Genomic DNA, 72,089 nt, shown 5'->3' on the forward strand with positions numbered 1-72,089 from the left:
AACCATGACTTTATTCATTACAAGTAAGTGACACGGGTGCCATGCTAGGGAAGTGCAGGACCCTCTGAGAACATACAGCAGCCCCTCTAAAAGGGAAGAAAGGAAAGGGAAATTGAAGAGGATCTTTGGAGAAATTGACATCTCAGCTGCACCTGGAAAGAAGGCTAAGATTAAGCCTAGGGAAGGGTGAGCAGGAAATAAGGGGGACAAAAGGAGGGCACAGGCCCTGGGCTGTAGGGAGTAGGGGTTGACAGAGGTGAGGTGTGACTGATGCAGGGCCAGGAGATGGAGGGGAGGGCTACCTGTTCCACTCACTCCAGCTTCCCAATCTGCACACAGTCTCCAGACCTGCTTCAGCTCCAGGCTTTGCAACCTGTAGTCCTCAGTGAGAACCCAGCCCCCAGAGTCCCAGGCGAGGTCCAGATTTCAGGGGTCCACTTGTCAGGGAGGGAAACCTAGACAAACCCCACTCACATCTCCAGGGTCTGATTCCCGTGATTAGAAGAATCGGTCAGCATGGGCAGGTGTAGGCAATCCACCGAGTGGGACCCGTGATGCAGTGTTTTGGACACAGCGAGCTCAGTTTCCCCGCTCCTTTTCTTTGTCTTCACTAGCAAGGAAATGACCTTTATGAGAGTGGGGCAAGGAAAGCGAGCTCTATGTCTCCCTAAATGAGTTCTCATCTCCTGGCTTAGATTAAACTCCATCCCAGAAATGAAAGTTTCTGCAAATAAAACTTTAAGGAAACACGAAAAACAAGAGCAAAGTTGAAGGATAGGAGTGTGGCCCAGCATTATTTTTGTTTTCAACAATGAGAAGAAAGTAGACACAGGAAACATCAGTGGTGACCTTGACACTGAGACCAAGCCGGGATGGAGACAGGTGATCAAGGAGGAGGCCCCAGGACATCAGAGAAGGGAGCAGCAGTGACCAGGCGAGCAAGCTCACTCAGCTGGTTACTTTTTTGTGGACAGATGTGAGTTGGCAATTTAGCACAAGTCCGTAGTTTCTCTGGGATTCAAAGAAACATGTGCCAAACACTTCCTTGGCAATCCCTTAAGATACATTCAGCAAACATATGCTAAATGTGCTGTGTCTACAGAGTCAAGGCCAGAGCACGGAACAGAGTCACCTACCCAAGCCTATGGCAGATCTGAAAGGCATCCTGAGAGAGGGCCACCTGGGCAGACAAAGCACACACCTGGCACACAGTAGGGTATAGGGTAGAAGCAGATAATACAGCATGGTGCGAATTCTGCAGCTAGACTGCCTGGGGTCAAAGAGGGCCCTACCAATTACCAGCTGTGCAACCTGGGACTAACCTCACTGTGCCTCAGTTTCCCCATCTGTAAAATGAGAATAATAATAGTACTTAGTTCATAAGTTTGATGTGAAAATCTTTTTAAAAAGTCAATATATACAAAGTACTTAGAACAGCACCTGGTAAGTGCTATATAAATGTTAACTATGATTAAGGAAATGTGTGGTTAAGGGTTTTTTTTTAATTAATAGGCTTTATTCTTAATCAGTTTTAGGTTTATAGAAAAATTGAGCAGAAAGTACAGAGAGTTCCCATATACCCCTCCCTTCCACACACAATTTCCCCTATTCTTGGCATCTTGCATTAGTGTGGTACATTTGTTACAATTGGTGAGCCAATACTGACACTTTATTATTAACTAAAATCCACAGTTTACATTAGGGTTCACTCTTTGCCTTGTACATTCTATGGGTTTTGACAAATGTGTAAAGTCAGGTATCAGCCATTACAGAATCACACAGAAGAGCTTCACTGCCCAAAAAAATCCTCTGTATTCTATCTGTTCCCTTCCCTCACCCCCAACTCCCTATCTGCTGACAACCACTGATTTTTTTTTTTTTTTTACTATCTCCATAATTTTACCTTTTCTAGAATGTCGTGTGGTTGGATCCATACAGTACGTTGCCTTTTCAATTTGGCTTCTTCCACTTAGCAAACTGCATTTAAGTTTTCTCCATGTCTTTTCCCTGCTTAAGTTTTTATAAGAGGGAGGTACATATCAAGCTGAATGACAATACCCCAAGGAAGCTGAATACAGGTTCTTACCTTGTCACTCTGTAGAAAGTTCTGCTCATATCTGCCTTTGGAACTCTGCTATTTCATCCTCCATTGAAGTCCAACCCCTAAGGCTTTTTGCCCCTAATTAAGTAACTCCTTTAAAATACAAACATTCCTGGGAGTTCACATTTTAAATATTTAAGGCCTAGAGCTATAGCATTATTCAGCTTGAAGGAGTTTCAGGATCAATGTCCCCAAACCCCTATTTGAGAGTTGGGGATCAGACAGAGAGTGACTTACTGAAGAGTACACAAAGACCAGTGACACGTCATTCATTTAGGAAGTCACCTGTCACTTGAATGCACGTTTGGAGCGGTAGGGGCAGTAACCACACAGCCTGAACTGAAAAACTAAGATACAAGTTTCAACAAAAAGATTTTTTGAATTTCATCCATGAGCATAAGCAGGTATAATCATTTAATTATTTCATGTAAAAGCTTTATCACTAATAACATTGAAGGTAGGGGTATTTATTTACCAACATATGTTTATTGGGTGCCTACAAAATGCAAGACAATAAGCTAGGTGTGAAGATATACAGATAAAAATAATACAGGCTTGCAGAAAGTAGGAATCAATGACTGACTGGGGCAATCCAGGAAGGCTTCCCCAAAGAGGTGGCATTTGATCAGGCCCTGAAGGATGAACAGATATAGGTGGGAAAGGAAGGACACTAGAGTGAACCTGGGATGAGGGAAGAGCGTGATGTTTATCCAGGAGTAGTGAGCAGTTCTGACTGGCTAAGAAGAGGGCACACGGGGGTGTCACAGAAGTGAGAAGGCTAGAGTGTCAAGGTGACTGTAGGCTGCAGAGAGGCTGGGCTGGGCAGAGGCATCAGAAGGCTGACTCCTCCACTTCACTGTGGTTCCCAGGACCCAGGCTGCTCCCCCAGGGTCAAGTGTCCAGCCACCCCTGAACACTTGCCAAAAGGCAGGCTACAGCAGGTTCTTAGAGAACTCAAGGACTCCCTGCTTCCGCCTCACGTCCTTGATTGCTGTGTCCTCATTGTACCCTCTAAGGAACAAGTTTCCTCTCAAAGGGCAGACAATAGAATTCTTCTGAGAGCCTTCCCAGGAATGAGACGTCCTGAGGCTGCCTGAATTCAGCCTGGGGGGTGGAGGGTGGGCTTTCCTTCCTGGAAGTCCAGCTTATTAGCAAATTGCTCCCCACCCACCCACCTCCCACCCCTACTGGCGGCCCTGTACTTCCAGCCCCGCTTCCTCTGCTAACACAGCAGCCTCCCACCAGCCCTCGTAGTCAGGATGGGCGTAAGCAACTTTCTCCATTAAATTCCAGACTCCTTCTTCGAGGCAACCATTTTTCAACCAGCCGCCCCAAGCTTGTCAGAGCAAGGAAGCCTCTGAGTCTGCAAGACACCCCAATCAAATAAACACCCAGTCGACAAGCAAGCCCCGTGTCAAAGAGGAATCAGGCATGTGGTTGACAAGGCGGGGGTCTTGGGAAAGTGAGGGCTGTTTGGGCTGATCCCCCACCAGCCCTTTCAACACATCTCCCTCCTGAGTGCCTCCCCATCTCTGTGGATGAACACACCCGTGCACACACACGACACTGGCCCTCTTATTCCCTGTACTCACTCCCATTTCCACTCCCCACTACCAATCTTTCCTGGCCCCTCATGTCCCCACTAATTCTTATACCCTCATGAACCTCGGTACCACAGGACACAGCGGAATGGAGTGGCGAGAACAGGGGCTTTCGGATCCAACAGTCAGCAGCTATATTGCAGCCTATTGTCTGTATCATGTGTAAACCTCCCTTAACCCCCGCTTCCTCACATGCGACCTGGAGATAAAGAAAACGAAAGGACTAAAGGATATAAAGTATGTAAAGAACCAAGAACAGTAGCTGACACAGAGTGTAATCTCAGGTGATTTCCTTTCCTCTCCTTCCCTCAACAAATTAAACTCAATTGCATTCAAACAAGCACAGCCCACAATGTCCCTTCAAGGTCACAGAGAAACAGTGTGATGGGAAGGGCAAAGGCTCAGAGACAGATCCTGTCTCACAGAAGACAAATTTTTATTGCAAAGAACAGAAACCCCAATACAAATTGGCTTGAGGCAGGGGAAAAAAAGTTTATTGCTTTGGCAAAAATACTCCTGAGCTCTATTCTCCCATCCTTCCCTTTAGTAATAGGACTCCCTGTCTCCCGTGACCCAAAGGTTATGACCATTTGTCCCACACACACTCCAGAGACTGCAGTTCCCGGCCTCCCTTGCATCTAGACATGGCCATGCAGTAGAATATAAGTGAAGGAGATGCATACTCAGGTCACTTTCTTAAAAAAGAAGCCAATCGTTCTCCATATCTTCTTTTGCTCTTCCCCTGGGTTGAGAAATAAGTCAACTGAAGCAATCACTTGGGACCTAGAGATGGAAGTCACATGTTGAGAATGGTGGAGCTCCTCTGGCATCCCTAGACCACTCACCTCTGGGCTGTTATGTGAGAGAGAAATAAACGTCTATGTTACTTAAATCCTTTTGCTGGAGAGTCTATGTAATACCAGCCTAGCCTCCAACTTACTAACACAATTAGTTTCAGGTGAGACTTGATTTAGCAGTTTCCAACAATGTCACTGAGGACCCGGTTTCTTTCATTGGCCTGTCCTACTTCCAATGTCTTATTCTCAGGCTCTGCATGACCCCTCCCATAATTGGTCCCTACTCCCCCAGCTCTAAAACAGCTCTGGGGGCTTCCCTGATGCTAGCAAACATTTCTTCAGCCAGTATGGACCTCAAATCCTCACGCAACACGCTACAGAGGAGAGGGATGTTTTCTTCTCTTAGCATCACAAAGTGACAGGCAGATAAGCTAGTAAACTCCAAAGGCCTACAGTTATTCATTTTCTCCTTTGAACATCTTGCTTAACTGTTCAGCTAGAGCCATTAGCTCAGGATTTACACTGAGTACTACGGACTTTAGAATCCAGTTCTAATATTCAAACTGGGCTCTTTCACAGCCCTCTTGGTTCTCCATTGTGGGAGGCAAGCACCTATTTCCCACAATGTCCAAGACACACAATGGAGGAAACTAATTCCCCAAAATGAAATTAACTGCTGTGAGGAAGTGGAAATCAATGCTGGGAAGCTGAACAATGGTAAATGTCCACTCCATCGTCTATATACTGATATCATCCAAACTTGTAATTCCAGCCCAAACCTCTCCTGTGACTCAGACAGGGCCTGGACTAGAGTGAGACAAGCAAAGAGCCCAGGGTGAACATTTTAAAGAAACACTCATTCTCAAGTACTGACCCTGCACCTGTAGGACCCTAAGAGTGAGTGCCTCCTTAAATTTTGCTCCCTGACTCTAGTCCTGACCCTTGACCTTCAAGACTGTGTACTAGCCATTGATCTACCAGGATATTTCTTAGGCTTCTTAAGTTCAAGCATGACTAAGAGATCCTCCCACCTACCACTCCCCAACCTTATCCTCCTATGCTCCTGTAATACTACCACCTGCCACCTATCTAGCTGCTCGAGACAGAATCCTAGGAATCATCTTTGATGTCACCCTCTCTTCAGCTCCCCCCAGATGATCACCTGACCATTCAACTTTGTACAGTCAGCCCTCCACATCCACAGATGCAAAACCCAAGGATACACAGGACCAGCTGTATTCATTGTACTATGCAATTTTATATAAGGGACTTGAGTATCTGCAGATTTTGGTATCCAAGGGGCTCCTGGAACAAATCCCCCACAGATACTGAGGGATGACTGTACCTGTCTTCAGAATCCATCCACTTCACCAAGCCTACCACCCCTGTGACACTAAACTAAAATCATCTTTCTGCTGGAAATCTACAACAGCCCCATACATGGTCTTCCCACTTCTGATCTTGCTTTTCTCCAATCACTTTTCTTATCATAATCAGAATGGTCTTCTCTAATTTTACTTACAAGCTAGTCCCCCACAATTTGACCCCATTGACTTCTCCAGGTTTGGTTATTACAACTACAGCTATATTGCTTTCTCTTGGTTCCTCAATCCCTCCATGCTTCTAGAACATTATTTACATGTTCTTCCTCCTCCCACCCACCTCCCCCATAACTTCTTTATTCTTAGACTATTAGCTTAAACTTTATTTCCTCCCAAAGGGCTTCCTGACCCCTAAATTAGGTCAGCCCTTTCTCTATGCTCCCCAAACACCTAGTTTTAAAGACATTCATCAACTGAGAAGAAGCCAGAGAGTAGCACAGACATATATATACTACCAACTGTAAAATAGTCAGTGGGAAGTTGTTGTATAACAAAGGGAGTCCAACTCGAGGATGGAAGATGCCTTAGAGGACTGGGGCAGGGATGGTGGGGGGGACTCGAGGGGGGGGCGTCAAGGAAGGGAGGGAATATGGGGATATGTATATAAAAACAGTTGATTGAACCTGGTGTACCCCTCCAAAAAAAAAAAATTCCCTCACAGGAAAAAAATAAAAAAATAAAAAAATAAAAAAAATAAAGACATTCATCAGATGTTTTTAAAATACTTTTTTATGGTCTGCCTTCCCTGATTGCCTATATGACCCTTGAGTTGCTTATCATGAGTTGGATGAATGTTTGAGGTAAGAACCAACTCTACAGATCCCAAAATTTCTACTCTGGCAATGCATTTATTTATTTCAGCTATCATGTACTAAGCCCCCAGAAGCTGCCAGGTCTTTGCTAGGCATCAAAACTTAGAGATTTGAGTCTAGTCCACTGGTGAAGAGCCCAAGCTTCAGAATCAGAGGGCTTGGTTCCCTCACCTGTAAAATGTGATTATATGTAACAGATGTCTCTAGTACCTTCGTCACATTCTGTTGATTCACCCCTGATTTCAATTGCAATTGTAATGGCTATTTCCATTCAAGCTCAGAATCATCATGTACTGTTGGCTTCCCACATCAAGCATTTCCCATCTTTCAGCATCCTGCCCCAGAGCTTTCTCCATTGTTGCCTTGATCTACTTACCTGTGTAGGTAAGCTCAGCCCAGGAGTGCAGGAGCACTTATGATACCCCAGATTCTAGGACTGCTCCTAATCTACAAGGCATAGTGGCTGGTGGGTAAATGCCCCAGCCTCCCACTTTTCCAGGGGACAAAATTGAAACCCCATTGCCTACAGCCATGACCTCAAAACACAAACTCATTTTGCCTTTTCCTACTTCCCTGTCTCCCTCTCCCTGCTCCTTCTCTCCTCCTTTTGGGATCCCTGTACCAGTACCCAGATCCTTGTATCAGGTTTTGCTTTGAGTGAAACCCAAATTAGGGTACCAAATTCACAAGGTTATTCCAAAGATTAACTGTGGCAACATGAGTGAAATTTTTGACACAGTTCCTAGCACGCTGTCAGTACTTAATAAATTGTAGTTATTAATGTTAGCTATTGTCTTCTTGGTGGGGAATGGACAGGTATAATCTGATAAAATAAATGCTATCATGGAAGTATAAAGTGGTTGAAAGGGAAGAATGAGAACAAGCAAAGGAGCCCTTAAATTTGGAGGAATCAAGGATACGTCACAGAGGAAATTTCTCTTAAATGGAGCTTTCTTAAAGGCCCACAAATCAAAAGAAAATTCCCAACAAGGGACATAGCAGAAAGGAAAACATGACATATGACAGAACATGGCATGTTATGGGATGGATAAGCAGTACTGTAGCATAGGAGGGTTAAAAGAGGGTTTATGAAGAGTAGAAACTGAGGGCACGGAGAGTGGCAGAGGCTCAATCAACCCCCACCAAGGAGAGAGGCAACATCTGAGGCTCCTACAGAGAAGAGTTGCCCAGGCTCTCCTGCAGATAGCCGCTCAGAGAGGGACACACAAGGTTCGCCATCCATCTAACATGTGCTTTCCCTGCTCCTGTTTATTTACACTCTGCGTGGCTGGAGAGAATCAAGGCATAATTCATGGCCCACCCCCTTCAGCACCCTGCAGAGAGGGGGAAGCAGGGAACATCCCTGTCAAGTGCCAGATGTTTGGCAGGGCCCTAAGGGCTGCTGATGGCTTTGGAGGTGAAACAGGAAACTCTTCTGTGGCAGGAAGCCTGGAAGTGCAGAAGTTTGCTGAATGAAAGACAAGTGGCTTCAGAAAAGTAGGGGCTGATGAGATGGAGTCCAGTTAGACACATCTGGGGTCCAGTCTCAGCGTGGCTCCTTCCTGGCTGTGGCCCCTGACAAATCACTTCCTCAATCTGAGCCTCAATTTCTTCAGCTTGTGTCCCTTCTAGAGCCCTGAGGTTCAAGGATGCCATGAGGCAGTATGTGAACTTTACTTTGAAGGTTGAAAAGGATTTTGTTACCCCAATGCTCTTTTTCACTTTGAATGAGTAGACCACCAAATGAGGTGTCTTTGAACAAAAAAGAGTTTATATAAAAAAAAAAAAAAAAAAAAAAAAAGCTCAGAGGCCTGCCCACCTGGATTTAGAGTAAACAATGACTTTGTTGACTTAAAAAATGTACAACATGAGAGTTGAGAGTTAAGTTTTATTTGGGGCAAATTAAGGACTGCAGCCTGGGAGGCAGCATTTCAGATAGCTCTGAGAAACTGCTCCAAAGGGGTAGGGGGAAAGGTCAGTATATATGCAATTTTGGTGAAGCAGTGTGTGTGTGTGTGGTGGGGGGGTGGCGGGGGGAGGTACGTGCAGTGAAGCACATATTTTTTTGCAGAAGGTTTCTCCTAGTCTTGTGCAGGTTTCTGCTAGTCATGAGGAGCAGGCGTCACCATGAAGGATTTTAGTGTTTTTCTAGATATGAGGAGATAGAATTGGGCTCATAAAATTGGCTCCTGAAAATATCTAACTATCTGATGACCTGTTCTGCCAGTTTTCCCCAGAGCACAGAGTGCCTCATTTCAGCTCTCCACCCTGAAATCCTTTCAGGAGGGTGTTGAAAGTCAGCAGCTGCAGCAGCACATGATTTAATCCTTGTAGAGGTAGAGGGCAAGTGCCAATAGTGAGTGCCAATTGCAGCTGGCAACTTTTAAACACAGAACATACAAAACAACAGATTAATGGGGGTGGGAGGGAGTTGGAGGGGGGAGAATCATACTGCATATTTAGAAATGCTGGTTGGCTAACTTTCACTTTCACCTGGTTACTTTAGTTGCAAATTGGTAGCCAAGAGCTCATAAATTTTTACTGCTGTTTTTTCCAGTCTCCTGTCCCACTCTGCCTCCTACTCCGACTATGCTGACTGAACCACTCTACAGTCTCCTAAAATGCGCTCATCTTCTATTTCCTTGTCTTTCTTCATGTCGTTCATTCATTCAGCAAATATTTACTGAACAGGAGCCTCTCTGGCCTGGGTTCTGAACAGCGGGAAAAAAAGGAAAGACATGGTCCCTGCTTTCATAGACATGTAGTCTAACATTAACTAGATTAACTAGGTAGACATTAATTAAAAAGTGGCACACAAAATGGAAATCTCAGAGGTTGTACAAGCTACAGTGGAGCAGAATATCGTTTATGAGAGTCATAGTAGAAGAAACTGATTTAGTTATGGAGGTCAGGGAAGGTTTCTTGGAGTCAGTAATGCCTTTATGTCCTTCCTTTTAAGGACAAAGTCCCATTCAGCTTTACAAGGCAGCTCAGATATCTCTGTGAAGTCATCTGCATCTCACCAAGCAAGACATTCTTTCCTTTGGGGTCTGTAGGGTTTTTGTTATGGACAATACCAGAGCTTTGGGGGCACTGTGGTAATATCTTGAGCTGTGTTCTAGTCTGTCTCCTCACAAACTGTGAGCTCCTTGATAACACAAGTCCTACATTATCCACTTCTGCAGCCCCAACGCTGCACCAGATACAAATGAGATAGAACTGGAGTTAGTTGAAATGTAGATTGGCTTCAAATTCAAGATATTTTTTTAAATGAGTAACTTATTTCACAATTAGCAATCTAAATAATGTTCTGATTCATACGAGTTTTTCTTAATAAAACAAATTCTTTTCTAATAAGTTTCCCTGGATATATTATATAATTAGTAAAAATAAGCCATGTATGAAAACTCTAGACCTGCCATTCAAGTAACGGATCATAAAATCCCTTCACTGGATTTTAAAGACATTCATCTGCAATTTTCCCATAAACCCAAAGTCTGGCTGTCAAAGTGACTGAAGTAGTGAGGTTTCTTATTTCAAATATGAATTTTTATGATGTGGTCTACCTATGTGGGCAGGAACATTTAGGAAAAGGCAGGTGGGTTTCTGGGCTTTGAAACAGAAATAAAAAGAACTTGGTGAAAGTCTATTTCTCAGAAGTAAACACGTCTGTCACCTTTCCTCCTTACATGGTAGAGTTGTTACAAAACGGGGGCCAGAATTATTTGGTTTCCTATCACTGGGTAGGAAAGTGCCATGCACTTTGCCCATTCAATTAACTCCACCTAGAAAGTCTTTGCTTCTATCAAAATCTTAGGCACCCTTCAACCCCCATCTCAAATATATCCTTGTTTATTTTACCAACAGTTGGTTGGTTGGTTGGAATTTTCCCAAGATCATAAAACACATTAGTGGCAAACTAAGAGAACAGGCCTCTAGCCATCTTGGCCTATATTCTTTGCTCCACACCAGGGTTGTCCAAAGGGCATGGGGGCCCAGAAATGTTATCTATCTCCCTCTCCCCCTTTCTAGAGAAGTATCAATCCTATGAACACCAAAAAGGCTATAGAAAAATCCTGTAGCTTAGATGCAATTTAGAAACCATGAATTTTTTTTTTCATTTAATGCAGCTTTTCCCAACTTATTCAAGCCCTTTACCCCATCCATTAACTTCCCCTAGAATTATTTTTCCAGAAAACACAATTTGGCAAACACTACTCTCTGTCATGATTTCTCTCACTCACTTTCTCCCTATCTTTTTAGATGAGAGAGCCAAAGACAGTTATTATATAGGTGAGATGTTAAGATATTTAGATAATCACCTCGCCTCATGGCCATGAGAGAACTCTACTTTACATTTAAATAAGAATCAAACCCAAAGCCAAAGGGGAAAGGAATGAAAAGGCAATTTATGAAGGAAGAGATAAATTGTCATTAATATATGGAAAGGTGCTGTGTCTCACTGGGTCAATATTCAAAGCAATGCAAAGTGAAAAAAATAAAGCATGGTTTTACGAACCAAATCTCTGCACCTCCCCCTCCCTTCTCTTTTTCTAGAACAAAAAACAAATTCCTCTTACTTTCTGAAGCAGAGAAGATCACCTATTCTTTTTGTTTTTTTTTGTTGTTGTTGTTGTTGTTTTTTTTTTGCTTAAGTTCCTTTATTCCCAAGTAGTTTATCCACATATTTGCATAGGAAACACAGTTATCACCCTGAAAGGAATTCTGGTGCTGGCCATTAAGATTTTTGTTTTTAATTTACTTAATTACACACATACACAGAGGCAGTATTGCACAGTAGTAAGGAACACAGTGGCCTATATATTTTGTCTTGTTGCTGCGTATCTTGTCTAGCTGTGTGATCTTGGCAAGGTATTTAAACTTGGTGTCCTCGTATGCAGAATGAAGATTATAACACTAATGAACTCATAGGGTGTTTATAAGAATTAAATGAGTTAATACCTGTAAAATGCTTAGAATATCGCTTGGCACAAGATAAGGTCTCAATGAATATTAGTTATGTACTTTTATTAAACAAGATTTTACTGCATTTACTCTGACCCCTTCTCTTCCTATAGGACTTTATCCCTTTGGGTCGCCTCCTTTAAAAGCAGTCAACATCTGTAAGGTGTTAGCAAGAAGATGTATCATTTTGAGCATTGTAGTTCATTATTGTAAAAAACTTCTAGCCGATGCTATAGGATTGGAGATAGTGATAGGACCATGCAAAAGTAATGGACCAGCAGGATAGCATAAGAGTTGGGAGTCAGAGAACCTGGGTTCAAATCCCAACTCGGAAATGTACTTGCCATGTGACCCTAGACAAGTTGCTTGACCTTATCTTTAAGCTGGTTTGCTCATCTGGTTAATGCAAGTTAAAATAAAGCCTACCCTACAAAGTTGAGAGGATGAAAAGACATGATGTAGACAGAAAACATGCCTAGTATATAGTATATGCTCAATAAGTTAGGTGGAAGTGGTGGTGGAGGTGGAGGTGGCAGTAAACAGTCCACACAACATATGTGTTTAAATGAGGGTCCCATTCAATGTTTTTCACACAAGAGGCTATGTACATATCTCAGTGTTACTATTAACTCCCAGATCCTATTTAGATATGATCTATGCAACAATCTGAAAATATCTGTCATCCACAAACTCATCAACAGCGATAACTATGGATAAGATTTTTATATCTTTATTTTGTTCATATATTTTATGTCCCTGAGATCATTCTGTATAAATATTTTATACCCTACTTTTCTACTCAATATGATATTAAAAGTACATTCCCATGCTTTTCAATTTTTTAGACACTTTAACGTTCACATACTATTCTGTTGTAAAGAGCTGCCATAATTTATTTAACAACCCTCTTTTTTTACTGAGCATTTAGGTTGTTTCCAATTCTTGAATATTATAAATAATGCAGCAAAATTTTGGATTCTTTCCTTCGGCTAAATTCCTAGACATAGAATTACTGGGCCAAAAAAACATGAACTCATGATTCACATTGGCATATTGTTATCCAGATCCTTTACATATTTGTAGACAGTGATCACACTCCCAAGTCTCTTCTCCAAGCTAAACACTCCCAGATCCTTCTCTCACTCTTCATCTAGTTCAGTTCCCAGTGCTGCCACCCCTCCTGTCCCTTTTCTCTAGGATGAAAGCATACACTTCTAAGCTGGCATTCAAAGCTCATCCACCCTGACCCACTTTATCTTCGCCTCCTCATCTGCTGCATCTCACCTCACTTTCCAGGCACCTTCACCTGCAATCACCCACGGCTCCCTTTGTATACCCTACTCTTTCACTCTGCCACTCATTTGTTTATTCTATTTTTTCAGTCCAGATGTCTTTCACACTCTTGATACCTGGGAAACTCAACCTCCTCTTTCAAGACAGGGCTCTTCTCTGAAGCATTCTTGGTTCCTTTTTCCTTGCCTGGGCAGAGCTAACTGTTCTGTCCATTCCACTGCTGTGCTACCTAGTACAGCAGCAGTCAGAGTCCCACAACAAAACTGATGACCTGCTCAATTGTGGGTAATTCAAGGAGAAATTTACAGAGGAATTATTTAGGAAGATGTGGGCAGGATGTAGAGAAACTATAAGGTCTAACACATACCCAAGGGCCAACAAGGCTTTTAACATTCATATGCCTGAAGGAGTGAGGACACGGAGAGGTGGATCTCGGCAGGAAACGGTCGTGTGGAGAGGAGCTGTGACTTCCATCAGGGGACAAATCAGCCAAGGTAACCCCAAAGAGAGGGACCCAGGAGAATAAATCCCTTGCTTGACTTCACTCTACTCTCTCCTTTCCATCTCTTACCCGGGCTTCATTTAGCAGAACCCAGCTAGACCCAGAGGGCTAGGAAACCACTGATACAGTCTAGATAAGTCAGCCCCTTAGGGCACAGAGCATGGAGGAGAAGGATGGAGAGTAGATCTGAGAGGCAAAGGGAAGAGCCCCATCTCACCATATGAAAGTTCATTATCCTTTATTACAGTTCACCGTCAGCAGGTATGCTTCACTCCCTGGACTGAACGTGTATTGTCTAACTCAGTTCCAAACCATTTTCTACCCTATGGCGTGGCCATCGTGCTCTCCTACTCTGCACTCCTCAGTGTCCCACCGTGTCCCCACCCCCACTGCCTACAGAGCCAACTATAAATGCATAAGCATGACTAATGTTCCTGGTGACAGGGCTCTGGCCTTTCTCACTTCCTCAGGGCCACCTCTCCCTTTCCTCCAACTTCAAAATCCACCACATGAACATGTCACTCCCCAACCCAGCATTCTTTCTAAAAAGTCTATTCTCTTGCCTTGAACGTACTTGCCCCACTGGAAACCTCCTCCTCATTCTTTAACACAAACTCAAGAGTGAAACTCCATACCTCCCCCAGCACACTCTCAGCCTCCTTCTCCAAAAACTCCTTTAACAGCTTATATTTTATAGCACTTTATATTATAGATGTGTATCACCTTGTCTCCCCAAATAAACTACCACCTCCCTTAAGACAGAGACTGTGTCTTACATCATCTATTTTCCTGGTACCTAACAGAATCTCTGGCACATTGTAGACCCTCCATATTAAATGAATGAATGAATCATTGAATCAAATAAAGATATTTGCAGTTAATGTAGATTTCTCATTTGTTAGGTAGGTGTCTGGTTTCTTTTTAATGTATGCTTGTTCTTTATATACTTCGAGGGTGTGTGTGACAGAGGGCAGAAGCTTGTGTCCTGGGCATCTCTTATCATCAGCTGGCACTGGCTTCTATCTGCCCTCAGTAGAACCTCTGCATGAAGGTAGGCATCCCCGGGAGGGCAAGTAGGAGACAATCCACATAAGGTCTACCCATCCGGCATCCACCTGACAGATGGACCCTGTTAACAGGTACCTTGCCAGCAAGCCCTTAGGAGCTCTTGTGTCTGCTTCCTAAATCCATTTTGGAGCAGAAATCCATTTTATTAGCTGAAGACAGAAGAGACCAATTCCAAATATTTGGAAAAGCTTAATCTTGCAAATTAGCTAGCTGTCCTCTGGCCACATGGTGGCCACTTGTGTGGGAGGAAAGCAGGCCCATCTCAGGACAGACCTTTCTCTGTTTCTTGAGAAAACACAATAAAACACCCTTCTCCTTTCATCCACATCTGGCGGCTGCACAAACAGTGACCCGTGGAATTCACGTTTTCATACTTCACAATGATAGGCCAGCGTGCAGAGGTTATTCTTGCTATGTTTATGAAAGAGGGAAGCCTGTCAGGATAAGAAGGCTTCTGATGGAGTGCTTTTTGAGAAAACATTTCTGTTTCCCCAAATTAGAGAAGGAGCTTATGATAAGAATCCTTTTCATTGATTTCTCCTCCTCAACTGCTTTCCCACTGTCCTGAAGTATAATTACAAGCCCCGAAGTCTAGACCTGTAAAGGAAGTCCGAGATAAAACTCCCCAAAGTGGAGTAGCTCAGGGGGTCCTAACTTTCAAAATTGGACAAAGCTTCAAAGAAATCATATTGTATCCATGAGAGGGTCACCACGCTAAATGAACTGAAAAGGGATTTTTGTAGTCACCATTTTGGCTGGCTTTTTATCAGTTTGTCCCATTCATGTTATAAACTGTGTGCTGATGGTCTGATCACCTTCCTTGGGTAAATGGGAATGGCCTTGGAAGAAGAGAAAGGCACCTTCTGTGAGTACCAGAACGGAGGCTGGTAAATCAGACCATGAAAGTGGCCACCAATCCAAACAGAGGTCAACAAACAAATAATGAGGACAAGAAGTCAGAGACCAAGGGGCAGTGCTGGTTCAATGTTCAAGTGGGCATAGGACACTTAGGACAATTTCTGAGCTAACTAGCAGGCAGCTTGATCACTTTTATCTGCTGCCATGTTTACAGGCCTGAATGTGCTGAGAGTATTGAGGGGATAATCAAAGTGGACATTGATGAGAAACTATATGCAGCAGTACTTTTTGCCCTGGTTAATATAAAATTGAGGGAAATTAGTTTGCAGAGTCATTGGGTAGTTCATTCAACAAACATTTTATCAAACTCTTCCTCTATAACAGGCACTGTCCTGGGCCCTGAATTTACAAAAGTATGGAAAACATTCTGTGTACTCAACAGGCTTGTGGATGAGAAAAACTATTGGTCTCCCTGATCTCCAGATTGACACACCGTTGTCTACTTCTTCCTAGAGCTGAAGGTTTCTAAACCACAAAGCAGGCCAGATTACACCCTCCTTATGAAAAGAAGGTAAGTCTCAGCCTTAGCATAGTACATAGCTCCTTCCTACCTCTCCAGCCTGATCGCCGTACCCTCATCCCAACCCACACCAAAATTTCTTCCTCCAGGCCCTTGCTGAGAACTTCCCCTGTGCCCACACTGGCATTTCTCCTTCTTTGCCTAGCTGTTAATGAGTCCAAGCTAGCTCTGCTCGCTGCACGATAGGGCAATAAATCGGAGTCGTGTTGAGGCAAGGAATACAACTTTATTCGGAAAGACAGCAGACAGAGAAGATGGCAGACTAGTGTCTCAAAATAACCATCTTATCGAGATTTGGATGCCAGTTTCTTTTATAGCCCAGAGAGGAAGAGGAGATGAGGAAGTAAAATAGAAAAGCCATAAGATTTGCAAATGTCCCCTGGAATGGCCAGCCTTGGGGAGGGGATGTGTTCTTTCTTGCAGCCATCCACAGATGGACAGGGTCCAGATGCTTCGTTTAACATTCAGGCAGAGGGGCAGGGTTCCCCAAGGCAGGCCATTATGTATAGACAGTGCCCTTTTAGTGAACAAAAGCAATGGGAAGCAAAGGTTAAAGTGAAAGAAACAGATCCAACATGTGGTCAGATTTGGCTCTTCCCTGTTACATAGCCAGCTCCTTCTTGGCCTTCAGTTCTTCCCTTAGACATCAGGGTCTCTAAGAAGCATCCCCTACCCCAACACCAGGTCAGCGATCCTCTTCAGATTCTGCCCTTATAGCCCGAGTACACCTCTGTCCCTTTAAGTACCCTCCCACTGCTCTGCTCTAACTGCCTGCTAGGCTTGCCTGACTCACTAGATTGCCAACTTCTTGAGGATGTACTTTTATCTTCTTCCCCTTTGTTTCCCCACATGTGGTATAAGGAATAGCACTTAGAGTCAAAGCTCAAAATAATTATTTATTAGCCTCCTACTACATTTCACACCCTAGGCCAGGCACTTTCATAAATATCTCATGTAACCTTTACAAAAATCATAAGAGGATCACATTACAATCTCACCCTACAGATGTGAAACTGTGACTCAGAAAGGGTAAGATAGCTGCCCAAGATCACACAGCCCTGAACTGGTGGAGGGCATCAGAGAATACTTTCTCTCTTTCTCTACTCAGCAATGGCCTGCAAGGATCTTCTTGTTGCATCTGCTATTTTCACTTTGCTAGAGCATTATATCCAACCCTTGTGGGAAGGAAGGAGGGTAACACTTCTTAAAGACATAAGAGCATTTTTTCTCTCTTCAAAGAGATAATCAAGGCTACTGTTATGTTTTATACCTTAAGACATAAAGATGCAATTTTCTTTATCTAAAGGTTTATTGCTAAGGATTTGGGATCTAGTCAAAGGAACCACTGATCTCTTTCGAATGGGCTATTGAACATAATAATGGGAGAAAATATGCAGAATGAAGGCTTTTGCATGTGCAGTTTCCCAGAGAATGTGGGAAGCAATCCCCAGGAAGGAGACTGGGGAAGGGACCCTGAATGAGGCTCTGGGTCCCAGCTTCTGGATCCCACTCCTGAGTGTGAGGGAGAATGAGTGGAACAACACTGGCCCAGAGAACAGAGTCCAGTCCCCAGGCCAGGAATGCCTGGCCAGGCAGGCTTGGTAGAGCAGTGGTCTGCGAAATTTTTCCTCCTGTACCCTTAAAACAATTCTGTGAAAGCTCTGTACCCTCTCACACATTTTAAGTTGACATCTGAAATTTTTCATCAAAATTTTAAACAATATGTTGTAAATATTGACATTTTAAAATAAAACTGTTACATTACGCTTTTGCATGGACCCAATTTAGTCTAAATACCATAGTGACTTAAAATCCACCACTATCCATTTGAAAAATGTATAAACATGCTCTCCTTTAACAGTGGAAAATTTTACATTGCTCTTTCCTTCCTTTTTCAGAAACTCCTCAAATTCCTGTTTGCTTCTATTTCACTTCTCTTACAGAAATTCACCCCAATGTATTAGATTTTTATGCTAAAACTGAGTCTTTTATCAACCATTCGGTCCTTCTGTCAAGTGTGTGTGTGTATAATTTTTTTAGTTGATTTAGTTTCCTGAAGCCATAAAGCAACAGGTGTTTAAAAGGGGGTGGGGGAGGGAGATTATGAAAGGGAAGGTAGGAAGGTGGCGGGGCGTGGGGGGGGGTATCTTTACCAGCATTACCAGCAGGGACGCCCTTGGGAAGATCAATGCTAGGAGGAAACACACACGGAAATTGCTAGACATTGATTCCTCTAGAACTATCTATGCCTGCACATTCCTTGAAAAGTCTGTAGGTACCTCCAAGGGGGTATAAACCTCAGATTGAAAACCACCAGCCTGAGGTTTGAGTTAAGGCCATGCCTTCTGGAGCCTGGACCGTTTTACCACCAGCTGTTGAGCTGTGTGACAGTCATGCAGAGAATGTGATCTATGCCCACTTGTGCCTCTAATTCGAACCCCAAGTTGCTCAGCGACCCTGAGAAGCTCTTCAGAGAGTTCTGTAACATCTCAAAATGCCCATTAGCCCTCAGGGAGCCAGTGGGTACCCAACTGAGGAGACCACCTGAGCCTCAGGGCTGGACTGGGGCACATGAGCTCACTGTGATCTGGGAAGAAGGCCATGGTCATCACCACAATTCCCACAAGCCCTCATCTCCGGACCTGTTCTCCATCTGCCAGCCCCCAGCTACCCGAAGTCATTTCCTCACCACTCCATCCATGCTATTCATCCAACTGGACGCATTCAACCCTTTGACTGACAATTTTGCTGAAGTATCACCCCCTTCTGACACTTATCTGGCAAAGCTGATTACCACAGCCTCTGCATATTAGGTAGAGTCTATTATTAAACTTAGCACATTGTACTGCATGTGTGTGAATGACTGCCTTGCCTTCTTTGGAGGCATGAATCACATCTAGCTTCCGGTGTCCTACTTAGTCAACAATTGGCGAATGACTACAGTCACAAAAGGATGTTCAAAGGAGGTGTTTTCAGATGCACAGACTTAGAGAATGAACTTATGGTTACCAGGGGAGAAGGGTGTGGGGGAAGGAGAGATTGGGAGTTTGGAATTGACATGTACACACTAATTTAAAATAAACAACCAAAAAGGACCTACTGTATAGCATAGAGAACTCTTCTCAATATTCTGTAATAACCTAAATGGGAAAAGAATCTGAAAAAGAATAGATACGTGTATATGTATTAGCTGAATCACTTTACATACCTGAAACTAACACAATATTGTTAATCAGCTATGCTCCAATATAAAATAAACATTAAAATAAAAAGTGAAAAGACAACACACACACACACGTGCACACACACAAGGAGGTGTTTTCTAGAAGGAAGTTTTATGGGCCAATTTTTGTATATGAAATTTAGGTACTTTAAGCACTAGTTGTTGAAGCTACTTCCTTTGGCCTCTAAAGCAAAAGTGCCCAGGAAGAATGACCTGGCCAGCACACTTTGGGAGCTGGAGTACACAGTAGAGCCTGTGTTCACTTTGTGTTTGCATTCTATTCACTTGTGCTCACAGCACTAAAAAAAACCTCATCATTTCAGAAAATACAAGTCATCCCATCCAGCAGAAGGTAAGTTCACTAAGAGCTGCATGACCATTTCGTGAGGATGTAAAATAGTATAACTATACAGGGTCGTCTTAGCTTCTAGAGAAACACGTCATCAAACATTTCAAACCACTGAGTTGAGCAAAGTGGAATTTATTTTGACCCTTCAGATGTTGACTTTTGGTTCATCAGATATTCTGACCCTACTTATCCCAAGGATGTACATTACTTATGGAGGAGGACACTTAAATCATTATGGTACTATAGGTAAATTGTGTTTCTCTATTTTCACTTTTATGTTCTTCAGATTGAAATCTTCAATCATCCATAGATTTGATTCACTGATTCATTTCATTGCCTTTATCTTATTTTATTAATTGTAGCTTGTCATTGCAAATTTTATTTTCTGGTTATTATTTCCATCAAATCCAATTTCTCACGTCAAACAATGCAGATATAATTTTGACAAGAAAATTTGACTCTTCCATCACTTTTATTTTTCTTTTTTGGTTCAATAACAGAGATTAGCATATGCACTTTGAGTCATTGTCAATTTTATTTTGTGGTGATTGCTTCATCTGAGTTCAATATGCCCCAGGAAAGATTTTGCAGTTTCAGATGATACCAACACATTGTGATGCTTTCCTCAGGCTTAATCCAAATTAACAATAAGATGGAAAATTTTAATCAGGTTTTTGTTTGTCACAACAGGAAGGATTAAGATGGGGGGAGGATGTCAAGCCACCGTTTTCTGGAATAGGATGGTGTTTAGAGGACCCAAGATACAGAGTACCCAGATGAGGCTAAAATAAAACAGTGCGGAGATAAGTTTGAAACGTGAGGATGAGGAGGGTTTGTCAATGGCCTTGAACACAACTAAGATGTAGTTAAATTATAACTGCTGTTGAGGAAAGACCCCCCCCCCCTTCCTAAGCTTCCACTCGTCTGCTCCCCAGTTTCTTGGCTCCTGGGAAGAATCGTTAGCCTGAGGTCAGGTCCCAGGCTAGTCATGGAGTGTGCTGTTCTTGGGTTTGGAGCTGAGCCTTCAGGACCTGCACATGTGTGCTTTGCCTCCTTCCTTGCCCACCTCCTTCAGGGCAGAAACTGACCATGGACAGGAAGGGGCAGTGAGCACCTGGGCACATCCCAGGTGTTTCTGGGTCCCACTTTGAAATACAGTTATAACATTCTTCCTTGCATATCATAGGACCTTGAGCAAGTCGCTTAAACTTTCTGAAGGTCCATTTTCTTAGGTATAAAATGAGAATTAGAGTTGGTGAGGATTCATGAAAGTAACTGACATCACAAGTGTTCTCTAGGAGTCCAGCACTCTTCTCAGTGCTTGACAGAAGTGGATTCACGCCTCATAACAAACCAACAAGGTAGGTGCTATTATTACACTCTTTACAGAGGATGAAACAGAAGCCTAGAGAAGTTGATGCCTTGTTCAAGATTTCATAGTTAGTTCTGGGTGGACTTGGGGTTACAAACAGAGACTCTACCTTTTAGGTAAACACACAGACACACACACAAGCCACCTCGTCAAGTAACATAAACATCTGATGTATTTAGAACAGTGCCTAGAACAAGTGGGTCCACTAACAGGGAAACATGCTAAAGTGCCATGCTACAGGACTAAGTGTACAGGTGACATGATTTCATTTATACTTTAAAAATGTTAGTCTGTAATGCATCTCCTCTCCCAAGGCTAGGCCTGCATCACCCTCCCTAGGGTGTGGGAAGTTAGAATTAAAAATTGTAAATTCAGACCACAGAATATCGAACAGGAAGGACTTTAATGTCAGCTGCCCCAGCCCACTCTTACTCAGTTGGGGAAAATGAGGCGCAGGGAGAGGAATGGGTAAGGAACCAAAGTGAGTTCCAGCAATGTTCCCGTCCTGGGGCTCTCACCTACATTCTAGCCCAGGGTTCTTCTCCCTCCCCACCCCCCACCCCCGCTGGACTGCCTCCTCAGCACTTGGGAAAAGAGTTAAAAGTATAACTCAACCAGAACAATCTTGGTCACACGTGAAAGAGCCCACAGACACACATGTCCACAGTCAGACCTCCTCCTGCCCTCTCAGACTTCTCTGGAAATAACAGAGTCTCCTTATCCTTTGCAGTTCCGAGCAGAGTTATCATTGGCCTTTCCCTGGGAACAGAGTTACGTGGGGACACCCACTTCTGACCATCAGAATAAGAAAAACATTTGAAGTGGGGCTGGAGACAGGGGGGTTGCAAGGCTTCATTTCTTCCTTTGATGTTTTTAACCCCTGTTTTAACTCACTGCAAACTCATCTGCAGCCTCCTTTCCCCAACCCCTTCCCTTCCCTAGCCATTGCTAGAAGTGCCTGGGCTTTGGAGACGGCCAACTTGGATTGGGATCATACCTTTGCCAATGAATAGTTGGGTAGCCATTGAGCAAGTCTCTAAGTTACTTAACTTACTTGAGCTTCAGTTTCCAAATCTATAACTATATCTTCCTCAAAGAGCTGTAGCAAAGATGAGATGGAATGGCATATGTAAAGGGCACTGTTTGTAAAACCTCTGTAAATGACTCCCCTCCCTTTTTTATGACAATCCCGAGTGTCATGTCTCCTAGATCAAAAAAGAGAAATAGAAGAACAAAAATGCTATCTTATATGTTTATGGTACTTGAAGTTGACACATTACTTTTGCTTGACATTACTGCTTTTGAATTAATTTACTGATAAATTAGTGACATTTCATTCCTCAAGTATTCATTAAAATTTAAGAGCATTGAGCTGGAGAGGGTGTGGAGAAAAGGGAACCCTCTTGCACTGTTGGTGGGAATGTAAATTGATACAGCCACTCTGGAGAACAGTATGGAGATTCCTTGAAAAACTAAAAATAGAGTTACCATATGACCCAGCAATCCCACTACTGGGCATATACCCAGAGAAAACCCATAATTCAAAAATACCCCCAATGTTCATTGCAGCACTATTTACAATAGCCAGGCCATGGAAACCTAAATGTCCATCAACAGATGAATGGGTAAAGAAGAGGTGGCACATATATACAATGGGATATTACTCAGCCATAAAAAGGAATGGAATTGGGACATTTGTAGAGACATGGATGGATCTAGAGACTGTTACACACAGTAAAGTAAGTCAGAAAAAGAAAAACAAATATCATATATTAACACATATATGCGGAATATAGAAAAATGGTACAGATCAACCAGTTTGCAAGACAGAAATAGAGACACATGTAGAGAACAAATATATGGACACCAAGGGGGGAAAGTTGGGGGGGGGGGGCGGTGGGAGGGGGATGAATTGGGAGATTGGGATTGCCATACATACATTACTAACAAGAAAAAAATATCAAATTATACACTTTAAATATATGCAGTCCATTGTATGTCAATTATATCTCAATAAAAGTTCTTAAAAAAATTTAAGAGCACTGACCTCATTGTGTTGCTGTAAGAATTAATACATTCAAATATTTAGAAAAGAGTCATTTATTATGACTCATTGTTATTATTATCATATGACAGATGCTTTGATAGATGCTAAGGACACAGAGATAAATAAGACACAGATTCTGCCCTCAAGAAGCACAAAGGCATCTTATTGACCTTATTTAACAGTGAATGAAAAGAGACTCAGAAAATTCAATGACTTGCCAATGTGGTCAGTTGATATGCAACAGGAGAGCAGGGCTCAAACCCAAACCCAAATCTTCTCCCTCCAATTCCCACATTCTTTATACCATGTTATCAGATAATGTCATTTTATTCAACTGTCCTCCAGCATGATCGTGTCTTTGATCTTGACCGTTACTGCTAGGCTTTTTCTATGACTTCTACCCCTGGGTGCTGCTTGGGTTTCAAGTACAGGGGATATGGAGGAAGAGGATGTTAAAAATTATATATATATATATATATATAAATTTATATATAGAGAGAGAGAGGAGAGAGACAGAGAGAGACAAAGACAGAGACACAGAGAAACAGAGACAGAGATAGAGACAGAGACAAAGAGAGACAGAGACAGAGAGACAAACAGAAAATCTGTCGTTTACCAGGCACCAAAATAGAGATACTTTTACTAGACTTTCACATCTCACTATGATAAGTATTATTGTCCTTGTTATTATGCCAAAACTAAGTCTTACAAAAAAAGCATACATTTATTTCCCAAGCATCTGGAGAATCTGGGATTCAGTCTGTCCTTCTGACTTGTAGCTTCTAATCTTAATCCTTGCATAAACTATATTAATAGTTGGGTAGCCAGCTAAAAAAATATGTCCAGGCAGTATTGGAGTTATTTTTCTTCCTGGTTCAGTAGGCCTGATATCCAGAGTTTCATGGGGATTTCAGATTTGCTGTGTTCAACCCTCTGTTCCGTACTTACTGAGCAGTTTCTACATGCCAGACACTGTGCTGGGGATTCAGAAATATGCACAATGCTGGCCTGGCCCTCAGAGACAGCCATACAAAGACAAATAGTGGCAGCAGATGAGAATATAAAAATTCATCTAAAATGCATTTTAGATTATTTGGGGAACAACATAATAGGCACCCAATAAATGTTCACTGAATGGATGAAAGGGCTGGGATGAAATCTGGATGACCAAATGGAAAGGCCAGCAACTGGAGGGTAGTCTCTGCTGTACTAGCCACACATGCAATTTTTACTCTATTCAGCTCAGTCCACAGCATGTATTGAGGACCTACTGTGTGTTTGACACAAGATTTACAACCATAAATCTGACTGCATCAAAAAACTCAGCGTAAAGTAAGAATCCAAACAAGCCAACATAAAGAGTACATTCCAATGAACCAAATATGCAAATTGGACCAGTGCTCACGTGGGACTCTTGGGCTGCAATTGAAAAAGCAACTTCATATGTGTCTCCCATTGTCCTTCTAACCTGCTTGATGTGGGTAGTCCTTCCTACATTCCTGGGTGAAAGTAGAGGTAGGCCCCCTGACTTCCTTTTTTCCTCTTAGATAATCAAAATTTTGGTAGTCATTTAAGATTCTTAAGTACAATCTCAATTCAGTAGAGTCAGTGTAATAACAAAAGCCTCCAAGTTCATTTAAGATAAGTACTTCTTCCTCCTCCATCTCTGGCCTATTACAGTCCAGGGGAAGGTTACAGACAGTCTTCTATCTTTCATACCCCAGCTCTTCCTCACACAACTTGCTAACTCTGGTCTGTGAGCACATCCTAGAGTTGGACTAGTAGACGGACAAAGAGGGGAGAGAAAAATGGTAAGAGCAGGGTGGGAGAGATTTGCTTTCACGTGTATTGCCACAAACTAGCATTGGCTATTTGGTCCTGGTGCCTAATTAAAGATGATTAATTTGAAAAGATACATGCACCCCAATGTTCATAGCAGGGTTATTTACAATAGCCAAGATATGGAAACAACCTAAGTGTCCATCAACGGATGAACAGATAAAGAAAATGAGGTGTATATACACAATGGAATACTACTCAACCATAAAAAGGGATGAAATGGTGCCATTTGCAACAACATGGATGGACTTCGAGGGTGTTATGTGAAATAAGCCATACAAAGAAAGAAAAATATTGTATGATATCACCTATATGTGGAATCTAAAAAATACAACAAACTAATGGATATAACAAAATAGAAAGAGTCACAGATATAGAGAACAAACTAGTGGTTCCCAGTGGCGAGAAGGAAGAGGGGAGGGGCAAGATAAGATAGGGGAGTAAGAGGTACAAACTATTAGGCATAAAATAAGCTACAAGGATATACTGTACAGCATGGGGAATATAGCAGATATTTTATAACAGCTATAAATGGAGTATAACCTTTAAAAATTGTGACTCACTATACTGTACACCTGTAACACACAGTATTGTACATCAATATACTTCAACCAAAAAAAAAAGATGATTAAGGCTGGAAGAGGGGACAGGATTTATGGCCTTTGCAAAGGTCCTCACTAGAAGTATTTACTGACACTACCAGGGTCTCCCTTAAGCTGGCTGTCCCCTCCCCATGCCCAGTTCCCTTTTTCCCAGCAGTCTGGTTCACATAGACTCTCTATTTAGTTATCCCTGCCCAGGAGGTTGCTTGGATAGAATTTCAGTGGCTCCAGGCCTGCTCTCTCCCACATGGTCCATATCTGTCATACCTGTTCTTCAGGAAAAATACAAACTTTGACCTGACAGACTCTGGGAGGCAGGCTAACCCAGGGTCTCCACCTCTCCATCTTCCAGGCCATCAGCAGCTCACCAGGCTGCCTCTGCTGCCAGCTCCTGGGCAGGAGGCAGAACCAGCCCACAGAGTCACCCTCACTTCAGAGGACCCTTACCAGCCTCTCCAAGTGGCCCCATGGAGGACCTCACTCTCACTTTGAAGGAAGAGGGATGTGCCATTACCCTATCCCTTCCCTGGGGGTGTGGGATTCAAAGCACAGCTCAAGTCAGAGACATTTTCCTCTCAAATCCTCTTTTAACCTTCAATTTCTTGACTTATCTCCAATGTCTTACGTCCTCAATGTGGATGTAGAATCCAAGAGCACAGACAGGATTTGGGGCTCTCTCCTTTGTAAATTCCACACCCAGTGAATGCAGCTTCTAAGGTGTCTTGGCTCCATGGCCAATTTCCTCCTGAACAGCCTATTATACACACGTTAAGTGCACCCTACATTTCACGCTAGCCAGTATACAATGTAGAACTCATTCCCAAATTAGCCTTTATGTGGAACCTTCCCTCTGAAAATGATTCTTTCCAGCTCTAGTCCCACCTCCCTCAGGCTGTCTTCCCCATGGCCTCAGTAGATAATGATGTCACCCTGCATCCCTCACAGTCTGAGCCATGAGGTGGCACAAAGTCTATCTTGCATGTCAAAGGCCCTCTATGATTGATCTGTGATGGATGTACCTGAAGATACCGTGGACTGCAGCTGTATCACACTACCTAGTCTCACTGTATCCACTGCCCATCTTCCTAAAAGAGCCTTCAGCATCCATTCAAGCATGATGTCATGGATACAACATACCCTGCACCATGGCTATTGCCCTTAAGGCATTTCTCTGCTATAAATAAAAGAGGGAATTAATCATTCTTGAATCCCTATATGGCAAGTGCCAATCCTTATTTCACTTACTTTCCAAAGTAACCCTAAGGAATATTTATTACTTTACCACTTTTCCAGATAAGAAAACTGAGTTTCAAGCAGGTTAAGTAACATGCCTGAAGACAAAGAGCATATAAATGGTAGAGTTAGACTTAAGTACCTTTGATTCCAAAACCCATGGCTGTAATGGAAGGCAAAGTCCATTATGAGAGAGGAGACCTGGGGTTTATCCCAGCCCTGCCATTAATTTGACTGTGGCCTTGAATAATTTCCTTCTCCTGTCTGAGTCTGAGCTTCCTCATCTGTAGATGAAGGAACTGGATGCGGCGACCCCTCACATCCATCCAATTGCAGAGTTCCAAGCTACTGAAAGGTGCTGATGTTACTCACATTGGCCTGCCCAGATGTTTTAATTCAGAATTTCCCATATGGTAATCAGTCTCCTCTTGTTATTTCCTGCCTGCACGTCTAACCTCCCTCATTTGGGATCACTTGTATTGCTTTTTTGTATTGCTAGTGTTTACCGAGGCCCCGATTTAGAATCATCTGCGAATTTCATCAAAGGGCGTTTTTTTCACCCACCACCTACCCAGGGAAACTTCATGGGCCGTGACATTCCAACAGCAGAGCTCACGCTCTGATCGCCCTCTTCCTTCTTACATGTTTCTCAAATACACGCCCTCAAAGTGGGTTAGCACTATGCTGAACACCTGTGGTTTGGGGTCAGCCGGACATGGGTGTGAACCTTGGGCAAGTTATTTAACCTTTACATAACCTTTTTGAACTTCAGTTTCTTCATCTGGGAAACAGGAATCATTACGCCACCCCCAAAGGGTTATGTGGAGTATTAGAACTAGGTGTGGCCTACAGAGCATTCCAATGCAGGACCAGGAATCAGTCACTCCCCTCCTCCTTGCCCTCTCTAAAGGCTTTGGGAATGACCATCAGGCAAACAGAGCTTTCCAGAGAGATTTCTCTCTATCTGAATAGCATTGTGGAAAGTTTTCCTAGCAATGACATATAATATTGCCCATACACTTCTTAACACCCTTAGGCATATAATGTGTATCTTTGGCCTGCAAATAAAGAAGGAAAACAAAATCTCAGGTCTCTCTGATGAGTGACCTTGCAGGTGTTATTTAATCTTGCTAAGCCTCTTTTTATTAAGCCTCTCTAAGTTTCTATACTTTTACTAGGCTGTGAGGCTTAAATGGAGTAATGCATGTATGTCAGGCCATGATAGGTACTTGGTACATCAAATGGGTCTGTATTTGAATCCCCTCTCCCTTTCACTAACTTAGAGATCTCTTTAAGGTCTAACTTCCATATCTGTCAAATGGGGATAATAATTCTATGCTCCGTGCGGTTGTTAAGGCCTATGCATTATTGCATCAGTGGATGTGCCTAACACAGAGAAGGTTCTTGATATGTGGTGAAACCTACTCCCTCCCTTTTCCTAAATGTTTTTGAGTTGTGCTGTCATGATTAAGAACAGGTAAAGAGCCTGATTTAAAAAAAAAAAAGTAAAAATGCATAATGGCAAAACAGGCGAAATCTGTTCAAATCCCTTCTTTGAAGGGTCCCTAAGAGTTAAACTTGGGATGTAGTTGAGACATCAAGATGGTTCTCCATAAATAAAAAATTTTACTAGGCGGTCACATTTGGTTCATATCAAAATCACTCAGATTCAAAGATGCATTCCAAGGAGTTGACATCCATTTCAGTTGGATGTTAATCCAATTTTTAAAAATTAATCCAAACTTGACAAGAAGCTGATCTCATGTATCTTACCAGAACATCCCTGGGAAGGAAATGGGTAGCCTGGCCGTCCAAAACAGAACTGAAGACATGCCTTTTCCTCATTTCAGCTGGAAACTGCCATTTCAGAAAGGATTTAAACAGTCCAGTTGAATCTCATAAATTAGTCCTGTCATAGCCTTTTTGCCTTTCCCTTGAGATTTACCAAAAAACAAAAGAGCTCATGTCCCTTCTTACAGTCATTGGATCCTGGAACCCCAGGGATGGAAGGGCCCTCAAAAAGCTTGCCTTTTCCATCTCCATCAGCCCCTCACATGTAATGGTCACCAAATCCCACCAGTTCTATCCTCTTGCCATTTCCCAAACCTGTCTCTTTAACTTTATCTCCGCTTTTATTCCCCCAGTCAAGCCCTTGTCACTTCTCGCCCAGACTATTGCAATCATGTCCTAAATCATCAGGAATCTGCCAGTCCATCCTCCATATTGCAGTCAAAATCATTACAGTATGTCAATAGGCTCATACCACTGCTTGCTTAAAATCCTCCAGTGGCTCAGTACAAAATGCTTAGCTTGATCGCTGACACTCAGCATGTTTTGGCCCCTGCCTATCTCTTCAGATTCCTTCCTCTGCCACTGCCCTCTTCATACTCTGTAACCAGCCATAAGTGATTTTGGATTTCTCTTTTGTTTCTGGAAAGCTTTAATACCACCTGAACATCTACTATGTGTATATCACTGGGAACCTAGGGATGAACATATATCCTGCACTCAAAGACAATATGGCCTGAAGGCATATCCCATACATAGAGTCAAATAATAACATAATGTGACACAGTAGAAGGAAGCACAAGATACTCTTATTGGAGTCCCAAGGAGAGACCCTGAACAATCTAGCAGGTGGGGAGGGAAGAGAGGGGACAAAAATGCTTCTAAAAGGAGATGATACAAGTTATTTCCTTTAAATTTGAACTGTGTTTAGACTTTTAGAATTGCAGGATTACAGTTCAAAATGGCAGACTGGGCATCCATCCTAGATAAGACCCCATTGAACAGATAACAAAGATGTACCAGACAGAATACACATTTTTGATGGTTCAGATTTTTTTAAATCTTTTTTTATTTGTTTGTTTGTTTGTATTGGCTGTGTTGGGTCTTTGTTGCTGTGCGCGGGCTTTCTCTAGTTGTGGTGAGCAGGGGCTACTCTTTGCTGCAGTGCACGGGCTTCTCAGCATGGTGTCTTCTCTTGTTGCGGAGCATGGGCTCTAGGTGAGCGGGCTTCAGTAGTTGCAGTGCGTACGCTTGGTAGTTGTGGCTCACGGGCTCTAGAGTGCAGGCTCAGTTGTTGTGGTGTATGGGCTTAGTTGCTCCACAGCACGTGGAATCTTCCCAGACCAGGGATCGAACCTGTGTCCCCTGCATTGGTAGGTGGATTCTTAACCACTGTGCCACCAGGGAAGTCCTCAGATCTTTTTAAAAAGAGAGAGTGCTATCTACACACAAATTTCTGATAAGTAGAAAGCAAAGAGGATCATTGAAGAATAAGCTAGAGCATAAGAAGTCAGTACAAAACCCAGAGAGAAAACTACAGTGAGTGTGTGACCTGATGTAACCTAACGGAGCAGGTTTGGGGAGCCAGAGAGGGCTATGGGATGGCCATCATGAGGGAATCAAGACTAGCATGGGGAGGGCCCATAGTCTGGGGGGAGGCTGGGGATGGAGGCAGAGAAGAGTTCAAGGTAAACCCTCATTTCCACCTTAACCTGAAGAGAAGGAGGGAAAAATGCTTCTACCTGGGAGGAAAAAAATGTGCTGCAGTGAATTCCTTTTCACTGTAGAAACTGTAGAGGTTCAAGCAAATTGGTCGTTATGCACAATAAAGATAAGCCTGCCATTCATCAAGACCTGCTCATCCACACAAAGCTCTCCATCTGCCCTCCCGTCTGTGGAAAAAGACTTCTGGGGTAAGTGAACCTGCTGGGTTACCGAGGGAAACCATGACAGCTCCCTATGCTGCCAGATAGGAGAGTCACAAATAAAAGTTAGGCAATTTGGTCAACATTTGAGGAAAACTGATGAGAAAGACAAAGCTCAAGATTAAAAAAATGCAAACAGCAGACCCTGAAGGGAATAGAAATAAGCAAGAAATAGAAGAGAATTTTCAAAATAAATTCAATCAGGAACCTCAGATAAATTTGGAAAGTTGTTATTTCTATGAGGGAGAGGCAGCCAAAGGTTCTTGGAAATGTGAATTATTTTGTCCACATTTTAAAAATGCTATGGATTGGTCATGGTTAAAGACCATATTATTAATCTGGAAGACAAAGTCAAGGGAATCGCATGGAACATGTAGCAAAAATGGGGAGAAGGAAAATATGAGAAAATTAAAAGTTAAACTAAGTGGAGAATAGATCCAGAAGGCTCAGCATCCTTCTAAGAGGGAATTCAGACATGGGGAGAATAGATGCAGATATTAGTGAAGGCCATGGGGAGGGAGAGGGTGCAGATATTGAAGAAAACACAGAAAAGAAAATTCTTGTCAAATTCTTGTTAAGTAGAGATTCAAGTTTTCAGACTGAAAGAATCATTTCAATGTAAAATCTGGTGGATATAAACAAAGTAAACAAACAAACAAAACAAAAACCCACTCCCAGCCATAATCTGGTGAAGTTTCAAGGAAAGACTCCTAAAAGATGCCAGGGGATGTGCAGTAAATGTGTATTTTAAAAAATACAAAGAATCAGACTGTACTCAGCTCTTGTGTCAACAAGCATTGACCCCAGATGATGTGGAAGAATAACTCCAAAGTAATGAAGACATATATTTTTGCACCTATAACTCTATAAGCAGTATGAGGCTAATTTAAGAAATTTCAGGATTTGGAAGGACACCAAAAGTTTATGTGATATGCAAAAGAATGACCTGCCCCCAAAGGTGTCCACATCCTAATTCCAGAAACCTGTGAATATGTTACCTTACATGGCAAAAGAGACTTGGAAATGTGATCAAATTAAGGAGCTTGACATGGGTTGTTAAAAGTGGGAAACCTTTTCCTTTGTGGTCAGTGGGAGATGTGACCACAGAAGAATGATCAGAAAGATGTCACATTGCTGACTTTGAAGAAGGAGGAACAGAGCCATGAGCCAAAGGATGCAAATGACCACTAGAAGCTGGAAAAGGCAAAGAAACAGATTTCCCTGAGCATCTGCAGAAAGGAATCCAGTCCTGCTGATATTTTGATTTTGCCCTGGTGATACCCATGTGTACATCTAATCTACAGGACCATTAAAATAACACATTTATATTACTTTAAGCCACTAAGTTTGTGGTGATATGTTACAGTAGCAACAAGAAACTTTATACTTACTTCTTATTTTTCTCTTCTGAAAATTACTTGAGGATATACTTTAGCGAAATGAAAAAGGAAGCTAAGGAAGAGAAATATATATGCTGCAAGAAACAATGGAACTAACTCAGAAGTAACATATAAAGACCAGATTTACAGCTGTGGAAGAAATCCAGCAAACGTTCTAACAACATTAGAACCCTGGTGGCCCAGGGGTTAAGAATCTGCCTGCCAATGCAGGGGACACAGTTTTGATCCTTGGGCCAGGAAGATCCCATATGCCGTGAAGCAACTAAGCCCATGCGCCACAACTACTGAGCCTGCTCTCTAGAGCCTGTGAGCCACAACTACTGAGCCCCACACCACAACTACTGAAGCTCATGCACCTGGAACCCGTGCTCCGCAACAAAAGAAGCAACAGCAATAAGAAACCTGTGCACTGCAGCAAAAGGTAGTCCCTGCTCTCCACAACTAGAGAAAGCCCTTGTGCAGCAATGAAGACCCAACACAGCCAAAAATAAATAAATAAGTAAATGATAAAATAAATCTTTTTTAAAAAATGTGAAAATGCTTCAAAAAAAATTAGAATAGGAAGCCAGATGATTTTGTGAAAAAAAAAGAATCTTAAAGGAAAAAGTGCCTTCCAGTGCAAAATTATAAGACTAAGAACACCAATGATCTTAAATATGTGATGAAAACTTTTGTATAGTCTATGAATTTTTTTAAAAAGAGATTAAGAGTTTGTGAAAAATCAAAACTTGTATATGGAAGTCATGATCCATATATACATGATTTTAAGCAATTAACAGAGAATTAGAAAAGATCAACCACTAACCCTTGATAGCAGGAACATTTCTCTTCAGGCACAGATGGCTTAGAATTACCATTTCTTCTCTGTGGGTTCAGTAATACTTCTAGATTCTGTAGTTTGTCCATTTGCAATATGTATTTGAAATGCCATTCTTTTGGTCAAGTATTTTTAGAATCAACCTGTAGACAAAGCAAGTAAGGTCTAGTTATAATTATAGTACAAAACCTAATATGAAAATAATGTTGGCCATCAGGAGTCAGGTCAAACAGTGTCATCATTTCACATGGTGGGAAGTCAGTAGAGGCCGTCTAAATGGCTGACAGAATAAAAGTTTAAGTATGATAAATTTTAACTTAAAGATAATCAGTTGTTCATTTCACAGATATCTATTGAATGACTCTCTATGGTAGGCGCGTTTCTAGGTATTAGGAATGTAATAATGGACAAAATAGATAAAGCCCTTTTCATCACAGAGTTGACATTCTAGTGAGACGAGATGGATCATAAGCAAATAAATGAGTGAATCATCTAGTAAGTCAGATGGTGATCAGTGCTACAAAGCAGAGGTCAGCAAACTTTTTCTGTAAAGAGCCAGATAGATGGTAAATATTTTAGGTTTTGCAGACCCTAAGGTCTTAACTCTACTGTTATAGCAGGAAAGCAGCTATGAACAATACATAAACACATGCATAGGGCTTTGTTCTAAAAAAAACTTTATTTCCAAAAAAAGCAGAGAGCCAGATTTGAACCATGACCCACAGGACATAGTTTGTGCACCCTTGCTATAAGGAGAAATTGAGGGACAGGTGCTAGGGAGAACTGTAGAGAGAAGGGTGGCCATTTTGAATATGGAGATGAGAGAAGGCTTCAGAAGAAACTGTTATTTGGGAAACAACCTGCAGGAGGGGAAGAGAATGAGCCTTACAAATATCTGGGAGAAGAGTGTTCCAGGCAGAGAGAACAGCAAGTGTAAAGCCTGAGGTGGGAGCACGTGTGAGGCTGGAGCAAGAAGAGGGAGGAGGAGGGTAGTAAGAGACCAGCCCGAGAGGCAAGGGAGGATGCACGTGCGGGTTGTGGGGATCATGAAGCCTTGTAACAGAAGTGTGGTCCATCAAGTGGACCACAGCATCAAACCACCTCGAACCATGATCTGCACTTTAATAAGACCCCAGTGGGACAATATGCACATTCAAGTTTGCAAAGCACTGTTGAGGATTCTCCTGGGCCATCACAAAGATGGCTTTTGTTCAGAATGAGAGAGAAAGCCATTGGCTGATTTTGAGCAGAGGAGTAACATGATGTGATATTCATTAAAGAAAACTTCTTGGCTGAAACTAACATGGTATTGTAAAGCAAATATACCTCAAAAAACCAAACAACTTCTTGCCTACTATTTTGTAATGAAACTATAGGAACACAAGGAAGAAAGCAGGGAGACAAGTTAGAATACTTTAATAATTCAGGTGAGAGATGACAAGGATTTGGACAAGGGAAGGTAATGAGAAGTGGTCAGAGTCTGGACACTTTGAGGTAAAGGGATTTTCTCTCACTTTGGTTGTGAGGCATGAGGGGAACAAAAAGGAATGGGGTATGATTACAAGATTTGGGATCCAAACAACTACAAAGATGGAGTTGGCCTTTACTGAGTAAGGAAGGCTATGTGTGGCCGGGGTGCAGGTTGGAGAAGGCAGAGTGGGGTGTGGCCAAAGACCGTGAATTGGGATATTTTAAATTTGAGATGTTTGTCAGTTGTCCAAGTGGAAAGATCAAGTAGGCACTTGCGTATGAGTCTAGAGTTCAGCAAAGAGAATCACCTACCGGAAGAACTGAAAATAGCTTGAAGAACTAAAAACAGCTTGAAGAAAAAAATAGTGAGGAGAGATGGATAGTGTGAAGAGATTTTGAAAGTGGAGCAACGATGTTAAAAGCTTTCATTGCGAGGAATCAATAGGTACCGTTTAAATTTGAGAGATTCAGTAACATCAGGTAAGTATATCAATGAGAGCTATGGTAGTAACCTACCTAAGATTTAAAATAGTAAAAAAGAAATTGTTTATACTAAGTGCAATAAGCCAGTCACAAAAGGACAAAGATTATATGATTCCACTTACATGAGGAACCTCAAAGTAGCAGAGCAGTCAGATTCAGAGAGGTAGAAAGAAGGATGTTTGTTAGGAGCTGAGGGGAGGTGGGATGAGGAGTTCCCCTTTAGTGGGTACAGAGTTTCATTCTGGGAAGATGAAAAAAGTTATAACAATAGAAGGTGGAGGGGGTTAATCTCCAAAATATATAAACAGTTCACACAATTCAACATCAAAAAAACAAAGACTCCAATTAAAAACTGGGCAGAAGATCTGAATAGATATTTTTCCAAAGAAGGTATAAAGATGACCAACAGGCACATGAAAAAAAAGGCTCAACATTGCTAATCATCAGAGAAATGCAAATCAAAACCACGAGATATCACTTCACACCTGTCAAAATGGCTATCATCAAAATGTCTACAAATAACAAATTTTGGTGAAGATATGAGGAAAAGGGAACCCTAGTATACTATTGGTGGGACTGTAAATTGGTGCAGTCAGTATGGAAAACAGTATGGAGCTTCCTCAAAAAACTAAAAACAGGATGAGTACATGATCCAGAAATTCTACTCCTGGGAATATAACCGAAAAAATTAAAACACTAATTTGAAAGACACATGCACCTCAATGTTCACAGTAGCATTATTTAAGATAGCCAAGATATGGAAGCCACCTAAGTGCCCATCAACAGATGAATGTATAAAGAAGATATGGTACATATATACAATGGAGTACTATTCAGCCATAAAAACAGAATGAAATTCTGCCATTTGCAACAGTGTGGATGGACCTCGAGAGTATTAAGCTTAGTGAAATAAATCAGGCAGAGAAAGACAAGTACTACTCACTTACATATGTAACCTAAAAAAATAAAACGAATGCATATAACAAAACAGAAGCAGACTCATGGACATAAAGAACAAACTAGTGGTTATCAGCAGGGAGAGGGAATGGGGGAGGGATGAAATAGGGATATGGGATTAAAAGACACAAACTACTATATATAAAATAAATAAGCAACAAGGATATATTGTACAGCTCAGGGAAATAGGATATAGCCATTATTTTGTAATAACTTTAAATGGAGTACAATCTATAAAAATATTGAATCAGTATGTTGTACACCTGAAACTAATACAATATTGTAAATCAACTATACTTCAATTAAAAAAAAGAGAGAGATAGAAGGTAGTGATGGCTGCACAACAATGGGAATGCTCTTAATGCCCCCGAATTATACACTTAAAAATGGGTAAAATGGTAAATTTTATATTACATATATTTTACCACAATATATATATATTTTTTATAAACTCACATAGTAATCGCAGACAGAAAAAGAAATAAATCATTACCTCATGGGACAGGAAATGAGAAGAGAGGGAGGACGGGAAATTTTTGCTTTGTATTTTGTAATTTTCTGTACTGTTTGGATTCTTTAACCATATGCACACATTATTTTCATATTTAAAAATAAAATATTTAAAAGAATGAGTATGCAAAGGGAATATTTCAGTCCATGTTTCTGCTTGACTTGCATTCAATTTCTCAAACACTATTTTATAGAAGCTGATTTCCAAGAAGCCTTCAAAGCCCCTTTTTATTATTATTTTTACTAGAAGCCATTCCCTTGGAATCAGACACTCGTGTTTTTCCGATGGAGCTTGCATTCAAAGCCTGGGAGGATGAGTGCATTTGGAAGCCTACTCAGCACAGCCCTCTGCCTTTGAACTGCTATTTTCCTGGGCTCCTCATATATCCCTCTTCCAATTGGCTTTCAACCCAACAGATCCATCAGGCAGCCAGTGTTTATTGAGTTGCCCGTGGAGGTGGCCAGAGCCTGCTGGAGCGTATGCCCATTAAAGAAAGCCTCCCAGCAGCAAAGCAGACCTCAAGAAAATCCCTGACTACAGCTGCTCGTCGCCCGGGCTCCAAGCAACAGACTATATGATGCCAGTATGAAGGCCTCAAATAAGGCCATCTCATCTTACAGAATTTACCAGAAATTGTAGATTGAAGCCGGAGACTTCTAGCATGTCAGAGTTTTGGGTTTTCTTTTTTTTTTTTTTTTTTTTTTTTGGTTCTTTCCTTTTTTTTTTCTTCGAGTAAAGAAATAGCAACTTTATTAAGAAAACCAGCAGACCGAGAAGATGGTGGACTAGGGTCCGCACGAAACCATCTTATCAGAGTCTGGACTACCATGTCAGAGTTGGAAGAGACCTCAGAAGGCACATTACAAAACCATTCCATTTTATAGAGAAGGAAACAAGGCCTAAAGACACACAATCACAGACAATGAGTTGGAAGCAGAGCCCAGACCCAAAAGTAGGTGTGCATATCAGGAAATATGCCATGCTCTAGATAAGGCTAAAAGAAGCTCCCAGAATGGTGGGGCCTCTCCTGTCAGGGAAGACTGAGGAACAGGTGGTGATAAGGGGAATAGGAAGAAGGGAGGAAGCAAGGAAGGAATACACATAGTCAGTTACCTTGGCAGAGAGAGTAATAGCATGATGAGTAAGCCAGAAATTCTCTGATGGACTAGGAAGCCATTCAACTAATGGATTGTTTCTCTGTCGACGCTCTTCTTTTCCTTTTTTCATTTTACATACCACACCTTGCTCTATATGCTTTGGATGCAGACTTGAATCAAATATGGCCCTGCCCTCAAGAGACAGTCCATTAAGCCAGAGAGTTACCATGGCTGATATTAGATACAACTGCAACAGAGTGTGATGAGCAGGGGAGAAAGCAGTATTTCCAAAGTTTTTCTAACCATAAGAATTACCCACTCGAGATTTATTGAGTTGGAATAATCAGGGGAAGGGCCTAGGAATCTGCTTTTTTACCAAGAATCCACCCCTACCCCTATCCCCAAGTGATTCTTATGATCAGTGCTGCTGGCTTTGGAATCATTCAGAGCTGAATTCTAATGCTCATCCAGGCCAATGATATGATCTGCCTGACAAAATTATTTATCAAGATATTCACCTTTCACCTGTTCCCAAGTGCCCTGAGACTGTGCCTTTCCCACCTGTCAAGATAGAGACCACTTTGCATTGTTGTACCGGCTGTGTACTGCACAAAAACACCAGTCAAGAGATGGAGCATTTGCTGAGATTCCATCCTGTACTAATTTCTCTGCCCAAAGGAAGGGGCGTCATTCTTTTAATCCAATAACTCTAAGCTTTTGTATGCTGTCAAGCTGTGTCAAACTTTCTTCTTATGCAAAACTTTGTTGTAAGTGTTGAACAGGATAATGCATGTAAAAGTCCTTAGCGCAGAGCCTCGGACGTAGTGAGTTTTGTTCCTTATGTGCTAAGCCATTTGATTTAAGCTTCACCATAACACCTTCGGATAGCTGTTAGTATTACTATCTCCATCCTACAGATTAAAAAAATGAGTGTTGGCCGAGAGATGGAGGGAAGTGGTACAAAGCTGATACCGAAATCCAACTCTGATTATCTAATCCACTTTCCCCCTACTTTTGCCTCTTGATCCAGATGTCAACTTTTCTCAGGCTTCCAGGCTCAAGGAGAGGAAAGGCTAAGCTTTCACCCTCAATTTATAAATGTACCTAAATTAGGCCTACCAACACAGGTAAAATGGCAAATAAATTTCTGATCTTGAGTACCAACTGACAGCGGTTAGTAATTACCATCTAGAGGACTGCGTTCTGAAGGATTGCAAAAGCAAGTCAGGGTTCATAGAGTATCATGATTGATTAATGACATCAACCATGGGAATGGGACCCAGGAATGATGGCAGGCCCTACAGAGTGTACCTCACCCCCTTTCAGATCTCAAAGTCTGCCCAAAATCAAGCACACTTGATAAAAAGGGAGGTCCAAGAGTACTAAATACAGCTCTTAAAGACCATTAGCACCTTATTAAGACCTTTTCCCAGATGCAGCCAGAAACAGCCAAAGCATACAGAATGGAGGAACAGCTTGGAGAGAAAGCATGGAGCTATCTGACGTGTTTTACATAAGGAGCAAAAGCTCAGTTCTGCTTATTCCCAAAGACTCTAGGTTTCATCTTCCTGAACACCCAGGTAGGTAGACAGAGATCACTATGGAATTCTAAAACCTCCTCGTGAAGCCCAGGTGGATCTTAGTGTGACCTTGGGTGGCTAATATAGGCTTTCCCCGCCTTGGGCATTTCAACCTTGAGTGTGAAATGCAGACAGTCATCTCTAATTTGTTGTGGTTTTGCAAGCATTAAACTAGGTAAATTATCTAAAGAAACTACAGAGAACCCCATCCAAAGTAGGTGTTTGAAAATGTTCATTCCCCACTTCTTCCCCTTCTCCCTCAAAAGGAATATTGTGACAGGTTTGTAAGTCAAGGTTGTTGAAGTATAATTTACATACAGTAAAATTCACTCATTTGAGGTGAAGAGTTCTACGAGTTTTGACAAACATATGCTACCATGTAACTACTACCACAGTAAGATATGAAATGGGGCCATCACCCAAAAAGTTCCATCATGCCCCTTTCCTGGCAATCCCTTGCCCCCACCTCTAGCCCCCTGGCAAACAATGATCCTATTTCTGACCCTATAGTGTTGCTTTTTATTGTGACCTCTTCTAATAGCATAAATCAAAAAAGCAAATCATTCTCTTGAGTTTTTCTTTCACATCCTACTCAAAAATAGCTCAGCTCTGACAGCTCAGCTTTCTTCCAGGAAAATTCTTCATTAAATAAATGAATTCCATGTGCATATTAAAAAGACATTCTGCTTAGTATTCCTTCTATTTATAGCCAGAGTTCAACCAGCAGGGGCCCAGCAGGCCTGTCAGGGTCCTCTCGAGCTCACACTCTCCCTTTCCTGCTCCAGCCCAGCTGCAGACCTGGCTCCAGGCCCAGGTGGCACAACCAGGTCAAAGTGCCAAAACAGGCTTGGGGAAGTTGTGCTCCTCGGCTTTAGGTGAAAACTTCAGGACAACCTGGAATTCCCGTGGGGGAATATATGGCCATATAATCATTAACAACAGCATGTAGAAGAAGGGAATTGGACTAGAAACAAGGGTAGAAGGAAGGATGGGTAAGGCTAAGTGGTCTCCAGAATCGCTTCCTGCAGAGAAGTCCCATGACCCAGGTGACCAGAGGCCACCCCCTCCCACCATCCCCACCATGTACCAGATATTGCACCAGGCGTGAGATTTCAAGGTGAGCAAGTAGCAGAAAAATTATAAGACCTGGTTTCTGCTCACAAAGAACTTAGTATCTAAAAGAGATGAAACATGCAGAGAAGGATGTGACTGAGTGGAAGAGAAATAGCGTGGTCTATAGAGTTGAAGGGAGTGAAGAGTTTTTAGCCCAATTTTGCCATTTGCTAGTTGTGTAACCTAGTCCTGTTGCTTCACCTCTCTGAGCCTCAGTGTTCTCATCTGGAAACTGGAAGTTACATCCACCCTCAGAGAGGTGTTACGTAAAAATGAGGTAGCGGATATAGAGCATCTAGCCCAGTTCCTGTTACCTACAGACTCAGGAAAGGGTAGTTTCCTTCTAACTCTCTTGTATTACTCAAGATTCTCCAGAAAAACAGAACCAACAGAAGTCAGATGATAGATGATGATGATGATGATGATGATGATAGATAGATAGATGATAGATAGATATAGATGATAGATAGATGATAGATGATAGATAGATATAGATGATAGATAGATAGATAGATGATAGATGAGATGATAGATAGATAGATATAGATAGATAGATGATGATAGATAGATAGATAGATAGATAGATAGATAGATAGATAGATGATAGATAGATAAAGGGATTGATTATAAGGAATTGGCTCAAGCAATTATAGAGGTTGAGAAGTCCCAAGACCTGTGGTTGGTAAGCTGGAGACCCAGAAGAGCCCCCGGTGTGGTTCCAGTCCAAGTCTGAAGGCCTGAGAACCAGAAGAGCTGACTGCATAGATCCAGTCCAAAAGCCAGCAGGCTCAAGAACCAAGAAGAACTGGTGTTTCAGTTTGTGTCTGAAGGCAGGCAACGACTGATGCCTCAGCTCAGTAGTCAGGCAGGAGGAGTTCCCTGTTACTCAGCCTTTTTGTTCAATTGACTGGATGAAGTCCGCACATGTTAAGGAGGGCAATCTGTTTTACTCAGTCTACCAATTCAAAAATGTGAACCTCATCCCAGAAACCCCCCACAGACACGCCCAGAATAATGTTTGACCAAATGTCAGGGCAACCCATGGCCCAGTCAATCCCTGAGAACCTGCTTCATCCTACAGGACAGGTCTGGGTTGAAGTATCATTCAACCCCACCCCCCATCAGTCTCAACTACATTCCAAGATATGACCTGTCATTTTCTGCCTTGCAGTATAGTCCCTGGCTCAATTCTATTGGTCTGTAGTCTTCTTAAGAACATTGACCATGACTGATGCAGTCTCAGTGCCTGGCACATGGTAGATGTACAGGAAACATTGGTTGAATGACTGTGCTCTCTCATCCAACCATTTCATGCAACAGATAAAGCAACTAAAGCTCAAGACTTATTTGTTTCTTCACTCAGTCAGTGTTTGTTGAGCCTCTTCTATGTTCTATGACAATAAATTAGGATAAAAATAGAGAGAGAAGCAAAACATCACGTGTGCCCATAAAAATTAATACAATGGAGGGAAACAGAAAAAGGGAGATCTCACTATGTGTAAGAATTTTTATGTACTGACTTCACTTTATATTCCCAATGTCTATTCATTCATTTTTCCAAAAATGTTTATTGTGCACTAACAGTTCTAAGGGTGTCCTAGGTTCCAAGGATACCATAGTAAACAAAGGAGGTAAAGTTCTGCTGATATAGAATTCCCAGTCTAGTGGGAGACAAAGAATAACAGAGAGATAAAATGAAACAAGGCAATTATGAAAATGACAGTACTTGTAAAATGCAGAGGAATCAAAAGAGAAAGAATATACCATCTGCCTGAGGAAGTCAGGGAAGGCTTAATATTATCTGAGCTGAGACCTGAAGGAAGAGGACATTTCTGCAATCAGACACGTACAGACTATTGAATATACAAGACACTGCATCTTAGGCCATGAGAACAGCCTGTACAAATGTTTGGCAACATGGGAGAACATACATAAATAAAAGCTTTCATTTCATGATCAAGCCTCTTAAATTTAATTTTGCCCAAAACATTATATTAAAACACATGACCACAAACCATCGCATACCACAGTCTAGCTCTGATTCTTTATTCTAGCTAGTGAAATGTAACCGTCTGTGTGGCTGAAATCCAACTGCTTCCAACATTCAGTGCTCAGAAAATTATGTCAGGTTGGGCTCTAGCTGTTGGGTCAGGGAGTGTCCTTGGGCAGGGGAGACTCTTCTACCACTACTATGCATATCTTTGTGGCCCTTTTGGTATTTGCCTCAACCAATCATTATTACTTCCTTTGGATTAAATTCTGCTTTCAAGGATCATAGGCATGGAAAGTTATTCGAGAGCTGAGTCAGAGGCTTCATACTGCTCATTACTTGTTCTGGTACCACAATCGGAACAGCCTCGTTGAACTTGTTTTCTCAATTAATAATTGCTCATCTTTATTGAGGGCTTGCTATATGCCAGGCACTGTTCTGGGCACTGATAGTCTATGGTCAAGCACATGTTATCTCATCTAATCCTCATTACAACCAGTGGGGGTGGATATAGGTGTTAGGATTCTCATTTTACAGTTGTGGAAACTGAGACCCAAGAGTGATGAACTGATTTGTCCAGAGTCATACAGATAGGATCGGAATGTGGTCTAGGGCTCAGCAAGCTTAACTCCTCATCTCTACCAACTCCCTTTCCAGAATTAGAGGAGAATACAATTTAACTGCATAAAATAGAGATGTGTAAATATTCATTAAGCTAGCAAGCCTGACTATGCCATTCTTAAAGTGATTGTTCAATTCCTACTTCACCAACCACAAGATAGTCCTTTCCCCTTGCATGGAGTTCAGCATCCTTTACAATCTGGCTCTGCCTACCCCTTTTTCCTTAACAGCATTCATCTCCTCAACCCCACACCAAATTCTGCACATTATAAACTTTAAACCCCAAACGACCTTCTATAGATAATGTGTGTACAGTTTCTCAGTTTCCTAATCTGTAATAATGAGAGATTTGACAATAGACAATAAGTGTTCTTTATGCCTAAAGAAACTGTGAAGATTCCTACTTCTGGCCAAGATGGAGTAATAGGGACCAGATTTACTCTCCCACCCCAAACAATTAAAAACAAACAGACAAAAATTAATGGTTCTCAAGACATTGGATGTTTAGGCAATGAAGGACCATGATCCCTGAGGGCTAGGAACAAGTGAGGTGAGTCTTATAATTGCCCCTTTACATCCTTAAATGAGTTTCTAGGTCACAGCACAGGATTGGGAACCTGTGGAGGTCAGTGGACTTCTTAATTCGCAGAGACAAAGCTAAGAGTCTAGGGAGACCAAGATAGCAGAGTACTAGAAAGAGAGACATGAACCCAGATGATAAAATTAGTAGAGAAGGACATTAAAACATTATTATAATGGTATTTCATATGTTCAAGAAGCTAGAGGATTGAACATGTTAAATGGAGGTGTGAAAGATGTAAAAAGGACCCAAACTGAATTATAATATCTGAGATAAAAATTGAACTGGATGGGATTAATGGCAGATTCGACATTGCAGAAGATAGTGAGAATGAAGGGTGTCCACAGAAAGGAAAAAAGACTGGAAAAACAATGAACAGATATCAGTGAGCTTTGGGAGGACCCTACTTAGAAAATGCAAAGATGAACCACACATTGGGAGAAGTTATTACTAATCATATATTTGATAAAGGACTGGTATCCAGAATGTATAAAGAATTTTCAGAACTCAACAGTAAAAAAAAAAAAAAACCCAATTAAAAAAATAGACAAAAGATTTGAACAGACATTCTACCAGGAAAATATATGGATGGCAAATAAGCACATGAAAGATGTTCAACATCATTGGTTATTAGAGAAATGCAAATTAAAACCACAATAAAATACATCACCATTACTCACCTATTAGAGTGTCTAAAATTCTAAAAGACTCATGTGCCAAGTGCTGGTAAGGATATGGAGCAAGTGGAACTCTCATACATTCCCCGTGGAAATGCAAATGTTGCAACCATATTGGAAAACAGTTTGGCAGTTTTTTAAAAAGTTAAACATACATCTATCACGTGACTCAACCATTTTACTTCTAGGAATTTAACAAGACTAATGTTCTTGGCAGCTTTTTCTCTAATAGTCAAACCTGGAAATAAACCAAATGTTCATCAACAGGTGAAGGGATAAATTATGGTACCTATTTACAATGGGCTTGGCAATAAAAAGGAATAATTGTGCGTGCAGGCAATAACACGGTAAGCCTCAAAATAATGGCACTGAGTACAAGAAGCGAAATTTTAAAAGCATACCTTACTTTATGATTCTGTTTATATAAAATTCTAGAAATGCAAACTACTCTGTGGTAACAAAAAGCAGATCTGTGATTGCCTAGAGAGGAGGGTGGGGAGGGTAGCAGGTGAGGGAAGGAAGAAAGGATTCTGAAGGGCAGGAGGAAATGCACGGGGATGGTCAATGTAATAACTATTTTGATTAGCTTGATGGTGTCGTAGGCATATACACACGCTTACCAAATGGTACACTTGAAATACGTGCAGCTTATTGTATGTGAAGAAGAAGTAGAAGGAAGAAAAGGAGAAGAAACGTGGCTATGATGCTAAAAGCAGCTCTCCTACATCACCCCAGAGGCGAGGGCTAACTTCTTCAGGGCACCTAACCCCAGGCCAAAATAGGAATAATGAAATAAAGTCACTACCTAACAAGAAAGTGGTGGAGATTATTCATTCACCAAACACTTTTTGACTGCTTGCTCCTTGTCAGATTCTGTATTAAGTGCTTCGCACTGTCTAGTGCATCTTTCCTTGCATCAGCCCTCTGAGGTCAGCACCATTATTCCCGTTTTACAGATAAGGAAGCAGACTCCCAAGAGGGTTATATACCCCACCCGGCACAAAGCGGGTATTCTATAAATATTAGTTGAGACAACTCCTTGTGGTGTTTTGTCAGTGGAGGACACCTTGCCCCGGCGATTGAGAGCACAAACTCTGAAGTCACAGCAAACTGGATTCAAACCCACATGCCAGTTCTGAGGCTTAGGAGTTCATCTCTCTGTGCTCAGTTTCCTCATCTGCAAAACAGGAATAGTAAAGCCTGATTTGAAGACTAATTTGAGGAATGTGCATAAGGAATATGGAATAGTGGTTGATGTGTAATGAAGCCTCGGATACAACAGTTATCATGTTAGTTGAGCCTTGGCTTGTGTAATGTTTGTTGGCTGACTGATGATGGAAAGAAATCACGTGACAGCCCTAACATAATCCACCTGAGAACTCCCCAGATGGCAGCCTGTTCTCACTCACCATGCCACAGGGACTGAGAAAGAGACCTGCTTTCAAAACAAAACCCACCATTTGCATCCTAACAAATTCAGGTCTCATCACCGATGCTTCTCCAGTCCTATCTGGCCATCTCATAACCCCCTCAAAGGGGAACATTGACCTGTGTGCACTTGTTTCTTCCTGGACAGACCCCCACATGCCAGTGCCCTCCCACCTTCCTCCTATTTCCTCTTAAATATCCTCACCCTATCTTGGGACTCTTGAGCTTCCAAGAGAAATGCTTCAGTGCCATTTATGGTACATAGTCCTCTTTGGAGTGGATACCATTGTGTTAATGGTTTACACAATGGCTAAGAGCCCTGGATTTGAGGCCACTAGACTGACTTTGAGTACCAGCCTTGTAACTTTGAACAAGTTACTTAATTTTTTGGGCCCCAACCAGCTCGTGCTAAATGGTAAAAATAATAGTATCTACGTCATGGTGTAATTTTGAGGAGTAAAAGAAAAAAATTACATAAATCATTTAACACAGTCCTTTGGTAAGAAGGAAGTTCACAACAAATGTTTGCCATGTGTTTTGTTTAATTCTCACTGTTGCATTTTCCAGCTTACAGAGCCTTTTCACATGTGCTGTGTCCTTGGACACAGCCTGGTGAAGGAGAAGTTTTGTCCTGTAGGAGAGCTGAAGGCTGGGCTCTGAGAAGTAAAATGGCTTTGCTCAGGTCACAGCTGGCAGAACCAGTGCCTTCATCCTGAATCTCGATGCCACAGTGGATAGTATTGCTACTATTTTGATGTCATGCTAACACTCAGTTCTACCATTCATCTCATAGAATAAAGAGATATCGCTGTCGAGACTTCCGTTCTTTCCAACATGTATATACTAAAGTCAACTAGGTGTTCAGAAAACCAGAATCCCTTGAACAGCATACATTTATAGCCAAAGACTTTCTTTTGGGGAGGCAATGTCCGAGTGGTTAAAGACCCAGCATTTGGAATGAGGCCTGGCTTCAAATCTGTGCTCTGCCACTAACCAGCCGTGTGGCCCTGGGCAAGCTTCTTGATCTCTATAAGGCTCAGTTTCCTCATGTATAACATGGGGTTAGAAAGTGTATCTACCTACCTCTTCTAAGGCATAGAGCATCATTCAGGCTCTTAGACCTTCTGAATAAATGTTAATTATTATTAACTATTTTTTTACCCTCCAATTGGTACCTACTGCCCTTGGGGTAAATTAAAGACCAAACTCTTTAACGTGGCCACAACACTGAGCCTGTCTCTGTGTACCCATCAAGCCTAAAACTCTACTTTGCTCACTATTCAGCAGCCACATTAGTGAGATGACTGCATAATTTCTTATCCAAACAAAGATGCTGTGGAGAAGGCAAGAAGGCTCTATTAATGGGTGCTCTGAGCCTAAAAAGGAACTGTCCCCCAACAAACAGGGGCATATGGTCACCTACACATTGACCTTCTCTCCTCTCCATTCTCAGTTTGTGCCAAACTCCTTTGCAATTTCATTGCTCTTTACTTCCCCACCTTCCACTCGACCACCTATTTCATCCTTCAGGACTCACTTCAAATGACACTTTCAGCCACAGGCCCTCACAGCACCCTAAATTCCTTTCTCCTAACACTTCCCATAACATCTTATTCAAAAACTATCTCTATCAATGTTGATTTATGTCTCTCTCTCCCACTAGACTCTAAGCATATGACACAACTGCCTAATTCATCACTATATTTCAAGTTTCTGGCAGTTACCGAATGAATGAAAGAATGGATAAATGAAATTATTATCACGTTTGTCCTGTACAATCTCTGTAAGGAAATAGTATTATGATTCCCAATTTATAGATGGAGAAATGGAAACAGAGAAGTTAAGCAACTTGCCCAAAGGTATACAGCGAGAGAACCATGCAGGACATGGGACTCTGACCCCTAGCTCAGTGCCTTTTCTGCTGCACCACATTGTCTTTTAACACTCTATCTTCACGTATTCTAGACGGAAGGACTCAATCTCTCCAGCAAGTAGCTAAGAAATGCAAGAGAAATCCAAACATAGAAAAGCCCTCTTTACTTCCTGTTTTAGTGGGGAGACTTTGGAAAGGAAGCTTACTTCAAATCGATATAAGAAATCAACATTTTCACCAGGTTGAATATAGCCTATTCCAGTGGTTATTTGGATTAAAACCCAAGGGCAATGTCCCAGCCGACCTCATCTCTCTGTGGGCAGCAGAGTGCCACCAGGTTCAGGCCACACTCAGGAGCTCAGCCTGGGAGCAGCATACCAGGAAATAGTTCAGAATCCCTGGGCTCCAAAGCAGCCTTGATGGCTGTAACCTGAGAGGCCTTTTGAACTTGGAGGAGAGGTCAGTCGACCCAAACGCTCTGTTCTCCTTGGAGAGACACCCAGCGCAATTCAAGATGCCTCCAAAAGAATATTATTCTCTTACAGCAGACAGCTTTATATTTTTTCCAAGTGCTTCCATAAGCAGCTTTGTCTTCCTTTTATCCTACCGACAACTAATAAAAGGAGTGGGAAAAGGCAATGCCGCAAATATGGGTAAGATCATGGGATTTGGAGCTAGACTAGTTTGGACCCCATTTCTGACTCTTTCTGTCTATGAAACTCGAATAAGTCACCTCTGAGCCTCAGTTTCCTCACCTATAAAATGAGACACAGTAGTAGTATTACATACAGGGACACTACAGAGTCAACCTAGTGATATATGTAAAATGCCTGGCACATATGTTCAATAGTAATTCAATATTCATGGTCCTTCAGTCTCAGTTTCTGGGTTCCATTACACTAGTGGGATTTCCTCATAGGGTGGCCCACCAGCAAACCTCCCCCCATCCGTTAATCTCCATAGTTAAGCAGCAGGCTGAGTAAATATTTGTGGGATGCTTCCATAAACCAATGAATCTCTGTCGCATGATGGCACTAAGAAGCCTTTTCCTACTCTCCTGGTTCAAAGCATAAATGCTTCTAGAATAACAGACTGTCAGGCACTGATGGATCACAAACTGGTGGTCTTACCAATGCCCTCGGCGCAATCAAGCTTAAAGTACAATCCTTTAGGTCACATGGATGGGGGTGAAGGAGAGCCCAGCTGGGTCCTGATGAATCCCACACTCAGCCTGACAGGGTGAACGGCAGCTTCATCAAATGGGTTCTTGGCGGAGGCCCTCGGGGAGTTCTCACTTACCAGCCTCTCCAGACCTGTCTGTCCACGGCAGACCCTGCCTCTGACTGGGGAGGACTGACTCAGGCAACCAGGGGGGCCTGCTGATTGGAGTCAGGTCTCTGGTCTGTCAGCTGGGGAGAGGGGGATATTGAATTCATCAGTCATGCTGACAGGGGATGGACGAGGGGTGGGGGAAGGGCTCCCAGAGTGCAGGGGAAAACCCAGTGTAGGACAAAGCTGTGAAGAGCAACTGGTTTGGCCTTGAGCAGGGTGACCCGTTAAGCCAGATGAGTGACCCACAGTTTCCCATTTTTGCTTCAAATTGCACTAACTGATGGATGATAAACATTAGCCCTTGGTCCTCACTCAAGTAGCCTAAGAAAAGCAATAGACAATTTCCTAAATTTTTTCCTTAGTATTCTGATGTATTCTTGATGTCATACAACAGTTTGCTTTTCAATAATTGGACGTTCTGTGGCTTCTGGGAGGGGAAAATAAAATGGAATTTATTGAACAATTACTAGGTGCCATGTCCATCAGTCATTTTATTCCTCGGAGAAGTAGGGATGAATATTTCCCAAGTTATAGATAAGGATACAGGAAAAGACAGGTGACTAACTTGCCGAGTCACCTCAAGTCAGAATTTCTGCTCAAAGCTATTCAGCTCTAAAGTGCATCTGTCCATGCCCCATGCAATTTACCTCTGCTCCAGGAATCAGTAAATGGAATTGGTTTGGGCCATTATTCACTTGTTGATAATATGTATGTATTTTTTGCCAGTTAATTTTTGAGGTCAGTTATTTCTCTCAATGCATTTTAGCTGGAGTCCTGTTAAATTACCAGGCTAAATTTCGGGACAATTGTCTTTGGTTCTAAGTGTCATGAAGAGATCTAGTCCAGATGGAATCTGGGAGAGTCCTTCCTAGGACCTGCTCCAGGTCTGGTCCACTTCAGGACCCAGAGAAGTTGCACCTTCTCCTGGATTCCCACAGCCAGAAAACAGACCCTGAGGTTCCTCTTTTTCAAATAGCTGGGACTTTCCTAATCAGCAGGTGGTAGAGGGGGAAAGAGAGTTTCACAGTTGGTACAAGGAGCTGGGCCAAGGGCCCCTCTGGTTATGACGCTCTGGGATTCTGTGAATTGAAGGTTCTTTTCTGGTTCAGAGTCCATATTCCTCACTTCTGCTCTCCCAGCCTGGCTTTCAGGTCCATAGATTAGATTGTTAGCTTTAGTGCTTTCAGGTTAATGATATGGAGTTGCAGATTCGGAAAGGACTTTGGGACTGTCAAGTCCCATCTTCCATTCAATACTTAGATCTCACCTACAACACCCTGCTTACTCTTCTCTAGCAATGAGGAGCTCATTACTTCACTCCTCTTTGGACAATGTGGCGGTTAGAAAGCTCTTCCTTCCCTTTTGTTGTTTCAGGCAGAAGGGACAAGGTAAGCCAAGGCATAGAAGAGAGAAACAGCCTTGAGCCTTCAAAGAGGATTTGGAATCATAAGACTAGAGTTCAAGTCAAGCCTGCTACTTCATAGCTGATGACCTTGGACAGATCACTTAATCTTTGTGGACTTGAACTTTTCTTTCCTTGGCTATAAAATAGGGTAGTGATACCTGCCCTATCTACCCCAAGAAGTTGCTGTGAGGTTAAATTAATCATGAATAGTTATTTCACAGAGAAAAACACTGTGTGCTTTAAAATACAATAGTTATTATCATTGATATTTTCTTAGCCATCTTTTTCTACTTTAAACAAAAAATATCAAATTGTACAATTTAAATACACGCAGTTTATATTATGTCAATTATATCTCAATAAAAGTTCTTAAAAAATTTCTAACCTATAGAACTGTAAGATAATAAATTTATATTTTTTAAGTCAAAAAAAGAAAAGAAAAGAAAAGAAAAGAAAAGAAAAGAAAGGAACCAAAGCAGTTGTTTTTGTTTTGCTGTTGTTGTGTTACTGTTGGTAAGAGAGAAATTTAAAACCTATTATAAAACCCAGAGGTAGCCCTTGCTCAAGATTTTTTATTTAGTGCACCCAAAATAGTCCCAGACAACATCATGAAACTGCTTTTCCCTCATCCCCAAATCCCCTTCCTAATCCAGGCATAATCTCTGGGCTTTTCCAGGGAGAAGGCTAACACTTGTGCTGATCTGCACCCAAGCTGCCTGGGGCTTGCATGGGCAGAGACGGATGTCAACAGGGTGAAACTAACAAATTAATTTTACCTGATGACCTAAGCCAGATGTGACAGAAGGAAGAAAGAGAGGGAAAAAGATTTGGCCTCTCCTTGCTATGACACAATCCATGCTGTTCTTTCAAGATTATCTATCAGCCAGAGACCTCAAAACTGTTCTATACCCTATGAACCTTTCCGAAATGGTGTTCCCAGGTTATCCAGACTTGAATCCCTCTGAATAACTGTGGTTGTCACCCTTTGGGAAAGCCCTGCTTGACAATTTCAAATGCAACAGATAATTCTTGATCTAGATGACATCTCAGTTAATTCTCAAAATAATCCTATGTGGTAAGTTTTACCATTCTCATTATTTAGATGCAGAAAGTTAAGCCACGAGAAGAAAAAGTGAATAGCCAAGTTCACAAGGTTAACAGAAGCAAAACTAGAACCAAAGTCTTTGATTTTAAGATAAAAAGAAGTATTAAAGGCAACCTCTTAAATGCACATTTGAACAAAGATGTCAACATTGATTGAATCCCTTCTCTGTTCAAGGCTCTGCACTAAGCATTGGAGGTGAGGAGATGTAGAGGAATATATTCTATTGAGGAAGAGTTTCTTTTCATAAGCTATGAATTGTGTGATTCTCAGATCTTCCCATTCAATGAATATTTAGTGATACCCACTAGAAACTAACCAATATTCTGGGTTTAAAAAAAAACAGAGATGAATAATCCATGCCCTCAAGATGAAAGATGAGAAGGAAGTCTCTCCATATGGTCAAATAGATGCAATGATCAAGGTCAATGTACGGTATATGAGAACTCAGACAAACCTTACATAGCGCAGTCCTAGGGTGAAGGAGTCCTAGGGTGAAGGAACAGGATCGGGAAAGTCAGAAAAGCTTCTAAGAGGATTTCTTAGGTGACTTAAGTCTTCAAAGTCAAGTATGGTCTTCACCTAGTTAATATATGAAGAAAGGATATCCCAGGGAACAGCAGAAACTCAGCATGAGGTGACAAGAGATCCAGGTATGGAAGATCACTAGCTGCAAGCCTGGTGAGAGAAGCAGTGAGGGATGAGACTGGACAGAATGACTAGGGTTGGATCATGAGGAACCTAAGAAACCAGATTATTAGTGTGTAGAAATGCAGCTGATTTCTGTAAGTTGATTTTGTATCCTGTAACTTTACTGAAATCGTTGATTAGTTCCAACAGTTTTTTGGTTGAGTCTTTTGGATTTTCTCTATACAAATCATATCATCTTCAAATAGCAACATTTTAACACCTTTCTTTTACATTTGGATGCCTTTTATTTCTTTGTCTTGCCTGACTTCCAGTACCATGTGGAATAAGAGTAGTGGAAGTGGACATCCTTGTCCTGCTCCTGGTCTTAGAGGAAAAGCTTTCAATTTTTCTCCTTTGAGTATAATGTTAGCTGTGGGTTTGTTGTACATGGCCTTTCTTATGTTGAAGTATATTCCTTCTGTACCCATTCTGTCAAGGTTTTTTATCCTCAAAGGATGTTGTATTTTGTCAAATGCCTTTTCTGCATCTACTAAGCCGATCCTGTGATTTTTATCTTAATTTTATTAATAAGCACACCATGTTTGAATCTGAGATAGTTTTCTTCTCCAGTCATAATGTGCTTCTGAAAACAATTTTTTTTTGCGGGTAGTTAAATTACTTGTGGATCCGTTTGGTTCCTTAGATACTTGTTTTTAAGTTTTTCTAAGGCAGTTCCAGGATAGGCTTTTCTAAAGGAATGGTTCAGCTCTGATAAGGAATGATGCCTCCAGAGTTTTCACTGAATGCCCTAGGTGACAACCAAGGCTTTTGAATTTTGACTTGGAGCTTGATGTTTTTCTGACTCATTCTTTGTCGGGCCTTTTTTCATTCTAAACGTGGGTGGTTTTCTACTCAGCAAAGATCCCAGGGGCCCTATGCAGATATTTGGACGTATTTTCCTGCATAGCTCCCTTCTTTCTGTAACTCTGCCCTAAGAGTTCCTAACACCACAACGTCCTCATCTCTGCTCTGTCCTCCAGCCAGTGAAGTCTCCAAGCTCATTCCTTCCTGAACCTGCAGTTCAGAGATTTAGACTCATCTTGTTTACCCTTTCTCCAAGGATCACAGACTTCCACTGCCTGTGATCCAACACTGGAGAACAAGTCTTTCGTATATCTTGTCCTCTTGTTTGTTGTTTACGAGGAGGTGAAGTTCATTCCTTGTTACTTCCTCCCGGTTGAACGTGGAAATCTCCTTCCCTGGTCTCTTCCTTGCTGGCCCTCTTGCTCACGTTTCCCGTCCCTTCTTTCCTGATTCTGCAACCCACTTGTAGTTCTCCTACTTACCCAAATTGCCAGTTATCACCAAACTAAGGCAGCTTTTGCCTAAGGCTATTTTTCTCCTTTACAGAATATTCTATACTTTATGTTTTTACCTTCTCACTTCCCATTCATGCTTTGATCTAATGCAATTTAAGTTTCACTAGCACCATTCCACTGCCACTGCTGATACTGTGGATAGATACCAATAATCTCCTCATTCCCAAATTCAGTGGAAGCACTTCGCTCCGTTTTCTTTGATTTTTCTGCAGCATTTGATATTGCTGACTTCTTTCTCCTTGTCAAATCTGCATTTCCTTGGAGGAGGGAAAACAAAACATTGTGGTTAAGAGGACAGACTTTTAGTCAAAGAGACTTCGTTCTAATCCAAGTTCTGCCACGTACATAGATGTTAGAACTTGGACAAATTACCTGATTTCCTCGAGTCTCATTTTCTTTGTCTGTTAAAAGAACATGATAATGCCAACCTCACAGGATTGCTGAAAAGAGTAAATGAAATAAATTCATAAGTTGCTTAACCAAGTATCTGGCACATAAAGGCACTTCATAAATAAAAGCCATGATTATTACCTTTCTTCTAATTTCTGTGACATTTTCACCTGGCTGTCTCTGGCCACTAAGTGAGTCTCCCTTAAAGGTTCCTTTTTTTCTAACTAGCCTTTGAGATGTATTATGCCCCATGACTCAAGCCTTCTTCATTTTGTTTCTTGTTTTTGCATTTTAGATTACTACTTTAAAAAACAAAGTATTAAAAAGTATTGAGTAGAAGGATCAGCTGTTATCCTTATGGGTTTTCCCTTATATGTTATTTGTTGCTTTTCTCTTGCTGCTTTTAATATTTTTTCTTTGTGTTTAATTTTCATTAGTATGATTAATATGTGCCTTGGTGTAGTTCTCCTTGGGTTTATTCTGTATGGGGGGAGGGAGTCGCAGGAGGGAGGGGATATGAGGATATATGTATAAATACAGGTGATTCACTTTGGTATACCTCAAAATCTGGTACAAGAGTGTAAAGAAAATATATTCCAATAAAAAGCTTAAAAAAAAGTATTTAGTAGAAACAAAAAATATTTGTGAAATAGATATAAGCTAAAAAAGAAACAAGGACAACTTACACCCCTGTTCCTACCACCTTTTTGAAGAAATAGATTATTATAATCATCTTTGAAACCCCCTGTGCGCACTTTTGGAGTCCTATCTCCAATCCTTTCTCTGCAGAGACAATCACTTCCTGCTTTTTGTGTTTATCATTTCCTCACTTATTTTTAAAGTTTCTCCACAATTGTTTAGTTTTGCAAGCGTTTGTACTTTATATAAAAAGAACCATACTGGATGCTCTCTTCTGTAATTTTCTTTTTTTCTACTTAACATTATGTTCTTGAGGTTCATCCACGTTTCTGAGGTTCTGTTTCATTATTTTTTATTGCTTCATCATTCCGATGTATGAATACTCCAGGATTTATTCAGCCTTTCTCCCGTTGATGGATATTTGGGTTGTTTCCCATTCTTTGCTAGTACAACAATGCTGCTGTGAACTTTTTTTATATAGCATCTCTGAAATTTTCTAGGCTATAGAATCAGGACCGGTGCTTCTGGATGAGAGGGTTTGCACATTTTTTCTAAGTAAAAAATTGTTTTTTGGTATGGTTGTAGCAGCTTAAAATTCCATCATCTTTGCATAAATATTCCAGTTGTTCAACATCCTTACCAACACTTGATATTGTCGTACTTTCCTAAGTTATGTTTTACTCTAGCCACTCTCCCTTAGTTTCATCACTTCTGAGCTGATGACCATCAGACATTGACCTCCAGCTCATAAGTTTCTCCTAAGCTCTAGATCCACATATTCAGCTCCCTATTTACCATCTCCTCCAGGCTGTCCTTAGCCCGAGCAAATGCAACATGTCCCAAACTAGCATGTGTTTTTTAGTCAACTGCACCATCTTTACACAGTTATCTAAACCAGAAATGAAAGTATCACCCTAAACCTCATCCTTTCCCTTTTATCCTTCATCTGAATCCTGTTAATTCTACTCCCCAAATACCTCTTGAATCTACTTGCTCTGCTCTCTTGTGGTTCACTGGTATTTCTGGTGCTCCTCTTTCAGGGTTCATGTCCTCATTTTATGATGTTAGTAAGGCTTTACGACTTGTTTGGCCAATGAAATATGTGCAGATGTAACATATGTCACCACCAAGCAGAAGCTGTGAGACGCGGTGCAACATTCACCATGACCTATAGCCCTGCCACAAGGACTGACAACAGTACATCTGGTACAGGACCCATCAGCCTCGAATCTGGCATGAGAGCAACAGAAACCTGCTTCCACATAATTAAGATACAGCATTAATTTTAAGAAAATCTTTGCTGTTTTAAGTCATTGAAATGTTGAAGTTATTTGTAACTACAGCATAACCAAGACCATCCTGACAAATGCACCCTTCTTTCCATCTTCCTGACTGTTGAACATGTATAAGCAGCAGGGTTAGAGAATTTTCCAGTTCCCTTGGAGTTCACTGCTATGAGATTTGAAATTTTTTTGCAGTTTCCTGAATAAACTCTTATGTTGGCATGGAAATAATAGCCTTTGAATGCCCAACTTCAGAGCTTGCTGAGTTCTTTCCAAGTGGCATTAATTGAGGTTTTGGCACTTTCTTTCAGAGCACAGCCACCCTCTATCTGCATAAAAGTCAGTTGCTATCTTCTTTCCAAAGCCATCAAATCCCAAAATAGTGTAAGTTGGGAGTAGGCTAATATCTTCCTGGCAAAGTCCAGTGTCAGGTTTCAAGGGCACCATTTGACATTTAGCTGATGAGGGACATAATTAGACTGTCTGTAATGCTCAAAGACCTACAGAATTTTGCTTTTAAGGAACCAACCAAACTGAAGCCATGTTATGACACTAACCAAGTGAGAGGAAATTAGCATTGGTTGAGCCAGACATTTTATGTATACTGTCTTGTTTTGTCTTCAGAATCTCTTTGTGTATTGGATATTATTACTCTAGCTGACAAATCATTCCCAGAAAATAGATTCAAACTGAGTAAGTGACTGGTCAAGGTCATCATAAAGACTCTGGGTCCAGAACTCAGAGCTTAGGACTTCTTATAAGGTGTTCTTTCGACTCCACCATAGACTCTTAATTCTGTCACTTTACTTAAGGTTAAAAAATAACCAAAATGGAAGCAGATGAGTTTTCTGAGTTTTGGCTCACTCATCAAACAAGCATTGCCTCCTACTTACTAGTGTGAATAGCAGTGCTAGAGAAAGAAAAATGAAATAAGAGAACATAGAATAGGTGAGAGGAAGAAATGCCTGCCTTTGAGGGGCTCATGACATACAGTATAGGCAGATTAATTACAATGGGATGTGATGAATGCATCCATTCATTCATTTACCAAACGTTTACCAAGGTTTGAAGATTTGGAGACAGAATCACAGTCCCTGTCTTCAAGGAGCTCACAGTCCAGTGTCACAGGTGGAGCAACAGAAGTTTGCTGAGTGGGAGCATCAGGAGGGTAAGGCCATTTCTCTCAGGTGAGTCCTAGAAGTCTTTAGACCTGGGGTGATTCTGGAGATCGGTTTTTTTTAATTGAGACGTAATGGTCATATAACATTGTGTAAGTTTAAGGTGCACAATGTATTGATTTGATACATTTACATAGTGCAATATGATTACCACCATAGCATTAGCTAACACCTCTGTCGTGTCACATAATTATCAGGGAGGTAGGTTTTGAAAGATAAGTTAATAATCAGAAGAAGAGCATTCCAGGCCACTAGAGCAGCATCTGCAAAGGCCCACAGGGCAGGGCTGTGAATATTCCCCTGGAGAGAGAGGGAAATCTTCCTAGAGGAAGCAACCAGTCAACTGAGCCTTGAAGTATGACTAGGACACCTCACAGACAAGGTGCAGAAAGGCACCACCAGAGCAGATGCCAAAGCATGGAGCCTTCTTTGGAAGCAGCTGCAAGCATTTGAGCATGCTTTTGGTTCAAGGTTCACATGGGAGAGCAGTAGAAAATGAAACTAGAAAACTAAGGTCAGAGGCAGATCATGGAGAGCCTTGAATAGTTTGCCAAGGAAACTGAGATTTGTTTTATAAGCAATAGAGAACTATGGATGTAATGTCAGTACAAACTGAAAAAAAAAAAAAAAAGCACTTAAAACAGAGTATCACATACAGTAAGTCCTTAGCAAATATTAGCTATTATTATTTTTAATTATTGTCTTAGTTCAGGCTGTTATAATAAATACCATAGACTGGGTGAAATAAATAACAGAAACTTACATGTCACAGTTTGAGAGGCTGGAGGTCTGAGATCAGGGTGCCAGCATGGTTAGACTCTGGTGAGAGCTGTCTCCCTGACTTACAGATGGCCACCTTCTCATTGAATGCTCATATGACAGACAGAGACAGGGAGACAGAAACAGAGACAGTGAGACAGCTCTCTAGTCTCTTCTTAAAAAGGCACTAATCCCGTCATGAGAGATCTACCCTCAGGACATCATCTAAACCTAATTACCTCCCAAAGGTCCCACCTCCAAATACTATCACACTGGGGATTTGGGAGTGGCATCAAGATTCAGTCCACAGAAATTATCCTTATGAGAAGGTGTTATAAGAAGGAAAAGATATGGTCACATTAGCAGTTTAGAAAGCTCATCCTGGCAGGCGTGTGGGAATCATAAGCCAAGGGTTCCCTCCACCACTGGTAGTACCTACTCATGCTGGCAGGGGTATCTGGGCTCCTTCGCTCTGCTTCCACATCCCCTCTGCTCCCCTCTCTCACCACACTTAGTACACGTGTCTGCTTATATGCTGTCCCTCATGTTAGATCATTAATTTCGTGAGGACAAAGATAGTATTGATCTCTGTGTCCTTAGCGTTGTCAATTAAAAAACACTCAAATGCACGTGACTCCACACTGCGTCATGGCACTGGGCTGGTGTCTCCTCCACTTGGTTTCCCCTCTTCCCTCCATTTTCCACATTAAAGTGCCTGATCAGGGCTTCCTAGGTGGCGTAGTGGTTAAGAATCCGCCTGCCAATGCAGAGGACACGGGTTCGATCCCTGCTCCAGGAAGATCCCATATGCCGCGGAGCAGCTAAGCCTGTGCACCAAAAAAAAAAAATTTTTTAAATAAAAATAAAGTGCCTGATCATTGCAGCCTGCTCTGGTCCTAGGCTTAGGATGTCATGTTTCAAAAGTTCCTCCTAAGATCATGGGTGTTAAGTATGGTGTCTGACCCCCCCACCCCATTACTTTCCAGAATCATCCACATCCATGATTCCAGTTTCTTTGCACTGGCCTTGAAATTGGTGACAGATGAATTTTGCAAGCCCATCTAGGAAATTACCTCAGCACCCAAGTCATTTCCTGGGGCCGTTTACATTCTTAAATGTACGGAGAAGGTTGAGGTGGTTTTTCTTTTTAAATTCCCTGAACCACTGGTAAACCCCTTTTCACCTTTATAAATGGATGGGAGATGGTGTCACAGCACAGTAAAAGCTCTCATTGCTTTAGCCCTCCCTTCGTGGTTCAGGACTGACTCAGCTTTCTCTGACCTTGGCTCCCTCTGAGGCTGACATGTCAGATCACAGGGACTTATCTCAGAACTTCTGCCACTTGTGGCAATGGATGGTCAGAGAGTTCTTGGAAGAAGACACTGATTTTTCTCAATACCATACTGTTAGGCTGCACGTCCCACTGACACATCCCCCACGGACCACTTTGCCATTCATTAACCCAAACAACACTGATAGAGCTCTTACAATGGTCAAGGCTGTGCTGGATTCTGAGGTCACAGAAGTGAATAAGGTATATACCCTACCCTGGAGAAGACAGCACATTATGCCAAGATGAAACAACCATGACTAAGACTTGCTCGCTCATATCAATGAGTTTGCAGGGTTCATAGATAAGGAATATGCATAACCACATGGCAATGATACAATTAATACAATATTGAGGGTAGCAAGGACTTTAAGCAATATATATGTATATATATCATATATTTTAAATAAATATATATCTACTATATATGCATATATTATATACACATTTGTATACCTATATGGGTACACATACTTATATATACCTATCCTATATATAGTCTATACACTTCCTCTATGTATATTATACTATAAGTATATATTTCATATGTATATATTTACTATAATATTTACTATGAGCCAGGCCCTTTTTAAAATGGTCTCATAAATTATTTAATTCTCACAGTATCTCCATGAAATATGTACTATTATCATCATCCACATTTTACACATTAGGAAACTGAAGCTTTGACATTTTAAGTAACGTGCTCATGATCTACTAAGTTATTGAGCAAGGATATGAATCAGGCAGAATACCTCCAGAGGCTCTATCATTAAACTATATGCTATAAACTGTGAAGGAGGTAAATAATAGAATTTTCCCCAGCTGATGAGGCTGTATTTATACGTAGACTTCAAGGCAGGAGAGGAATATTTGAACAAATCCTTTGAGGTGGGACTTGGTAGACCACCCTCAAAGAATAACAAATGATTTAATTTGGTTGGGCCATAAGACGACAATGCCTGTCTTTGGCTTTGTGGAAAGGTCATGTAGAAGAGTGGCCTCATTCTGGAATGCAGCATGAAAGCCAGTGGGCAGAGGGTGCAGGGACACAGGTGGTGCCTGGCTTTCTACAAGCAAGGACATACAGAAGTGGAGCATCACCTCTTTTGGGCCCAGCTTGGCCTGTCTGAATAGTCTAGCCTGATGGTCTATCTTAGGGGTAAAAGATTTGAGCCCTGGGAACAAACATATGGACACCAAGCAGGGAAAGTGGGAGGGAATGAATTGGGAGATTGGGATTGCCATATATACATTACTAATAAGAAAAAAAATATCAAATTGTACACTTTAAATATATGCAGTTTATTGTATGTCAGTTGTATCTCAATAAAAGTTCTTAAAGGAAAAAAAAAAATAACAGTAGGGACTTCCCTGGTGGTGCAGTGGTTAAGAATCTGCCTGCCAATTCAGGGAACATGGGTTCAATCCCTGGTATGGGAAGATCCCACATGCCGAGAAGCAACTAAGCCCTCAAGCCACAGCTACTGAAGCCCGTGCGCCTGGAGCTCGTGCTCCCCAACAAGAGAAGCCACTGCAATGAGAAGCCCAAGCACCACAACAAAGAGTAGCCCTGCTTGCCGCAACTAGAGAAAGTCCACTTGCAGCAACAAAGACCCAACACAGCCAGGAAAGAAAGAAAGGAAGGAAGGAAGGAAGGAAGGAAGGAAGGAAGGAAGGAAGGAAGGAGAAAGAAAGAAGAAAGAAAGAAAGAAAGAAAGAAAGAAAGAAAGAAAGAAAGAAAGAAAGAAAGAAAGAAAGAAAGAAAGAGAAGAGAAAAAGAAAAAAGGGAATAATAAATCTTTTAAAAAATAGATAATAGTGAGCATTGAGTTAGTAGATACAAACTATTTAGAACCATTTTTGACACAAGCAATAGTTTAATAAATTTGTGAAATATTATCTTCTTACCTTCAGCCCAACGATGTTTTAAAAATACCTCACCTCTTTTACCCCATGGCCAAAAAAAAAAAAATAGCATTTTCTTCTAAGAAGTTTATGGTCCATTTTCTCGGTTGCAAGCAACAGAAATTGACCCATTATTGGAAAGATATCAGAGACAGGGATTAAAAACCTGGGAAATGAGTAGGAACCAAGAGAATGACAGAGACCCAGATATTGGAAACCACAGCAAAGGTGACAAAAGCCACTTATGTCCCGGCAATATGTGTGATCTCTTATAGCCCCTGCCTCCCTGCACCTGCTACTCAAGAATCAGAATTCTTGGAGAAAGAATCAGGATGGCCAAGTCCAGGCCATGTGCTATCAGAGGCAGGATCTCACTCCTTCAGCTTCTACCGCAGAGAACAGTGAGGGCTTCCCTAAACGGATGACTAGTGTTGGATAATCAAAAGATGACAAAGGTCCACACCAATGGGAGTTGCTAATTTCCAAGCAATGTTCGCTCAGACAACAGAGGGAGTCCCACCAACAGATACAAGAGAATTAAAACCCAAGAACCCACGCAGCAACATGGATGGACCTAGAGATGATCATACTAAGTGAAGGAAGTCAGGCAGAGGAAGACAAATACCATATGACATCGTTTATATGTGTAATCTAAAAAATGACCCAAATGAACTTCCCTATGAAACAGAAACAGACTCACAGACATAGAGATCAGACTTGTGGTTGCCAAGGAGGGGTGGGGTGAGAGAGGGATGGACTGGGAGTTTGGGATTAGCAGATGCAAACTAGTATATATAGAATGGATTAACAACAAGGTCTTACTGTACAACAAAGGGAACTATATTCAATATCCTGTGATAAACCACAACGGAAAAGAATATGAAAAAGTGTATATGTGTGTACAACTGAGTCACTTTGCTTTACAGCAGAAATTAACACATACTTCAATAATAGTAATTAACTATACTTCAATAAAATTAAAAATAATAATTATTAAAAAAAAAAAAGAAAAGAAAAGAAAACCAAGAGCCCATCTGGGCTATTTCATGGAATCTAAAGGAAAAAAAAAAAAATTTGAGCTCTGGGATTCCACAATGTTGACTTTTTAGACCTCTAGAACCTGAGTGGCATTATCTCTTGCCTGAAGAGACCACCAGTGTCCACAGCTGATGATAAAGGCACTACTAATCCGTCCACTTGTCTACTACTATGAAATAAACCACCCCAAACTTGAGAGTGTAAAACAGCAATCATTTTATTGTGCTCTAAAATTCTGTGAGTCAGGAATTGAGAAATGGCCTGGTGGGTACATCTGCTCTCTGAACTACAATGTCTAAGGACCCAGCTGGAAGACTCTAGGCTGGGGTGACTTGACAGGTGGGAGCGGGGATTATCGGAAGACTACTTTACTCACATGTCCGGGGTTGATGCTGACTTGGTGAGAACTGCTTGTGAGGCTGTCAATTAGAACACCTGTAGGAAGTCTCTCCACATGACTGCCTGTGCTTCCTCACAGCATGACAGCTGGGTTCCAAGAGTTACCACCCCAACAGAACCAAATGGAAGCTATGTTTCCTTTTATGACCTGATCTCTGAGGTCACAGAGAGTCACTACTAGTATAGTCACAAGCCCATCCTGATTCAAGAGGAAGAAACTAGACTCCCACAATTAAAATCGTGAATGTCAAGGTTATAGTATAAGAAGGGCATGTGGGATGGGAGACGTTGCTGTGGCCATCTTAGGGGAACGCAGTCTGCCACCGAACCTCATACTCAGAATCCAGAGAACTCCCAGCAGTAGAACCCAACCATCTCACTATGGAGCTGGCTAAAAAAAAAAGCCAGTTCAGCAAAAAGGCATCATCATTAGCCCCACCCAATTTCCGAAGTCATCTGACCACCAAACCCTTTTCCTATGAGATTCTTAAGAGGCAAGTATCCCTCAAGCCTACTTTTAAATATAGTAATCCGATTATTCATATAAGATGTGACCTCAAAATGAAATCTTTCCCAAGCCCCTCTTCAAGACTTTTGCACCAGCTCTTTTCTCTGCTTTCAACACTCTTCCCTCAGATCTTTACAAGGATGGCTTTCTCTCCACTCAGGGCTCAGTTTAATCGTCACCTTTTGGGAGAAAACTTCCCAGATTACCCAAGCTAAAGTGCCCACTCTCTCTAGAACATTATCTGGTATTTCCTAATATCTGAAATTATCTTGTTTACTTGTTTATCTTCTATGTCTTCTCTCCACCTCATTCCTTCTTCATGGCAAGTCCCATTAGAGTCTAGACCTCACTCTTTCTGTTCTCTGAAACCTAGCCCAGTGCCTGGCACACAGTACACATCCATCAAACAGTCATTCAATGAATAAGTGGAAAACAGTGCCATACCCAGAAATCTTCTTGTTTCTCGTTTGCAGGATTTGGGGTAAGGAGAATAAAGGATGTTCGCATATATCTCAATGAAATGTAAGCTTCCTTCTTTTCATCTCTCCACTTCCTGAGTCCACTACCAAATTTTCTCCTTTTTTAAAAAAACAATATGGAATATGATGAATGGAAGAGGGCTGTGCACGATTGTTCAAAAATCCAGAAAAGCAAAATACAATAACTACTCCTTGAATTGCCTCCCCATAGAATTTAAGGTGATTCAATATATTCCATTATAAATTCCCCCATATGGAATTCTTTTTAAGTGTAGCTAAAAATACATAATAAGAATATATAATAAAATATAGTGTGTAATTCATTTATATATAAAATACTTATATTTATATTTATATAAATATATTGAATATATTTATCATATTTATATTTTATAAAGCATTTTATAACATTTATATAGTATAAAATTTCCACTATATAAGTATTATAATATTTATGTAAAATGTAAAATACAAACATATGTTATAAAATATAATGAGTAGCTTAAAAAAAACCATTTTGAGCTTTCTTTAAAGTATCTGATCATTCTTAAAAACTTCATTTCTAAATAGTGGAATAAAACTGCATCACTATGACACAAGTCTATATCAAAGAAAACACTATAAATATCAAAAGCATTAAAAATACCTCACTTGAATTAAACAAAACCATGGTTTGAAACACCGCAAACGTGAATAAAATGGAAAGTCAAAGAGATACAGTAGAATTTTATCTTCATGTACAGTCACATATTCTTTATTCTCCGATGGGAGGATTAACAAATACGGCAAGCCTCTCTGAGGTAGATTTCAACATACAAGGACTTTTTCACCTGAGATACTTGGACACCATAACCTGCAGAGAAAGGGATCTCTTTGCTCTTCTATGGACTATCCTCCAAAGTCCTGTCTTCCCACCCAGCGCGCCCTCCGCCCCGCACCCTCCTCCGCCTCGCCCCTCTGCCCCGCCCCCTGCTTCCCCTCCCCCACCTGGCACTGCCCACTATGACTCAGCAGCGCTCATTAACCACCTGCAGGTGCACAGGCTTAGGCACATCAGATCTGACCCAGAATTTTTCACAGGAGTCAAATTACACTCACCCATACACCAAAAAGGAGGTCTGCTAGAAATCTTTTAAAAACCGGGTGCTTAATTTATATGAGACGGTGTCTAGACATTTATTTTCTGGAAATATTTAACTTGGATAAGACATGTGGCCCCCAAGATGAATGCAGGATTGAAATATTTCACTTGAAAATTTGTGCAAGGAAACGTCTGGTTGAGTGCAATGAGGTTAAACATGGACATATTTTCCTAGGATGGAAAGGTCATCCTGTTTGCCATGTGCTAGCAGGACCCTGCGACCGAATACTCGCGGTATTATGTTAGAAATGGAAGGTTTAGGTGATCATTGCTTTCGTTGTGCCTACTTTTCTGTAGTCATATATGCATTTACATGGACCTATGTGTGAATACTACAACTTAGGTAGTCAGTGGGGGGAAAGACCAGGGAGAGAAATTCTGGAGATTATATACGATGGAAACTTTATTTGAATTAGAAGTTTTTGCTTCAATATCTTAGACCATAGGGGCCAGCAGATTTTTCTATGAAGGTCCAAATAGTAAATATTTTCGGCTTTGCAGGCCCTTCAGTGTGTCACAACTTCTCAACTTTGCCGCTGTAGTGTGACAGCAGCCAAATACAAGGCATGTGCTAGTGAGTAGGCTGTGTTGCAATAAAGTTTGTTCCCCAGAACAGTCATTTGCTGACCCCCTGTCCTAAACCAGTAGCTTTTGAATTGTCTTAACTGTAACTCATAATAAGAAATGAAATTTACACCATCACCCAAAACTAACATATATATGTGTGTAAGTGTCTGCGTGTGGGTGTGTGTGTACATTCACAAGATAATACCTACCTTCATAATGAGCGTACACCAATATTTTCTATTCTATCCAATTTGATTCTAAAAATCATTCTTTTTTTATTGAAATATAGTTGATTTACAGTGTTTCAGATGTACAGCAAAGTCATTCTTTTTCAGATTCTTTTTTATTATAGGTTATTACAAGATATTGAATATAGTTCCCTGTGCTATACAGTAGGTCCTTGTTGTTTATCTTAAAAATCACTTTCTAAATGCTGACAGCCACCATCTAAGTTAATTTCAAGACCCCATAAAGGATCATGACCCTGAGTTTGCAGAACACTGTACCAGGCTATCTCTGTGCTTGTGTTTAAAGTGAATAGCGTGCGAATAGTCAGAAGCAGACAAAGAATCACTGTCCCTCTGTTAATGAATGAAATTGCTTGCCCTTAGTCGGAAGCCTCTGCTGCCTGCTTGGATTTTCCCATCTCTGGGATCTGATAAAGTTGTGACCCAATAACCGGGGAGAACATGCACTGCTGAGAATGAATACAAAAGTCTGGGTAAGAGCCACAGGGCAGGGAGCTGGGTGCCTTATCTTTTCAAAGTGGAGCTGGAAAATGGAGTCTTCCCTCTTTGGAATGAATCTAATAGAGCTGGCAGAGATCTTTCTCTAAATGGAGTCCCAGTGGGCAAGAAAACAAGGAGGAAAACCCTTTTTGATACAATAGACCAAGTCCCAGAGTAAGAATCAGACACCTCAGTCCTAACCCTGCCATGACCATTATTTAGCTGATGGTCTGGGGAAGTCACTCCTCTCTTGGAGCCTCAGTTCCCTTCCCTGCTAGCTGGGTGACTTTAATCAAGTTTCTGCACCTCTCTGAGCCTCAGATACATCAACTGTAAAGGAATGTTGGCTACCTTAGAGGACTGTGATGAGGATTAAATAAATTAATGATGTATGTAAAGCACTTAACACAAGCCAAGCACAAAGTCAGTACTTGATTTATAATACTGCTACTAGCAGGTGGTAGTTGATATGTAATACACTTGCTACTAGATATATAATACCAATACTTGATGTTTAATACCTGCTACCATTTCACCCAACTTTTAATTTTGAAATATTTCAGAGAAATTTCAACAGAAAAGCTAAGTCCAATTATGTCCTTTTTTTTTCTATGCAAGTTTACGAACTGTTAATATTTTGCCACATTTCCTCTCTCTCTCTCTCTCTCTGACATACACACACACTCTCTTTGTCTCTCCCTATCAATAAATCTCTCTCTATAGATAGATAGATATAGATACAGATATAGATACTTACATACATTTATAAATACATACATAGTTTGTGAACCGTTTAAACATAAGTTGCCAACATCAAAACACTACATCTCTAAATAATTCGGCACGCATCTCCCGTCTCTTACAGTTATATTCTTTCATATGATATCATTATCATGCCCCCAAATTTAATATTTATAAAATATTATTGAATGTGTAGTCCATATTCAAAGCTTCCCAATAAGATCCTTTATCGCTGTTATTTCTTTTTTCCAATCCAGAATCCAAACATGTACCACACACTGCATTTGGATGTTATGTCTCTTTAGTTTATCTAATATACAGTATTCCTTATGCTTTTTTCTTTCTTTCATGGCATTGACATTTTTGAAGAGTCCAGGATAGTTGACTTGTTATGTATGTTTGGGTTAGAACAAATGAGTCAATATTTTTTTGTGGGAAATTTTGTGGAAACCAGGATTCTCACTGTAAAAGATGGAAGAAACAAATATGAATGAGTTAGCTGAGCAAAAACCCAATGGCACTAGATTTGAACCAGGGATATCAGACTTTGTATTAGGGTTCTTCCGAGAAGCAGACCCAATGGTGTGTGTGTATGGGGGGGGGGGAGTATTTGTTTAAGGAATTGGCTCACACAGTTATGGAGGCTGGCAAGTCCAAAATCTACAGGGTGGGCCAGCAGGACAGGAGAGCCAGTTTGTGGTTCAAATCGAAGGGTTATCTGCTGCAGAATTCCCTCTTGCTCAGAGGAAATCAGTCTTTTTCCTAGTCAGGCCTTCCACTGCTTCAGTGAGAGCCACCCACGTTACCTAGGGCAATCTGCTTTATTCAGAGTCCACTTATTTAAATGTTAATCTCATTCAGAAACATCCCCATAGAAACACCCAGAATAATGTGTGTCCAGCCAAGGTGACATTTAAATTAATCATCACAGACTTCAATAGAGGTAGAGATAGAAATAGATACACACACACATACATTTATTTATTTTAGTTCTGTACTGAAAGGGCCCAAAAGCAGGAATACCCCAGTAATACAGAGCCCACGTAATGCCCAAATCTTGCTTTCTAATACCATTCTACACTAAAAAGAACAGTACTCCTTGAAGAAATAGCTGATTCTGGCCCTAGAGCAAGGAAAGTACAAGGTAAGTCTGGAACATCTTATGCCAGAGAATGAGGAAGTGCTCAAAGAGACATATCAAAAGGACAGACACTAGTTTAAAGGAGTTCCCACTGGTCAAATCAATTGAGAAATCAAAACAAATAATGCTGTTAATGATTTATAGCACACTGAACAACAGTAAAAGAGAAAGAGAGTAAAACAGTAAAAGAGAAAAACCTGTAAGACCTATTTGTTTGAGAATAACAAAATAAAATGAAAAGTTGCATGGGGGCAGGGAGGGAGCTGTTTTTCGGAATAGCTGCTACTAGAAGGAAGAGAAGGTTTGACAGACTTCACTGCTGACAGACCAGTCCTTGGACACAGATAAACTGGGTGTTTGCCCTCAAGGAAACTGCCCTGATATTGGGTGGGGTGGGGAGACAGTAATAGTTATTAAAGTTAGCAAAGAATTGAAACAAATTAGAATGATGATGCGGATGGTGATAGTAACTGTTTATGAAGCCCAAGTGAACACACAGAGTTAGACACAGTACTGTCCCACCAGCCTTCTTGTACACATTATGTGCTCCTCCCGAGGTCAGTCTAAGAAAAGTAATAGTGACTTAAGCTCAGAGAGTCAGGTGGGGTGTCCGAGGCCTCACTGCTGCTAATTAGCGGAGCTGGCATTTGACGTAGACCTGTGGACGCTGGCATCCCTGCTCCTGGCCCCAGCACACACCTGCCTGTGGCCTGAATGTGGGAGTAGGTAACCAAGGGCAGATTCTAGCTCTGCCTCTATGTGACCTTGGATAAATTACTCCCCATCTCTGAACCTCAGTTTCTCCAGCCTTTTTCAAATCCTCAGTCCCCCTTGCTCTTCTTATTCTCTCCCCCCTTTCTTCTGACCCCCATTTCTGCCCCCATGAGAGCTGCAGGCCCTTCCTCATGAAAATTAGTTACTCTCTTCTCCACCTGCCCAGCAGTTTACTTTACCCCCATCTATGAAGAAAAAAAAAAAAAAGCCAACAACAACAACTGCAGGTGCCAGGAGAGGAAGGACTGAACCCTACAGAATGGGTATCTTCTCTTCCATCACTGCCTCCAGAGCTTTAACGTGGGGCACATTGGATGAGGTTAGGGAAGAAGGTGTGGGTTAGTCGTTTGCTTGCTGTATAAAATATCCAGTACACACAGAGCAGTTCAAAGACTGACAGAACCAACAGCTGTACCCACCGCCTGGATCTAACAGTGTTAACATTTTGCCATACTTGCTTCAGATTTTTTTTTAATTAAAACATTTAGCTGAAGTTTCAGTAGAAGTCCTCTTTGCAAGCTTTCCTGACCTCAGTCCCCTTCCTCCTCCCCAGAAATAATTACTATTGTGTAGTGGTGTGTATTCTTCCTGACCAGATCTTTATGGTACATGATGAGAGTTCATTTTAAACATGCAGGGTTGCTTTACATGTTTTTGTAAAATGTGCATAAAGGATACCGTCTTGTCTGTCTTTCTGCAGCTTGCTCTTTTTTATTTAGCAACATGTGTCTACGATTTATCCTTGTCGCTAAGTGAAGCTCTAATTTATTCCTTTAGCTGCTACTTCACATTTCATCTACAAATGACCAATTTATTTATCCATTCCCCTATTGATGTACTTTTAGATTGTTCCCAATATTTCATTATTATGTAAAATGCTGAAACTGAACATTTTTGTGTCTCTCTTTCTGTACATATGCAAGAATTTCTCTAGGATTTTTGCTCCCTAGAGGCAGCCCTTGTTCCTAGTCACCTCTATTAAGTATTTCCAGTTGCTTCCCAAACTGATTTTACCAATTCCTAGCACCACTAGCATGTTATGATAGTTCCCATGCACTTATCTTCATCAGTCCTTGGTATTGTCTGTTCTTTTTGCCAATCCAATGGATGGGAAATGGTATCTCGTTGTCATTTGAATTTCCCCATGACCAGTCATGCCAAACATCTTTTCATGTGATTATTGGCCATTTGAAAGTTCTGTTTACAGTCGGTCAATTTTTCCATTGAGTTGTTTGTCTTTTTCTTATTGACTTGTTTGAATTATTTATATATCCTGGATAATCATTTTTTTAAAACCTGAATGTGTTATAAATATTGCGACAAGCTTTGTGAACTTCAAAGCAGCGTGAAAAAGCATTGGTTTTTATTAGTGTTCGTTTTACTCTTACATATGTCTTATCACCTAAACCAGAGACCCCAGAGGACAGAGAATGTGGCTTCCTAATGTTTATTTATCCAGAGCATGTGTTAATAGGAAGCAGCCTGGAATTATGGGGGGAAAATTATGGCTTTAAATATAGAAATGGAGTTAATACTGCCTCTGCCATTCAGTAGCTATGTAAGATTGGTCAAGCCGCTTAATCCCTCTGAATCTCTGTTTCTTTTGTCCTAAAATGGGAAGGATCTCTCCCAAGGTTGTTATTAAGAATCACATAAGATAATGCACGTGAAAGTGCTTAGTGTTTGGCATGGCGTATGCTAGATCTCAGTAGATATTAGCTACATAGAAATACTGGTAAAGGACTTCCCTGGTGGCTCAGTGGTTAAGAATCCACCTGCCAATGCAGGGGACACGGGTTCAATCCCTGCTCCAGGAAGATCCCACATGCCGTGGAGCAACTAATCCTGTGCACCACAACTACTGAGCACCTGTGCTGCAACTACTGAAGCCCATGCACCTAAAGCCCGTGCACTGCAACAAGGGAAGCCACTGCAATAAGAAGTCTAGGAGCTTCCTAGGTGGCACAGTGGTTAAGAATCCACCTGCCTATGCAGGGGACATGGGTTTGATCCCTGCTCCAGGAAGATCCCACATGCCATGGAGCAACTAAGCCCATGAGCCACAACTACTGAGCCTGCACTCTAGAGCCTGTGAGGCACAACTATTGAGCCCATGTGCCTAGAGCCCATGCTCTGCAACAAGAGAAGCCACGGCAATGAGGAGCCCGCACACTACAACAAAGAGTAGCCCCGCTCACTGCAACTAGAGGAAGCCCGCACACAGCAACAAAGACCCAATGCAGCCAAAATAAAATAAAATAATTTTTTTAAAAAAAATACTTGGTGGTTAATTTAATTCTTCAATGACTGAATAATAATAGCTTTGATTTAGTGAATATTTATTATGTATTAGACACTACTCTACATAAACAGCTACCCTCTATTGTATTTTTATCCTTTTTATAGATGAAGTATCCCAGACTAAGAAAGATTATGTAATTTGGACAGTTTCATAGCTTATTAATGGTGGCGTTAAGCTGCAAACATTGATCCATCCTATTCTTGTCCTGAAACGTATTCATCCTTCCAACAGTATTTATTGAATGTCTACTTGTACCAAGTACTCCACTGGGCACTGGGCTATGTTGGTCAAGAGCTCTTTCCTTCAAGGAAAGATATGTTTTACTAAGGGACCAAAACAGAAAGCAAACAGGCAAATAAATTGTGATATGTTATGAAACAAATACACAGCTAAGACAGAATATGGCAAAGAGCTTGGAGGTTCTCTTTCAGGGAGGCGATCAAAGAAGGCTTCTCCAAGGAGATGACATGGAAGCCAAAACAAAATAGATGAGAAATAGCAAGCTGGCCATTTGAAGAGTAATCGCATTTCAAGCAGAGGCAACGATAGTCCAATCCAGTTCCAATTTATATTGTCTACTAAATTGAAACCGTTTTTTTATTCCATATCCTGCACTTGCGGCTCCTGCTCACTCCATCTAGCCTAACCCAGAGCAAAGAAGAAAAGAGCATAAGCCCCAAGCAGCTGGGAAAGCCATTGCTCTGTCCTGGGCCCAGATCACCCCCCCAGCCAGGCAACAGCCACCTGGACATCTTCCAGATGTAGGCCTCCGTCCTCCTACCAACTTCCCTTCCACGTCACTGTTCCACCTCCCAGGCCCCAAGCCTGTGAACTCAGCCAGATAGGTTTGGCTTTGTTTCCCAGGTGAAAACTTTTCACCCTAGCATTCCCCACACCATCGGAAGGGTGGACATTTGCAGACTGGCCTGTATGTGCATAAGCTGAGAACCCCTGGAGGATTGCTTCAAGCCTGGAAGGGGGCCAGGTTTTCATTAAACTCCTTGTAAACCCACACTGCGGGTCTGCAGAGCCACATCTGCCTGCCGAGGAAGCCATCTGTGATTTGTATCGTCGGGCTCCAACAAAACGCCAGCAGTGTGAAAGACTCTCCCCTCTGCTCCACAGCGAACTGGAAAAGTAACATTAGTAATCACTTCTGCAGGCTCCATAATGACATAATGGGCATTGGCTTAAGTCTTAAACCAAGGCTGATCCCTGCCAACAATCTGGGTGGATCCAAGTTGTCCTAAAAACTACAGGTCATCACTCGTGCCTACCTCTCTACCTAACAGAATATAGATAAAGAATTTGCACTTTGTGATACAGGGAGGAAAAAGTAACTAACATTTAATGAGCGTCTGCTAAGTACCAAGCACTTTACCACCCTGGCAACCTTCTAAAGCAGGCATTATTATACTCATTTTACAGATGAAGAAATTGAGGTCAGAGGTGCCGAAGCCATGCAGATGAGTAACATGGCTGCAGGTAGAACCCACATCTCACAAACTCCAAAATCTGTGAGCTTTCCACCACTCTAGAAAGAACCCTGAGGATGATGTGCAAACCAAGTGTTTGGTAGCTTGTTTTGATTTCTTCCCAGATATTTTTTCATTAAAAATTAAATAGGAGGAACAGGTAGGACATCTTCCACCTACGGCCTGGATCTAAGTAAAACCACTCAATAATGGGATCTGCAAGTATGTGACTTAAATCCATGAGACCTGCTTTGAATTGGATGAACTAAAGGAAGCTCCCCTTCCCTGCTTTTCTTCCTCCTCTCCAAAGCCCAACCCATCCTGCCAAAAAAAAAAAAAAAAAGAAGAAGAAGAAGATACAGCTGGTTCCTGATGCCTGAACTCACAGCCAAAAATAGAAACATCCAACTGGTGTCCATTTCACAAAAAGCATCTTCCAAAAGTTGGGATCATCTGTGTTTGCTGGTGCTGACTTTTGGTGGTCTCCTGCCATCTCAAAGCTAAAGTCCTTTGTCTTCTGAAACTGT

This window comes from Hippopotamus amphibius, chromosome 1, assembly GCF_030028045.1.
Source record: "Hippopotamus amphibius kiboko isolate mHipAmp2 chromosome 1, mHipAmp2.hap2, whole genome shotgun sequence".
NCBI classification, from domain to species: domain Eukaryota; kingdom Metazoa; phylum Chordata; class Mammalia; order Artiodactyla; family Hippopotamidae; genus Hippopotamus; species Hippopotamus amphibius.